Source organism: Aquarana catesbeiana, linkage group LG12 (assembly GCF_042186555.1).
Source record: "Aquarana catesbeiana isolate 2022-GZ linkage group LG12, ASM4218655v1, whole genome shotgun sequence".
NCBI classification, from domain to species: Eukaryota; Metazoa; Chordata; class Amphibia; order Anura; family Ranidae; genus Aquarana; species Aquarana catesbeiana.
In genome coordinates, this window is record NC_133335.1 from 202,511,281 (window position 1) to 202,583,369 (window position 72,089).

The window sequence follows — 72,089 nt, forward strand, 5'->3', positions numbered from 1 at the left end:
TTCTGAAATTGGAATGTATTAGTGTCTCACTGACACTTCCCTGCACTGCTCTGCTGATAGGGAGGGAGTCGGGTGCCGGCAAAAGTGGGCTTCGCGTTCCGCTTGCGGCACCAGTGCCGGGCGTTTCCTACCCCTGTGCTAGTACATGCAAATGGCATATTCTCCTGTCCAGACTGAATTTTGAGCCTTTTAAAATTCAGGATATGCAGCCTACCTGCTCAAGCATAACTGTAACCAGGCCATCTCATGTTAAAATAACCTAATTGCCCATGATCTGGTTTTCTGAGAACCATAATTGGTAAACCGTGTAAATGCACATGTAAAGTCACCAAGGCAATACAGCTAGTGCTTCCTTAGGTGGTCCCAGGCTGGAGAGGAGGTCTGGTCATGTTTTTTTTTTTTCAAAAGGTATGAAAAAACACCAGCCACTCTTCACCAGATCCAGTCATCAGATTGCTGGCTCCAGCATACAGAAGCACAGTCTACCTTATACAATATTGATCTTCCCTAAAACTTCGTTCCTCCTGGCAGGAAGAAAAACTGAGATTTAAGTACTCCACACAGTGGCTCCCAGCCAAAGAAGAAGCACAGAGCCTTGTGGTTGACCCCAAAACCTTTGTGGTTCTCCCAAAATATAAACTCACTTATCCGTGCCAGATTCATGCTATGTCGACTAAGTTAAGCCACATATCTGCCGCTCTAAACTCTTCTGACTGGTCTCTTACCTCCTCTGCAAATGCGTACGAAAATTGCCTTTCATTCCTATTGAAACGGCTTCTCAATTGGAATGAGTGGGATTTTTCCATGCATGCGCAGAAGTAAGGCAGAGTTTGGCCTTTAAAGGATATTCAAACCCAAGAGCAAAAATTGAATATATTGAAGCATGCCAGTCTTTAGCTGTGGTGGCTGCACTTGATTTCTTTTTAGAGTACATTTTAAGGGCTCTTTCACACATGCGTTCAAAATAGGCGTTTTTTAACACTTCCTGAACACCTATCAATGCCGCACAGATTTGTTACAATAGGGAACAGATGAAGGTGTTCACACTGCAGCGTTAGCATTGTTGTGAGGTAAAAATACTGCTGCCTGCAGAGTTTGGCAGATGTTGATGCTTCGCAACTGCCTCCATTCACGTCTATTGAATTGCACCTTAAACGCACTGTAAACGCACTAGACGCATTTACAGTGCATCAAAAGTGATCATTTCCCATTTTAGCCTTGTAAAAAAAAAAAAAAAACAGGTGTTGCCTGGCGCAACATGAATGCCTGTAACAATATCAAAGGAAAAGATTCATAAGCCGCACATCATGAAGCAGACCCGTGTGCATGAAGTGAGATGAATGGCAGCCTCAGCCCGGACTCCAGCCAGGCCATTTTCCGACACATTTTGCTCCGCCCCTTGGAGCTTAATCATGGGGAATAATTAAGCTCCAAGGTGCTGCACGAAATGCATTGGAGGCGTGGCCTGGCTGGGGTCCGGGTTGAGGCTGCCATTCATCTCAGTTCATGCACACGGGTCTGCTTCATGATGTGCGGGTTATGGATCTTTTCCTTTGACATTGCTGCAGCCTGGAGCTAGGATGAGCTCCCTGTCCCAGCCTGCACTCACATCGGTCTTGTTGGACTTTACCTCTCTTCCTGAGCGGCACCTACATTTTGTTTTTTTTAGGCCACAATGATCGCCTGTAAAATGCATCTTAAATGCTCATTAACGCTATAAGTGCGTTAATGCGCTTTTAGGCTGCTTTAAAATTTAACGCAAGTGTGAAAGAGCCCTAACAGCTTCCCCAGCTATCTTCTGTTAGCTACATAACCCACCCCTCCTCCCTTTTGTAATAATGGTGAGAAGTGGGATAATTGTCGTCCCAATCAGGAAAGCAGCCTAGGACAACAATGCTGCTCCTCCGCAGATAAACTATGGTGAGTGAGCATTTTAACCCCAACACAGAATGTGTATTTCTGGCAGGATTATCATGTAAAAAAATAAAATACGCCTTTTAAAAGGAAAACAAATGCAGCCACCGCTTTTAAAAACTGTATGGTGTAAAAGATCACATTTTTGTTTCTGGGTTTAGATAGGCTTTCAATGTTAGCTTTATGTGCGTCCTAAACCCAGTGGTCAGATAGCATGCCAAAAAGCATGTCCTCCACTGGGTGCTTTGGTTCAGTTTGTAACCGCCCCCCTTCCCCCCCCCATCCCAGGACACTATAGTGATGTAGGGGTTGGCAGGAGAACCTGCTATCTGACACACCTGGGAGAGACCAATAGCAGTAGTGCCCAGAGCTCTTCAAGAGAGTGAAGATTAAACTGATGATATATGGAAGTATGATGCTTCTACAGGCTGGCTTGGTTTGATTTTTTACTCCAAGACACAATGGGGGTTATTTACGAAAAGCAAATCCACTTTGCACTGAAAGTGCACTTGGAAGTGCAGTCGCTCTAAATCTAAGGGGTAGATCTGAAATGAGTGGAAGCTCTGCTGATTTTATCATCCAATCATGTGCAAGCTAAAATGCTGTTTATTGTCCTTGCATGTCCCCCTCAGATCTACAGCGACTGCACTTCCAAGTGCACTTTCAGTGCAAAGTGGATTTTCCTTTAGTAAATAACCCCCAATCATAGGTGTGCGCAGCCTCTTGCATTAGGGTGTGCACCCCAAAGCTCAAATACATATGCATGTGTGTGGGCAGTGGACAGTGTCAGTAGTTTTATTAGATTTTTTAAAAAATTATTTTATTTTGTAACTTTTTTTTTGGGATGAAATATCAGTGGTCTAAACAGGGGGGAATATGCATCACACAAGGCGATTAGGGTATGCCCAGGCACACCTGGCACACCCTGTGCGTACGCCTATGCCCCCAATGTCACTTTATATCTCTTAGTAGCAAGAGATTAAATCACCACTCTAAAGCCCCGTACACACGATCAGACTTTCCGACGGGAAATGTTTGATGTCAGGCTGTTGGCGGAAAACCATGTGTATGCTCCATCGGACAATTGTTGTTGGATTTTCTGTCAACAAATGTTGGCTAGCATGTCTTCAAATTTTCCGCAAACAAATGTCTGTTGTCGGATTTTCCGATCGTGTGTACACAAGTCCGTCGGACAAAAGTCCAAAGTACAAACACGCAGCTCGGAGGCAAAGACGAGCCAGAAGCGGTCGGTCTTGTAAACTAGCGTTAGTAATTGAGAATTAACATTCATGACGTGGCAAATTATGAAATCTCGAAATGAAGCGCACAATTCTCTTCTTCTTTAATGGAATAATAATGAAGCTGCTTTGCTGGTGATACTGATGGAGTTATTGCAAACAAATTTTCAAAGGCTTTTTTTTTCTAGTGATATCAACAATATTATTATGCTTTTTTTTTTTATTTGGGCAGATTACCACAACACCATTATCCTGTAGTTTATAAGATCAAAGTTCCAACTATGTTGGTGTCCCTTGTCAATTTTACATTGTATTTTTTTAAATGTAACTGCCTACTCCCAAACTGTCATTTGAAGTAAAACACATAGCCAAGTATTATTCTACACAATTTTTTTATTGTGCATTAAAAAAAAAAAAAAAAAAAAAAATAGACATGCTATCTGCCAATAGAACTTAAAGCGGAGCTCCACTCTAAAGTGGAACTTCCACTCATCGCATTCCTCCCCCCCTCCGGTGTCACAATTGGCACCTTTCAGGGGGAAGGGGGGTGCAGATACCTGTATAATATAAGTATCTGCACCCACTTCCAGGCATAGATAGCCGCAGAATAGCCGCAGATACCCGCGCCCCCCCCCCCCCCATTGTGTTCTGGGAAACACACAGTTCCCAGAACACAACAGGGACCAGTGAAGACGCGCATTGCGACTCACCGATGCACAGTAGGGAACCGGGCAGTGAAGCTGCAACGCTTCACTTCCTGATTCCCTGACCGAGGATGGCGGCGGGGGTAGCTGAGAGACGAGTGATCGATCGGCTTCGGCTGCCAACATCGCTGGACCCTGGGACAGGTAAGTGTCCATTTATTAAAAGTCAGCAGCTGCAGTATTTGTAGCTGCTGGCTTTTAATAATTTTTTTTAAGGTGGAGCTCCGCTTTAACCAAAAAGTGCATTTATGCATCCAAAAATATAGAAAATATGCCAAATCAAATCATTATTCAAACAAAAAAATAATGTCAAAGCAATAACTCCAAGGCCAATAATAAATAACACGTTAATCTCCTCCGATTCCGCAACATGTCTGGTTGACGAACGGCCATTCAGAAACTAAATAAAAAGCGCTAAATGAAAAACGCGAAAAGAAAAGCGGGAATCAACACTCACCAAACTTCTACTAACACGAAATTAGCAAAAGGAGCCCAAAGGGTGGCGCTAAAGAGCTGAAAAACCACGTAGTATGTCACTACTTTGGTAATTGTTGGCCAATATTTGTGTGACCGTGTGTATACAAGACAAGTTTGAGCCAACGCCCTTCGGACAAAATTCCGCGGTTTTGTTGTCAGAAAGTCCGATTGTGTGTACGGGGCATAACACTAGCCTCTGGGTCACAATTATTTAGCATTTAAGCACTTACCGTGAAAACTAAAGATGGCCATACACTGAGCGAAATATGGCCAGTTCTACTAGATTTCTTATGTTCAACCTTGCAAGCTGAACAAAATAAATCTATGGGTGTATGGCCAGATTTAATCTGATGTTATATCTGCGTTATGCAGTGACATGCCAAGAAAACACTTTGTTTAGTCTTAAAAAAGGCCATACATTATACAATTTTCTTTCCTTCAACCTCCTGCTCCTGCAGTGCTATAGTGTTCTGCTGGTGAGGATCCTTCCCCACTGGTATAATACTGGTATAGCCGTCGGCAATGATCACACGAAAAAAATAATCCGACAGGCTGGTTGTCCTGAAGTCAATCAATGGATTAACTTCAGGACAACCAGCCTGCCAATAGATGGATCGAAATCCCTCCAGGTCCTGCTGAACCAGCCGTATTTCAGTCCGTGGTTATTGTTCTGGTTTTACAGACTACAAGATTCCCTTTTCTCGGTCTTAAAATTCTGCATCCTGTTTGTGGACATTTACCTAGCCAATACTGTAGAGAGGTTTCACGCTGTCTCTGTAAAATATGCAGAATGTTTTTCAAACGTCAGGTTTAGTGAATGCGTTCTTTGTATTTCAGGCTGAGGACAGTAGGACAGAGGCAGCTGTCGCAGACACAACACGAGCAGCAACATCTGCTGAAAGCTCCCAGGCACTGCAAGCAGATGTCACTCGCACCCATCATGTAAGTGTTACCCAAGAATTACACTGCTATAAAAGATTTAGCACCAATGAGTCATTCAATTCACAGGTTATTTGCAGGCTGCTGCCTGTTTCACCAGATAAAGTTTGCCAAGAATTTATTTCAATCCTTCTTCAGGTTTCCCATACTGCCACCGCAGAAACATTGTCCTCCTCCACAACCACCCATGTGACTAAGGTGAGACTATGCGTTTTTTTTTCAGGGTCAGGGTTTTGTGCAGGCCACTCCAGACTCCTCAAACCATGTCTATAGCTGACCTTGGGCGGAGGGGCACAGTCAGGCTGGAACAGAAAAGTGCCTACCCCGAACTATTGATACAAGGTTGAAAGTACATGACTAGGTCAAAATAGATGTCATCAGCCACTTACCATAAGGACCCCTGTGCCCCCCTCACCCTTCTTACCCATTCTATCTAAAATGATCAGACAAATATCATTTTGGAGTAAAAATGTGGCCATAGCGGCCATTTGTTAACAAAACAACCAAAATATATGATATTCCTTAAAACAGAAACAGTAATGATAATAACGATGACCATAAAGGTTGCTGGTCTTTGGAGGCACAAAAAACAAACAGCAGGTTTGTATCTGTGTGACCACTTAAGACCCCTTTCACACTGACACGCTGCTAAAACAGCCGCTAAAGCGCCGGTTGTTTTTGCGGTGCTTTAGCATTGCATTTGCGGTGCTTTTTGGGCGCTGGCGGGTCGCTTTTTTTTTTAAGGTCACGTGACCTTTACAAAACAAAGCCATGTTTTGCGGTGCTTTTGAAACGCTTTTAAGGAGCTTTGGAAACGCTGCCTATTCAATGGTCAGGGTCGTTTTTCGAGCACTTTTTACAGCTCCCCAAACATGCCCAAGAAGATGCTACTTGCAGGACTTTTTCTACCGCCCCGCAAGCGCACCGCCCCAGCGTGAAATCACCCACTCAAATGATTGGGAGGAGGTTTTCAGGTGCTTTTCAGGCGCTATTTTTAGCACTAAAACGCCTGAAAACTGCCTCAGTGTGAAAGGGGTCTAAAGGACCCCAGCCGCACCACACTGGCTCAGGGCAAATCCCAACTCTCCACAGATACCTCCATGTTCCAACTTCCTAGTTGACCCACCATTAACTGGTATTCAACAGAGGACTCCATACCTTAGATGGGTCCCTAATATGAGATATCAGTCAATTTTTGAACACCTCCAAAGACCCCAACCGCCTGGCCATAACGACCAGCAAATAGAACTGATCCAAAGCAAAACGGGAAGTTTCTTCTTTCTTTCTCCAACTACTTGAAGACTTTCAAATCACTCCTTGAAGATGCTCCACAGCCCCTCCTCTATCTACAAACTAGCCAATAATGGTAAATAACCTCATATCTCCTGGTTCTAAAAAATATGCCTATATCTCCTTGATTCCCCTGTTCCCCTAGTCATGTTTTCCCTTTCGCCCATTTTTTTTTTTGCTTTGGGCTTATCTTAAATCGGCTAAAAGGTTTGAGCCCCCATTCACACCGGTGCAGCTTTGAAATTGTGCTACTTCTGCGATTTGCACTGCCGATTTTATACAACAAAAGTCTATGCAAGTCGCAATGAAATGGGCAAAAAGTAGTGAAGGAGCTTTTTTCAAAGTAGCTGCGACATGAGTCGCGGCAATTTGAATAGTTCCATTGCCTACAATGGGGCGCGACTTGTCATGCGATTTGGATTTGCCAAATCGCACTGGTGTGAACAGGGGTTGAATGCTGGAGCACTACCACAATTATTTAATGGAAACACCTGAACTTAATATTTTGGATGGGTGTCCACATACTTTTTTCCATATTGGTATGTGTGATGGTCAGGAATCCACAAATGTTTGGCCATATAGTGCATACCTCAAACATCAACATCAAAAACATGACAACAAAATGAAAATAACTTTGTATAACTATATAATGACTACTGTTTACAATACAGCATTATATATTCTACTTAACTTCTTTCCACTCTCTTTTTATTCCTTCATTCTTGTAACTGCAATCTAATTTCATCTTCTGTATGTGCAGACTGTAAAGGGTGGATTCTCTGAGACAAGGATAGAGAAGAGGATAATTATTACAGGGGATGAAGATGTGGATCAAGAGCAGGTGATGCATACCAACTAACATACCATAAAATATTTGCTGATGTTAAAGTGGTTAAAAAGGCAAAAGGGTTTTTTTTTTTTAACCGTAAAGTGATACTAAAGTTATGGGTTTTTTTTGTTAAAAATAACATGTTATACTTTCCTGCTCTGTGCAGTGTCTTTGCACAGAGCAGCCCAGATCCTTCTCTTCTCGGGTCCCTCTTTGGCTCTACTGACTCCTTCCTCCTGCCGAGTGCCCCCACAGCAAGCAGCTAGCTATGGTTGCTCCCGAGCCGAGACGCAGCTCCCTGTGTCCATTCAGACACGAGCTGCGGCCCCGCCCTGCCCCCTCTATCTCCTCGTTGGCTCACTGACTTTGACAGCAGCGGGAGCCAATGGCGCTTTGCTGCCGTCTCAGCCCAATCTCTCGTGCAACATCGCTAGATCGAGATGGGGCTCAGGTAAGTATTAGGGGGGCTGCTGTACACAGAAGGTTTTTTATCTTAATGCATAAAGTGCATTAGAGTCTTCTAAAGTCTTTAGAACTACTTTAACCACATGCCTACTGGGCAATTTCATCTCCTTCCTGCCCAGGACAATTTTCAGCACTCAAGGCTGTCGCACTTTGAATGACAATCATTATCATTTTTTTGAGACAGATAGAGCTTTTTTTGGTGCTATTTAATCACCGCTGGGTTTTTTATTTTGTTGCTAAACAAATGAAAAAAATACCGAAATTTAAAAAAAAAAAAAAGTTTCTTAGTTTCTGCTATAAAATTTTGTAAATAAGTAACTTCTCTCCTTCACTGATGTGTGCCAATGAGGCTGCACTGATAGACTGCACTGATGTGAACTAATAGTATGCACTGATGAGGAGGCACTGACAGGGAGCACTGATGGGCACTGTTGGAGCTGCCTGATGATCAGTGCCCTGATTATCAGTGTACATGTCCCCTGCGTGGATTGCCGCTTACTGGCTCTACTAACGCGTAAACTGGCAAATCCTGTTTACGCTGTGATCAGCTGTGATTGGACACAGCTGGTCACATGGTAAAGAGCCGCTGTGAGTGGCTCTTTACCTGGATCTGTGATCAGCTGTGTGTTCACAGGTATATAATTTAGTATGCCCGTGTGAATGAGGTCTCAGTCTGGCACTGGAGTTCTCAACACTCTTGGTGCTTCTCTTTTGAGTTGAATGACAACCAGCACCATTCAACCCATTTCCTGTGAGTCCAGGGGGCCATGAACATGCCCCACTGAAGAGGAAGAACCTATGATCTCACTGGACTGGCAAAAAAAGTTGCTTTATTAAAAGGTAAGTATCCAGTGCAGTCTTTCTCAACCTTTTTCACCCAGAAGAACCCCTAAAAAAACTTTTAGATCTCAGGGAACCCTTGCTAAAACCAATTCATTGCAGGTCAATGGGAAAATACACCCTACAGTAAGGAGACTGCCACCCCAAAAGTGGTGGTCAGAATGCCAACCTCACAGACAGCTACAAGAGATAATTGGTATTATGTTGCTGGCTTTGCCAAATGGAGTTGGCCCTGGATCTATGAAGACATCATCAAATGGAAGGTTAATCAGCCACAAACCGAGGAACCCCTGGTAACCTTTGGAGGAATCCTATGGTTCCACAGAACCCAGGCTGAGAATGGTTAACCCAGTGCATTCTTTTTAAATAGGTGTGTGTGTGTGTGGGGGGGGGGGGGTCCTCAGGAAAGTTCAGGCTATGAAAGGTGGTAATGGGCTTTAATTAAAAAAAAAGGAAAAATGTAAGAAAGACACAGATGAAACATGTCCTTATGCATACAGTGCCTTGAAAAAGTATTCATTCCCTTTGAAATTTTCCACATTTTGTCACGTTACAACCAAAAACGTAAATGTATTTTTATTGGGATTTTATGTGATAGACCAACACAAAGTAGCACATAATTGTGAAGTGGAAGGAAAATGATAAATGGTTTTCAACATTTTTTACAAATAAATATGAGAAAAGTGTGGCGTGCATTTGTATTTAGCCCCCTTTAGTCTGATACCGCTAACTTAAATCTAGTGGAACTAATTGCCTTCAGTAGTCACCTAATTAGTAAATAGAGTTCACCTGTGTGTAATTTAATCTCAGTATAAATACAGCTGTTCTGTGAAGCCCTCAGATGTTTGTTAGAGAACATTAGTGACCAAACAGCTTCATGAAGGCCAAGGAACACACGAGACAGGTCAGGGATAACGTTGTGGAGAAGTTTAAAACAGAGTTTGGTTATAAAAAAATATCCCAAGCTTTGAACATCTCATAAGCACTGTTCAATCCATCATCCGAAAATGGAAAGAGTATGGCACTACAAACTTCAAACCTATCAAGACATGGCCGTCCACCTAAACTGACAGGCCAGGCAAGGAGAGCATTAATCAGAGAAGCAGCCAAAGAGGCTCATGGTAACTCTGGAGGAACTGCAGCTCAGGTGGGAGAATCTGTCCAGAGGACAACTATTAGTCATACATTCCACAACTCTGGCCTTTATTGAAGAGTGGCAAGAAGAAAGCCATTGTTGAAAGAAAGCCTTAAGAATTCCCGTTTGCGAGAAGCCATGTGGAGGACACTGCAAACATGTGGAAGAAGGTGCTCTGGTCAGATGAGACCAGAATTGAACTTTTTGGCCTAAAAGTAAAACGCTATGTGTGGCAGAAAACTAACACTGCACATTACCCTTAACACACCATCCCCACTGTGAAACATGGTGGTAGCAGCATCATGTTGTAGGGATGCTTTTCTTCAGCAGGGACAGGGAAGCTGGTCAGAGTTGATGGGAAGATGGATGGAGCCAAATACAGGGCAATCTTAGAAGAAAACCTGTTAGAGCCTGCAAAAAGACTTGAGACTGGGGCGGAGATTCACCTTCCAGCAGGACAACGACCCTAAACATACAGCCAGAGCTACAATGGAATGGTTTAGTTTAAAGCAGGGGTGTCAAACTCAACTTCATTGTGGGCCGCATCAGCACCATGATTGTCCTCAGCGCATCCCCTCCCCTTACATTAGATGTCAAGAGCCACCCCACCATCAGAAGTTGAGTCCCCTACTCTCCCTAACATCACAGTGCACCCCCTTTCCTTATGCTGCTGCTGGGAAGAAGCTGGATGCGTTGCTTGAAAGTAGAAAGTAGGGGTCTGGAGGAGGACCAGAGGAGGGCTGGAGCTCTCCTGCAGCTGCAGGAGAGGTGTGAGGGCCACATGACATGGCCTGGATTGCCGGATTCGGCCCGTGGGCCTTGTGTTTGACACCTGTGGTTTAAAGCATACTTATGTGTTAGAATGGCCCAGTCAAAGTCCAGACCTAAATCCAACTGAGAATCTGTGGCAAGACTTGCTGTTCACAGATGCTCTCCATCCAATCTGACAGAGCTTGAGCTATTTTGCAAAGAAGAATGGGCAAAATTTTCACTCTAGATTTTCAAAGCTGGTAGAGACATCCCCAAAAAGACTTGCAGCTGTAATTGCAGGGAAAGGTGGTTCTACTAAGTATTGACTCAGGGGGGCTGAATACAAATGCACGCCACACTTTTCACATATTTATTTGTACAAGATTTTGAAAACCATTCATCATTTTCCTTCCACTTCACAATTATGTGCCACTTTGTGTTGGTCTATCACATAAAATCCCAATAAAATACATTTACATTTCTGGTTGTAACATGACAAAATGTGGAAAATTTCAATGCACTGTATACGACAATACTTTATTTTTCCACTTCACCCAACCTCTTAATCCTCCTAGGCTCTGGCCATGGCTATAAAAGAGGCTAAGTTACAACACCCGGATATGCTGGTCACGAAAGCAGTGGTGTATTGTGAGACAGAGCCCTCCCCTGAGGAGCCTGAAGAGAAACAACAGGTACTCTAACTTTTGTTATTGTGAACTCTTGTATATTTTCTTTGCCAAGCTTTTTTACACTCTTCTTTTATCCTCTTTTCTAGCAATCTTGACCTTGGACGTTGGATGTAAATTGTCCCTTTCATCTCCCTCTCTCTGTCCCTCCATCATAAAAATAAAGACTGACCCTCCCTTCCCCAAACCTACACCTCATGCCAGCTGCAAAATCTCCAAACCGGCAGGGGACATCCATGCAATCAGCATTCCATGGCAGAGAGAGAGAGAAACTGGTCATCCACCCGGAGCTGATTAGCCACCTCCTAAGAGTGAAGGAGGCACTGAGACACTCATTCTTCTGCATCTCCCCTTTGCTCGCTCCTCTTCTGAGAAGCATGCCTAGCAATGCGTGACTGCATGTGGCATCAGCAGGGCTAACCGGATAAGGACTGTTAGGGAATTTCAGCTCCGAGTAACCGAACGTCCTCTGAAGTATATCCTAAAATGTTGTTTCGGGTACTCCTGCAACAAAGGGGTTAATGATCAAAGCCTCCGCCTTCTCTATATAGAAAGCTAGTTACGTCTTATTCTTCTCCAATAACTTACAGCCAGATAATCACTGATATAGATGCGTAATGTTGTCTGAACCTGTCCTGTTAATCTCAGTCATAAACTGTTACCTTCGGCCAGGTAGAGTTCCAGCAGGGCTCACCTTCTGAATTCCTGTCCTGCAGCATAAGCACTATGGGAAACTAAAGTCAGCAAGCGGGTCTGGGCTCTGCCGGCTGAAAGTCCTACAGAAATTAACCCGTTTGTTGCCAGCTGTGGAGCTAGAAGATGTCCCTGCTAGTTGGGGGATAGGCTGAGCCATTTGTGTGAAAGGGTTAACTTCGCACAGGGGGAGGCCTGACCTACTGCAATGCTGTGCTCTCCCCCTGTCCCTACTCCTCCCTGTGCACCGTGATCACTGCTCTATAGCCAATAAAAAACAAAGTCAGTGTGATACGTTTCTTTACTTATTGGTGCATGCCATTCTAGATACAGTTTCCCTGAAACTGAGATTTAATTCTGATAATGATTTCCTGTATTGATAAGTGTCAATGTATTGCACAGCATTTTACAGAATGCACGGAACCATTTGCATTAGTTCCCTCCCCAGAAGAGCTTCCAATATGACATCACTATATCACTATCAATCATACAAGCTCACATACCTACAGTGCCTTAAAAAGGATTCATACCCCCTGAAATTTTCCACATTTTGTCATGTTACAACCAAAAACATCAATGTATTTTATTGGGGTTTTATGTGAAAGACCAACACAAAGTGGCACATAATTGTGAAGTGAAAGGAAAATGATAAATGGTTTTCAACATTTCTTACAAATAAATATGTGAAAAGTGTGTCGTGCATTTATATTCAGCCCCCTTTACTCTGATACCCCTAACTAAAATCTAGTGGAACCAATTGCCTTTAGAAGTCACTTAATTAGTAAATACCTGTGTATAATTTAATCTCAATATAAATACATCTGTTCTGTGAATCCTTCAGAGGTTTTTTAGAGAATCTTAGTGAACAAACAGCATCATGAAGGCCAAGGAACACACCAGACAGGTCAGGGATAAAGTTGTGGAGAAGCAGGGTTAGGTTCTAAAAAAATATCCCAAGCTTTGAACATCTCACAGAGCACTGTTCAATCCATCATCCGAAAATGGAAAGAGTATAGCACAACTGCAAACCTACCAAGACATGGCCGTTCACCTAAACTGACAGGCCAGGCAAGGAGAGCATTAATCAGAAAAGCATCCAAGAGGCCCATGGTAATTCTGGAGGAGCTACAGAGATCCACAGCTCAGGTGGGAGAATCTGTCCACAGGACAACTATTAGTCGTGCTCTCCACAAATCTGGCCTTTATAGAAGAGTGGCAAGAAGAAAGCCATTGTTGAAAGAAAGAAATAAGAAGTCCTGTTTACATTTGTGAGAAGCCATGTGGAGGACACAGCAAACATGTGGAAGAAGGTACTCTGGTCAAATGAGACCAAATTGAACTTTTTGGCCCGAAAGCAAAATGCTATTTGTGGCAGAAAATTAACACTGCACATCACCCTGAACACACTACCCCCCCTGTGAAACATATAGTTACATAGTAGGTGAAGATGAAAAAAGACACAAAGTCCATCAAGTCCAACCTATGGTGGTGGAAGCATCATGTTGTGGGGATGCTTTTCTTCAGCAGGGACAGGGAGCTTGTCAGAGTTGATGGGAAGATGGATGGAGCCAAATACAGGGCAATCTTAGAAGAAAACCTGTTAGAGTCTGCAAAAGACTTGAGACTGGGGTGGAGGTTCACCTTCCAGCAGGACAATGACCCTAAACATACAGGCAGAGCTACAATGGAATGGTTTAGATCAGCCTTTCTCAACCTTTTCAACACAGAGGAACCCTTGAAATAGTTCTTCGGTCTCAGGGAACCCCTGCTAAAAATTAGAAATCTACAACTCATGATACATTAGTGTGATGGTCAGTGGGAAGAATGGTCCTTACACTTGTGGCCATTGGGAAGAATTACCTCCTTACAGATAGTTAAAAAGATCAATGGTGTCAGTGGGAACTTATCTGAGAGGCAGTAATTGCCCAATGCTGAAGGAACTCCCAGCAACCTCTGGTGGAACCCTAGGGTTCCACTGAAACCTGGTTGAGAATCACTGGTTTAGATCAAAGCATATTCATGTGTTAGAATGGCCCAAAGTCCAGACCGAAATCCAATTGAGAATCTATGGCAAGACTTGAAAATTGCTGTTCACAGACGCTCTCCATTCAATCTGACAGAGCTTGAGCTATTGTGCAAAGAAGAATGGGCAAAAATGTCACTCTCTAGATGTGCAAAGCTGGTAGAGACATTCCTGAAAAGACTTGTAGCTGTAATTGCAGTGAAAGGTGATTCTACAAAGTATTGACTCAGGGGGGGCGCTATACAAATACACTCCACACTTTTCACATATTTATTTGGAAAGCCATTTATCATTTTCCTTCCACTTCACAATTATGTGCCACTTTGTGTTGGTCTATCACATAAAATCCCAATAAAATACATTTACATTTTTTGGTTGTAACATGACAAAATGTGGAAAATTTCAAGGGGTATGAATACTTTTTCAAGGCACTGTATATACTCTTTGGACAACCAGTATGTTTTTAAAGTAAACCTGTCATTTAAATCTGTGGCGCCATTAGATGCCTGGAGTTACATTTAAAGGGAACATATCATGCATTTTCAGTTATTATTGCTTCAAGTCATTTTTATGTAAAATTTCTCATTTTTTACATGCTGGCTCTATATTTTTATTGTATCAAAAGCCCAACTCCACCATGGATGTAAAATAAAATTAAAAAAAAAAAAAACAGTGGTCAAGCATGTGTTAAAATTTAAAAAGCAGCTTTTGCTGCAATACAAATCTCCTCACTGGTGCTACTACCCACAGACTCCTAGGGGTTTATTTACTAAAGGCAAATCCACTTTGCACTACAAGTGCAGTCCCTGTAGATCTGAGGGGGACAGGCAAGGAAAATAAAAAACAGCATTTTAGCTTGTACATGATTGGATGATAAAATCAGCAGAGCTTCCCCTGATTTCAGATCTTCCCCTCAGATTTACAGCAACTGCACTTCCAAGTGTATTTTCAAGTGCACTTGTAGTGCAGAGTGGATTTGCCTTTAGTAAATCAACCCCCTAGGTCTCTACTCTGCCATCCAGCAACTTTTCTTTCTGGGTTATATGACACCAAGGGGAGATTTACTAAAACTGGGGCATGCCAAATCTGGTGCAGCTTTGCAAGGAAACCTTCCAGGTTTTATTGTCAAAGTGTAATTGAACAAGCAGTAGATAGAAGCTGATTGGCTACCATGCACAGCTGCACCAGATTCTGAGTGCTCTAGTTTTAGTAAGGCCTCATGCACACTATAAGCTAAAAAAAATGCCAGAAAAACACTGGATGAAAAATGCTGATAATAGCATTTTTGTGCCAGCTTCTAGTAGCTTTTAGAACCAAAAACAGCTGGTGCATAAAGCATGGCAAAACCTCCACATGAATTTTTGACAGGCAGACCAAAATGTAGGTGTAAAAAATATATATTTTATTATAACAACGTAATAAAATAGTACAAATCAACGATGAACATCATATAGTATTAATGCAATTGTGACTATAAGATCATGATACATAATACCCAAAATAACGCATTCTGTATGTCTGGCACATACTGCCCATGAATACTGGTGGGCTAGCTGTCATACATACTGGTGTAGACACCTTACATGTTTCTGACTAATTATATTCCTTCAGAAGTTTTTCTGTCAAATGGGTAGTAGTGGTTCTACAATATAAATATATCATATTAGTAAAATAGTAACATAAAAATGCATATAGAGCAAAGAAAAGTGCATTCATGTATCTATATATGGCATAAACAGATCATATGTCATACTTACAAAATTATAAAAAAAACAGATATTGCATATAACTGATGAGTAAGTGATCAGTTGTTTCCCAGAGAGGGCAGCACAGATATGCACCAGATGGAACCACGAGGACCATAAGCAAATGAGCCCAAAACTGCACATACAGGGACCCCAGGTAATGCCAAACAGCCAGTCGGTCATTGGAGAGTTTATTATGATGCTCATCTGTATAGATAAGCAGATCTAAAGAGTTGTTAAAGCGGATCTTCACCCATTTTTTAAACAGCATCTCGGTGGCTTCTAAAGGCAACACTGAGTGCCATATGGAGCTTTTTTTTTTTTTTTCCCTACCTTACATTATCTGTCTTTCCTTTGTTCTGTCCCTGCGGTTGTGGGCGTGGACTTTGCGGGTATTATCGTCATATCCTTTCTTCGCTGCACTGTCTCCTGGGTCGGCGCACTGTCTCCTGGGATCTCATTGTCTTTCATCCCAGGAGACGTTGCGGATAACCTCCGCCAAATCTCGTGAGACTTAACCAGGAGCTCTTGACGGTGCTCCGATTTGTCTTTACTGCGCATGCGCGAGATCGGGGCTAGAACGGGCGGTGCATGCTGGTCGATCAGCAGCACTGTATCCCGGAAGAGGATGCCTGTGGGCTTCACATGCCCACAGGCAAGATGAAAACCGACTACAGGAACTTTTATAAGTTATTTTTCCTAGAGAAAAATGAGAGCAGTAAGCTGCAGAAATGGAACAAGTAAGTTAAAGATTAAAATAGATTAAACATTGTCAGTGTTAGAAAAAAATAAATTATGTAGAGACAGTGAAACACCGCTTTAATATAATGTACAGGTATGCAGGGACATTTAAATTGTAATATAGTCATAAGCAAGGTATTTAGAGATAAAATCTGGCTAGTATCCAGTTGCATATCTCATGATTGAAAACAAAATGATCTGCCTGATAGTTCAGCATACCTTAGTCTCCACAGTCAGCTCCAGTGCAACCTACTCCCAGTTGTGCGCTGCAGAAATGACTACACAGGAAGGAGCAGATATACCCAGCTGGAGGGCTTGATGATTCAATCCCCAATTGAATAATAGGGAACAGCTGATAAGGCAAGATGGAAACGCTGGTGCCTAAATCTGGGTATCCAGCATCCATCATGGATACCTCGGCGTGGCCAACACCCCCCCCCCAAAAGAGAGTGGTGCCGCGTCCCACGTCATCACGCCACCGACGCGCGTGCGGTCGCACTACCATGCTCCAGGGTAAAACGCAAGCGGGAAGGGAAATGGCGAGGACCCTGCGATTCCCTAAGGCCAGAAAGGAAGTCCATCCATGCCCCAAATGGGAGGAGGGGGTCGGCGTGAGTTGAACCCATGCGCACCAGACAGTGCAGAGAGGGCCCAATCCTCCAGAAAAAAAGAAAAGGGTGTCCACGCATGCACAGTCCAGGGACATGCAATCATCCATTACACATAGACATTGCACAGCATATGCAGAGGTTTGACCCCTAGTGGTGATAACAGGTATGACAGTTATACACACTAAATTTCTTTTATGCACACTGCCAGATTGGCAATGAACATAGGAAGCACACTGTATATCCCATAGAATAGCCAATCTGAAAAGGACAAAGAGCGTACAACACCAAAAAGAAAATAATAAATAAAAAAATATTGAATGAAAAACATAAAAAAATAAACAATATAACATAGAATGTATGAATAGATTGTGCAGAATAAACTATAGATCTAGTTCACATACACCTGATTGGAAGCTTGATAAATAAGATTTAAAATTAAACGCCTCATTGAGGCCTCGTGGCATGGTGGCTTTAAGATGGTAAATCCATCTTAGTTCACTCTTTAAAAGCAATTTATTGAACCCCCCTCTGGGATTTCGCATAGATATGATCTAATGCCAAAAATTTAATTTTTGGAGTAGTTTCCCTGTGAACCAGAGAACTATGTCTACCAAGTGGTAATTCTGAATCTTTTTTTTATCAATGCTCATTATATGTCAATAGATTATGCGCCAGAATTCCAACTTAGTCTTGCCACCATAGTAACAGCCGCACATGATAATAGGTAAACTATTCCAGGGGTGTGGCAGTTAATATAATGTTTAGGTTTAAATCTCTCCCCATTTGGTAAGGTGATACATTTACAGGTGTCCATACATTGGCAATAGCCACAGTTCCCACAGGTACCCATAATCTTGCATTTTTTTATCTCTCTCAACAAAAGGGGCTAAAGTAGAATCAATACTTTAAAGATGCCAGTATTTACTAAAATTACCACTAATTTGCTTATGTTGCCTACAATATATCATTATGATTCTAGTAGTATTAGTTTCTTGCACCTTTTTTTTTTTAGAAAAAAGTATCTCATCCCATGATCTATGTTTTGCTTTCTTATATGCTTATATCTTATTAGAATACCCTCTTTTGCGTAGTCTAGCTCTTAGTGTTTGAGCCTCCTTCTCAAATAGGGCATCACTCGAGCAGTTGCGTCTAGCCCAAACATATTGTCCATATGGGATAGAGGCTATCAAAGGTTCCGGATGGAAGCTAGAGGCCCCAAGTATGGTGTTTCCTGCCATAAGTTTTCTAAATAGTTCACTAGACAGATGGCCGTTGGCATGTTTATGTATAGCTACATCCAAAAATGTAATGGTGGATGGACTACAAGTCATGGTAAATTTGAGATTGAAGGTGTTATTCTGATTGATGTAATCAAGAAATTGGTTCAAAAGTGTAGTGGGGCTGTCCCATAAGATTAGAATATCATCAATATATCGGTACAATGTGATCGCATGGTCCGTGTACATAGATGTTGTATCATCAAAAAACAAATCCCTCTCCCGCTCCCCCAGGTACAGGTTGGCTTAGGAGGGGGCGCAACACGTTCCCATGGCTGCCCCCTGTACCTGGAGGTAGTGGGAGCCGGAAAAGGTAAAATGGTTATGTTGTAAGATGAATTCCAAAGATGCCAGGACGATCTCGCTGTGTTGGCGCTCATAATGGCTTCTTCGGAGTAGTACGTTTTGGATGGCAGCTAGGCCTCTGTCGTGAGGTATAGAACTATATAGGGCCTCAATGTCAATGGCCACAAGAATAGTGCGGTCATCGACGTGGAAGCCCTCCAAAATCTGCAAATGGTGAATAATGTCCTTTATGTAGGATGGTAGTCCAACCACAAAAGGTCTGGGTTTTGGGGGGGTGGCTGCGCTGCACGCCCTGATGCAGAGGGATCAATGATGGACACTGGATGCCCAGACTCAGGCACAGCATTTCCATCTTGCCTTATCAGCTGTCCCCTATTATTCAATTGGGGATTGAATCATCAAGCCCTCCAGCTGGGTATATCTGCTCCTTCCTGTGTGGTCATTCCTGCAGCACACAACTGGGAGTAGGTTGCACTGGAAGCTGACGGTGGAGACTAAGGTATGCTGAACTATGAGGCAGATCATTTTGATTTCATTCATGAGATATGCAACTGGATACTAGCCAGATTTAATCTCGAAGGTTTTACAGGCGCTATAGCGCTAAAAACAGCACCTGCAAAGCGCCTCTCCTGTCACTCTTGTGGGACATTAAAAAAAAGTCCTGCAAGCAGCATCTTTGAGGTGCTTTAGGAGCAGTGTATACACAGCTCCTAAAGCACCCTGCCCATTAAAATCAATGGACAGCGCCGCTACAGCGCCTCGGCAGCGGTGCTTTGCGGGCGCTTTTAACCCTTTATTCGCCCGCTAGTGGGGGTTAAGAGCATCCCGCTAGTGGCCGAAAAGCGCCTCGAAAACTATGGTAAAGTGCTGCTAAAACTAGCAGGGTTTTGCCACCGATGCCCCCGTGCCTCAGTGTGAAAGTGCCCTAAGTACCTTGCTTATGACTATATTACAATCTAAATGTCTCTGCATACCTGTACATTATTTTAACAGCTCTTTATATCTGCTTATCTATACAGATAAGCATCATAAAAAACTCTCCAACTACCGATTACTAACTGGCTGTTTGGCAATACATGGTGGGAGCCTTTGCTCTGTTACCTGGGGTCCCTGTATGTGCAGTTTTTGGGCTCATTTCCTCACAGTCCTCGTGGTTCCATCTGGTGCATATCTGCGCTGCCCTCTCTGGGAAACAACTGATCACTTACTCATCGGTTATATGCAATATCTGTTTTTTATAATTTTGTAAGTATGACATATGATCTGTTTATGCCATATATAGATATATGAATGCACTTTTCTTTGCTCTATATGTATTTCTATATTACTATGTTACTAATATGATATATTTATATTGAAGAACTACTACCCATTTGACATAAAATCTCTGAAGAAGGACTATAATTAGTCAGAAACATGTAAGGTGTCTACACCAATATGTACGACAGCTAGTCCACCAGTATCCATGGGCAGTATGTGCCAGACAGGGGCGTAACTAGAAATAGCAGGGCCCCATAGCAAAATGTTGTATGGGGCCCCCCCCTGCAAACAGCCCCCCCCACAGCTGCCCTAGTGTCAATGCAGCGTGACCTGTGCCACATACAGCGTGACCTGTGCCCCATACAGCGTGACCTGTGCCCCATACAGCGTGACCTGTGCCCCATACAGCGTGACCTGTGCCCCATACAGCGGGACCTGTGCCCCATACAGCAGGACCTGTGCCCAATACAACCTGGTCTGCCTGTGCCCCATACAGCCCCACCTATGCAGAGGAAGAGGCAAGCCACCTGGATCAGCAGAGAGCGGGATTGCCCGCTGTAATAGCTTTCATTTGAATTTCCTGTCTTCCCGGGGCTCATCGTCACATAGCCCCACCTCTTGGCCCGACGCCTTTGATGACGTCACATGTCCCGCATTGGATCGGCGTTCTGTCTATCAAAGGCACCGGGCCAAAAGGTGGAGCTATGTGACGTGAGCCCCGGGAACACTGGAAGTTCTAATGAAAGCTCTTACATTGGGCAATTCAGCTCTCTGCTGATACGGACAGCTCGCCTCTTCCTTTCCTCTCTCTTCCCCTGGCTGGGAGACTGTGCGGCGGTGCTCTTATCCTCACTGGGCCCCACTCGGCTGCAGGCCCCATAGCGCCCGCATGGGTCGCTATAGTGGTAGTTACGCCCCTGGTGCCAGACATACAGAATGCATTAAAAAAGTAACAAAAATGCCGCGCTAGGTTCGTGTAAGGAATACAGATATCCCATATCAAATAAACAGTGGAGACAAAAACTATTACCCAAAAGTGCAATACAATACTAATAATATGTGATAAAGTGCAAATGTGCAATACAGTAATTAGAAATAAGCAAATATGCAATTCATATGCGATTAAATGCAAAAAAGGGAATAAACAAAAAAATTGCAAAGACAAACGCATATTATAGTGCTAGAGAAATAAATACCATATGTGATCCAAGAAGTTAAAATGTCCACATGTGCAATCCTGTGCAATATAGAATAGACAAAAATGCATATAGGAAAAAATTTAACGCAGTAAACGCTAAAAAAGTGCAATATAAGTGCAAAGTTTTTAAGTGGCTAATATCCAAAATAAGTGACTTCAGGTGCAGAATGGAACATCGATCAGCTGGTTGACACCGTGTTACCCATCACCTCTAAAAGATTACCCTTGATGATGTCACATATGACGAAACGATTGCTGGGACGCTACGCACGCACTCTGCGCATGCGCAATTTGATTTTAAGGACCTGTACGAATTTTTCTACTTGCAAGTACTACTCTGTGTTTACTCTGAACTGGAATCTGCTATCCAGCGTTTTTATGTAGCTGCTAAACCCCACCCCTCTTTTTTACTAAATAAATACGCTTGAAAGAGACACTCTGCACTATTTGGACTATTTTTCTCTTCCTACATATCATCATCTGCTGCTGCTTATGCTGGCTGGCTGCCAACGGACGTTCAGAGGGGGAAGTCACAGTACTCCATTGGTGGATCTCTGATTTCAAATAAGCGCTGTCTGACCTCCCTGAGAAGGAGGGTCGCAGGCTTTTTGGTAAGCCTTTTTATCTTAAAGAGGTGATGGGTATCACGGTGTCAACCAGCTGATCAATGTTCCATGCTGCACCTGAAGTCACTTATTTTGGATATCAGCCACTTAAGAACTTTGTTTGCACTCATATTGCACTTTTTTTTGTTTACTGCGTTTAATTTTTTCCTATACATTTTTGTCTATTATATATTGCACAGGATTGCACATGTGGACTTAAATTTCAGTACCATTAGCGGTAACTCCGAGCCACACTCGGGATTGCATTTCAGGATCCTGGTACAGCATACTTACCTTGTCCCCAGGTTCCTGTGATGTCCCCCCCGCTGTGTCTGTGGGCCATGTCCTCCGCCCGAAGCTCCATGTTTCGGGCTCCGTTCCCTGCGAGCGTCGCATGGAGGCGGAGCCCGGCGGCAAATTCAGTACACAAAACTTAACACATACAGTACACTGTAATCTTACTGTATCAAATCATTTCACATCCCTTTTGTCCCTAGTGCTTTGTCCAGTCTCTGCATGCAGTTTTATATTATATATACTGTTCTTGCTGCCTGGAAACTTGAGATTGTCCATGGCAACCAAAAAGTGTCCCTACATAAAAAGTGGTTTTAGACCAGATAGAAAACAGTGATAGTAAATTAGAACACTTGCAGAATTGAGCGATAGTGAACCATGAGGAAGTTCATTTTATTATTATTTTTTTATTTTTTATTTTCTTATAATTATTTATAGTTGTTTATCATATTATGATTTATGATTTTGTGCTTCAAACTTTATCATACCCGGGATATCTACTAGACTCTTGTTTGGACAGATTTAAATCGGAGTTCCACCCAAAAATTGAACTTCCGCTTTAAGTGTTGGTGACCCCCTGACATGCCACATTTGGCATGTAATATTATTTTTGGGGGGGGGGGGGAGCGGGTACCCTGTTTTTACAGGCACCCAGCTCCCACTTCCTCCTTCGGGCGCCGCGGTGCCTGAAGGAAGATCACCTCTTCCCCCTCCCTCCCTGCAATCTTCTGGGACACGTCACAGATCCCAAAAGATTGCCCAGCCATTCACACCGCGCGGTACCCACAGTTAGAATGCCGGTGCTGCGGAGAGGAGGGGGAGAGGAGCGAGGCTTCGTACGCCTGCATCACTATACCATGGGACAGGTGAGTGTCTAAAAATTAAAAGTCAGCAGCTACACTTTTTGTAGCTGCTGACTTTTAAATGGGTGTAATTCCGCTTTAAGTGTGTTATTACTAAGAATTACAGGCCTACAATAAAAAACGCCAAATTTCTATGCAAAACAATGTACCACTTTGAGGCGCAAAAATCTGACATAATCATACCGCCAGGGAGGTTAAAAAACGCTAGTGTGCATGGAGCCTGAACATTTTTACAGCTGCTGTTTTGGCTTCAGGTGTTTTTTTTTATGCAGCCAGTAAACTCCCCAGCATCTTATCCTATATGTCCATACACACATAGGCTGTTATCAGCATTTTTTGGTGGGGGGCAGGGGCGTTGAAAAAAACCCCAGAATTAGTGGGTTTTAAGAGGTGTTTTTCCAGCTGCAAAAACGCTCTAGCTCCGATAAAAGCTTAAAAACGCTGAAAAACATGGTTATTTGGGGTTCATCAGTGTTTTTGAGCCATAAGCTTTGGTGGGAGTATAGTTTTGCTAAACAAAAGCTAAAAACTAGGGCTGCGTAAATTAGCGATTAATTCCTCGATTAATCGTTAATTTTTTTGATCAATCAAAATTTTTTTGATCGGTAGGTTGCCTGCCCTGGGGCCGCTTTGGGCCAAGCTGTGGCTGCAGCGCAGCGCTCCGCTCCCTCCTCCTCCTCCTCCTCCTCCACTAATGTCATACACAGTCTGCGGGCATCTTCCGCTGTGCGTCTCCGAGCTGAGTGTGAAAACTTTGCCTGCGCTGTTTGAAAAGTCCCGCCCTCCTCCTAGATCAGCTTGTGTGATAGACGCAGTGTTCTGTCTATCACACGAGCTGATCTAGGAGGAGGGCGGGACTTTTCTCACAGCGCTGCCAAAGTTTTCACACTCAGCTCCGAGACACACAGCGGGAGATGCCCACAGACTGTGTAATCCAGGCACAGGCACTGACTACAGTGAGGCTGCGATTATGGGCACGGTGAGACTGCATTATGGGCACGGTGAGACTGCATTATGGGCACGGTGAGGCTGCCATTATAGGCACAGCGAGACTGCGTTTATGGGCACGGTGAGACAGCATTATGGGCATGGTGAGACAACATTATGGGCACGGCGAGGCTGCGATTATAGGCATGGTGAGACAGCATTATGGGCACAGTGAGGCTGCAATTATGGGCACGGTGAGACTGCATTATGGGAATGGTGAGGCTGCAATTATGGGCACGATAAGTCTGAGATTTTGGGCATGGTGAGACTGCATTATGGGCACTGTAAGGCTGCGGTTAGGGGCACGGCGAGGCTGCGATTATAGGCACAGTAAGGCTGAGATGGGCACGGTGAGGTTGAGTTTATGACGTGTGATGTCCTAGCCATGCCCCGCTATGTCCGGCTTCGGCCGTTACCATAACAACGGTGCTAATTCAGCTAAAAGGAGTTGGATCTGTATGTGCGTTATAATTAATCAAAATTAGTCGATTAATCGACTAAAAAAAAATCGATTAATCGAACACGAAAATTTTAATCAGTAACAGCCCTACTAAAAACCGCTGAATAACTCTACTTCAAAAACGCTGCAAAACTCATTCTACAGCTACAGCTTTCTGCAGCTAACGCTAGTGGTGTTTTCATAACCTCCAGTGTGCATGAGGCCTTAATCTCCCCCATAGTGTCATCCAACTCACTCTCTGTGAGCCCAGGCTGTCATGGACACACCTGTACAAAAAAGAAAATTACACAAAAGAGGGCGCACCAGCCTAGTGCATTATCCCATGTAACAACTATTAATAATCCAAGTGAAACATACTCGCAAACCATATCATGAACATAGCATATCGAAGAAAGTATCAGTTTCAAGGTTGCTCGATCCGCCCAGGGAGGGCATCCTTATAATCTTAGCTGGCTTACGCGTTTTGAGGGAAGAACCCTCTTCTTCCCTCGAAACACGTAAGAAGGCAGCAAGGAGGTCTGTGCTCTCGATCTGTACCGTGCAGTAGATATATACAGGGAAATGGCACACATACTAATAGTGCTAAATTTGACTTCTGGTCACTAAAAGTTTAATACTGGATGTTCAGTAAGGGCCCTGTCATACCAGTAACTTTGTAGGAGATGTGTTACAGCTACAGGTCTCTCTGGGTATTTTATCCAGCAATATGCTACAGATTTGCTGCTGTATGTTTAACAGAACACCATTGAAGGAAGGTGAATACAGAAAAGCCTTGGATTGCGAGCATAATTTGTTCCAGAAACATGCTTGTAATCCAAAGTACTTGTATATCAAAGCAAATTTCCCCATAGGAATTAATGGAAACTGAAATGATTCATCCCATAACCATTTATTCATATGTCTTTCAGTTTATAGTCCATATAAAAAGATTATAGCAATGTGACCAGGTTGTGTAACCATAAAATGTCCATCCACAAATGGAAGCCTCCACAAGGGGATTAGAAGCAAAATCCAGCAGGAGCTACAGAGTATAAAAGAGAAGAGAGGCGCCTCTAAGTGTAGCAATATGTTGCTAAATGTTGTACCTTCATTAAATGTAACCATATTGCTACACTTAGAGGCGCCTCACTTCTCTTTTATACTCAGTTGTGACGTGACGCTACTTGTATATTAAGTCAAAATGCATTAAAAAATGTTGCTTGTCTTGCAAAACGCTCTCAAACAAGTTACTCTCAATCCAAGGTTTTACTGTATTCTTTTTGTCCCTGATGTCCACTAACCGTAGTTTTCTATAGGGTTCTATGAGTCATGTGCCAAATATCTCCTTGTCAGCAATCAGTGCTACCCTATCAGAAGCTTCTGAGAAGGCAAAGCCAGCACATGGAAGATCTGTAAAAGATGTACACAAAGGAGGGCTTGGGCACGATATGCAGTTATAACAGAAGGGCTCATTCCCACTTGAGGAAGCATGTGCCACTCCTCTGAAAAGTGATTCATTTGGGATCCCGTTTCAGAAGGCGGTTAACAGGTGGCTGAGAGGCGATATGTTGTCTCTCCGTCACCTATATTAACCCCTAAAAAGCCTGCACCACCATGTCACAACCCCCTGTAATGGGTTGCATTAGGCAGCAGTACTGTCTGACGAAGATGACATGGGGGTGGGGGGATAAGGGTGGTAAAAGCGTGGTAAAATGTCTATTTTAATCACCCTCCAGCCACCTGTATGATCAAGCCCTAAGGAAGATCTAGTCACCATCCTTCAAAACTTCTTTAAACACTGTCAGTGTACTGAGGACAACTTGTACTAATAATAATAATATCTTAGGCACACACAAGCTGAATAATATTTTCCTTTGAGTACGGATAGATCAGCAGCAACTAGCACCATGTATACCTGGTAATACAGGTGCTGGTTTAACAGAATGGTACAGAGTTTTTATGGAGGCACCACAATTGGAAAATGCTGCCTTCATCATACATGGCAGCCATCTTGAAAGAATCACCTGGAGCCATAACGAGACTGCCTTACATGGCTTGAAATTTGGCCGATTCCTGCTAATGTGGTCGAAATGTGGTCAAGCTGTGAGTGTCTCTGTCGTCGAAAATTGATGGCGGAACAGTGACTGCATCAAATCAGATGCAACCCCTGTTAGGCCGGCCATAGACTAAACAAAATTTGGTCGGTTCAGCAGGAGCCAGAAGAATTTCGATCCATCTATGGGCAGGCTGGTTACACTGAAGTTGATCTATCGATCAACTTCAGTACAGTCAGCCTGTTTTGTCTTTCTTGTGCAATCACTGCACATTATGTCTTTAACTTGCACTGCAAGTCTTGCAGGTTGCAAAAAAAGAAGAAAAAAACCACACACAGCAGCTTACTACTGCTTTAAAAATAATCAAATCAAAAAGTTCTTTTAAGATTTTTATGGACTTTATGTTTTGGATTCGGCACGTATATGATTTTTAGGTATTGTCACATGCATACCTCCCAACATTTTGAGAAGGGAATGAGGGACACCTACTAACAAACATATGTAGGCATAGGACACGCCCCTGCCACACCCCCTTAAAGGAGAATCAACCAAAAAAAAGGTTTAAAAAATCCACAAGGACTTTTTTTTACCACTACTATTCCTTTATATTGGCTTTTAAAATGTACAAATGCAGCAATTTATAATTTGGATGAAAGGTTTAGCACTGGGAAACACTTTTTGAAAGATTAAAAGTGCATTTTATATACAACTATATAGATCAGACCAAAATGAGGAACAAATGAGGAGGAATGAGGGACAGAGGGACATTGCTCCAAATCAGGGACAGTCCCTCGAAATCAGGGACAGTTGGGAGGTATTCACATATGTGAATTGTAAAGGAAACATTTTTAATAAAAAAAAAATAACAAACATGGTATACTTACCTACTCTGTGCAGTGGTTTTGTACAGAGCACCCCCGATCCTCCTCTTCTTGGGTCCCTCTGCGGCGTTCTGGGCCCCTCCTCCTTGCCGAGTGCTGTGGGGACCAAGCTGGCACATTTGGCACCTTTCGGGGGGGAACGGGTTCCTGTTTTTGGGAGACAGCACCGAGGCACCGTCCCTCAGACGTTCAGCCCCCCTCCTCCTTCCTCTGCCGCCTGGCCAGTTAGAAAGTGCAGCGAGCTTCGCGCATGTGCAGTAGGGAACCGGCTGTGAAGCCAAAAGGCTTCACTGCTGGTTACCCTTACCATCAATGGCGGCGGCAGCACCTGAGAGCTGATCTGAAGATCGGCTGGGGGGGCCGACATTGCGGGAACCCTGGACAAGTAAGTGTCCCAATATTAAAAGTCAGCAGCTACAGTATTTGTAGCTGCTGACTTTACATTTTTTAGTGGGGGGCGGAACCTCTCTTTAAAGCGGAACTTCATTCATTTTTTCATCTTTCCATCTATTAAATCTTCTGCCCTTGTTGTTTTAACTTAGGATAGTAAAACGTTTTTTTTTTTCTGCCAGTAAATACCTTATACAGCCCACTTCCTGTTTCTTGTCTGGTAAAAAGGCCTAGGCTTATGACATCATGCACAGCTCTCTCTCTCATGAGAGTTTGCCAGGAAGGCAGGGGGATGAGTCATAAGAGGGCCAATGAGAGCTGCAGAGCTGGAGGTGTGCCTCTGTGAGTCTATGTAAATCCACAAAGTGAACAGGCAGCAGCTTCAGCTGCCCACAGTTAAAATGGATGCAGCCAGACTCAGTGGAGGGAGATTTCTGCAGCATATTTAGCAACTACAGAATCACAATAAATATAAAATAATATGAAAAATGGTTGGGGGGAAGCTTCAGAATGGCAAAGATGTTTTTATTACAAATTATGTGAGCAGACTGCAGTTCCTCTTTAAGGATCTAGTTATTCATTTTATGCACCAATAGTGATGACATTTTCAGTTCATAATTTCTGATTAGTATTCAATGTATTTATTTGTGGAGTCACATGAAATTTTGTACTGTTTTTTGAGTATTTATATGGTCACATATAGCGCGGTTACACTTTATATAGTACATTGCAAAAAGGGGGGGGGGTGTATATTGTACATTAGTGATGGGGGGCTCGGCCATGTTTGGATCGAACCCACCAGGAAGCAGTCACTGCACCCCGCCAATCATAGGCAGTGAGACATTTCCCGACCAGCAGCTGCACATACACACGCTCAACGTAGCATGAGTACAATATTTAGTGACAACAAATACACCATAAATTTAGGGTCAAAACAGTCCGGCACAAATATACATGTGAATAAAACAATAAAGTGGTTCAATTCTTCTAAATGTCTCCAACACCGTGCCCCCAAAAGTGCAGTGTGCCTAAATCTTGAGGGAACCAAAGTGCTTCACCCAAAGTGACATACATTTATGTATGATATATATATTTTTTTTGCGCCCCATTTTTCACTATTTTATGCTTTTATTATTATTATTATACAGGATTTATATAGCGCCAACAGTTTACGCAGCGCTTTACAACATTAGGGCAGACAGTACAATTACAATACAATTCAATACAGGAGGAATCAGAGGGCCCTGCTCGTTAGAGCTTACAATCTAGGAGGGAGGGTCAAGTTATACAAAAGGGTAATAGTTGTGGGGGATGAGCTAATGGAGAAAATAGTGCAGTTGTTGGATGGAGGCAGGATAGGCTTCTCTGAAGAGGAAAGTTTTCAGGGATCGCCTAAAAGTGGATAAATTTGGAGACAGTCTGACAGATTGGGGTAGGGAATTCCAGAGGATGGGCGAGGCTCGGGAGAAGTCCTGGAGGCGGATATGGGAGGAGGTGATGAGGGAGCTAGAGAGCAGGAGGTCTTGGGAGGAACGGAGAGGGCGATTTTATTAGTTTTTACAAATTTTTGATGCAGCATTATAACAATTCCTAAAAAATCTTTTTTGACTTATATATTGGCGCCGTTTGTCATTTTTCATTTTCACATACACACGCTGCCTATGATTGGTGGCGTGCAATGCCGGTGTTCTGTCAAAATATCTATCTAGTCAGAAACTCCAACTACTTAACTTCCGGTTTCTTTAAACAATCAGTAATTGGAGATTTTTACGAATTGCTGTTTGGACACAACACCGGCAACCGAATACAGTCCGGTGCACGATATTATGAGCAGAGATTGGTACTCCGCACCGATACTAGCCAACAAAATGGCTGCCTCTGAGGCGGCGACAACTTTATCCTCCTTAGCCGCAGTGCTGTCAAAACAACTTTATCTTCCTGTACCGGACTGTATTGGGTTGCCGGTGTTGTGTCCAAACAGCATTCGTCAAAATCTCCAATTACTGATGGTTTTAATAAACCGGAAGTGACGTGGTTGGAGTTTTTGACAGAACACCGCCTTCCTGCCGGGTTCGATACGGACACGTCCGAGCCAATTACTATTGTACATGCAACGCACAGCTGCACCAGATTTTGATTGCTCCAGTTTTAGTAACTACCGCCATAGACTGACATAGAGATGCATTTACAGGCTGAAAACAAAATGCCAAACGCCTGTAGGAGCAGGGTTTTTCTTTTTTAAAGCCCTGTATGCAAGAGGCCTGATACAGTAACATGGACAGAAATACGCTGCAACCGGGGATCCTGGGTGCTGTATATATACCGGGGTGTTTTCGCCAAACGCCTGTATTTATGTCTGGGTGCATAAAGCCTAATAGTACATATATTTCTACTGATACCTCAGAGACGGGTCATTTGTGTGTGTATGTATATATCTATAGATATATCTATATATATATAGATATATATATATAGATATATCTATATATATATATATATATATATAGATATATATATAGATATATATATATAAAGATAGCTAGTCTCTATATCGTCTTGAAACACTCTGGCCCCACTATTTCATATTCAGTGTCAGTGTAAGCTCTGAATGACAGGCTTTTATCTCTGACTTCCCTCACCAACACAGAGGAGAGGCGGAACCCGGGGATTCTTTGCTCTGTTTCTAGGGGAAGGGTTATGCGGAACACAGGAAGTGGTTCTGCAGTTGCAGACAGGTGAGTGCTGTGTTATTAACACCATGTGTGTTAGGGGAATGATCTGCACCCAGGTACAGGGCAGGGTTCAGGCAGCAGACTATCCTCTGAGTGTTCTGTATTAGTTCTAGAGAAAGAAGGAGGGAGGAGAGTGATCTACAGATGGAGCACTTCTCCAATGTCTGCTGTGTGTGATTGCTGTGGGGTGTTGTGTATGATGTGTTCTCTGCCATCTAATAGGCTCCATTCACAATGATTTATCACCAGCCTAATGCCCGGTACACACGCACGATCCGATTATCGGACGAATGTTCGTCCGTTTTTTGGGGTTTTTTTGCATGCTAATCTCACGTTGAATCTGATGAGTTTACTAAAGTCATGAAAATTCCCGTACGACAGCATAAAAATTTGGAAGTGATGTCATGTGTTGTAATGCATTTTTATTGCATTTTCGAACGATGGGTGTACTGATTAAACGAAAATCGTACGATCTGGCATCGTACGAAAATAATTTCCGTGCATGTCCGATAGAATAATATCGGATGAACTGTCCTGATCGGCTCTTGAAAGCGCTGTACTAATGATCTGATTATCGTACGATCGATTCAAATGCGGCATTTTTCGTACGATTTTCGGATTGTGTGTACGGGGCTTAAAGCTGGGCATAGAGTTCATTTTTTTTAATCATTCTACCAGCGATTTGCATGAAAAAAACTGACCAGATTTCCCTATTCATACATTTTACATAGCTCCCAACTGTCCCTGATTTGGAGCAATGTCCCCTTGTCTCTGTCCCTCATCCCTCCTCATTTGTCCCTCATTTTGGTCTGATCTATATAGATGTATATAAAATGCACTTTTTAGCTATCAAAGTGTTTTCCAGCACTAAACCTTTCATCTGATTTCTAAATTGCTGCATTTGTAAATTCCAAAGGCCAATATAAAGGAATAGTAGTGGTAAAAAAGCACTTGTGGGTTTAACCAATCTTGTTTTTTTTTGTACAATTCTCCTTTAAGGGGGCGTGGCCAGGGGTGTGTCCCTCGTTCCCGTCTCAAAAAATTGGGAGGTATGTATTTAAAGCGGAGCTCCACCCAAAAGGGGAAGTTCCGCTTTAAAGAGGAAATAAACCCTTGTGGGTTTTACTTCCTCATTTTTTTTCCCCCTGCAAAGTAAAAGCATAATGGGCTAGTATGTGATATACTAGCCCATTATGTGCTACTTACCCGCAAATAAAGCCCGCGCCGCCCCTGCTAGTGGCCGTGTCCATCTTCTTCCTTCCGGGGCCGCGCACTCCGGTTCTGTGACTGCCCGGAGTCGCGTCACGGCACTTGCTAGTGAAGAAACGGCATGGAGGGCGGTTTCCTCACGATGCATGCACGATGCATGCGCCGATGCATGCGCCGATGACCTCATCGGCGCACTACAAGGTAAAAATCTAAACGGTGCACGTTTAGGATATATTTACAGTACCTATAGGGAAGCCTTATTATAGGCTTACCTATAGGTACAACTTCCGCATTGGAGGTATACAACCACTTTAAGGACTCGTCCCCTGCTCCTCTTGAACAATTGGCAGTTTTGAGGAGCAGGTACCCATTTCCACTCGGACACCGCCTAGGCCAAGGTTTCTCAACTCCACTCCTCGGTACCCCCAACAGGTCATGTTTTCAGGCTCTCCTATTATTTTGCACAGGTGATTTGATCAGTTTCACTGCCTTAGTAATTGCCACAGCCGTTTCATCTGAGGGAAATCCTGAAAACATGGCCTGTTGGGGGTACTCGAGGACTGGAGTTGAGAAACATTGGCCTAGGCCAGTGGTTCTCAACCCCTGTCCTCAGGATTCACTAACAGGCCAGGTTTTCAGGATTTCCCTCAGATGAAATGGCTGTGGCAATTACTAAGGCAGTAAAACTGATCAAATTACCTTTATGTATTACCTTGGGGAGATACAGACTAGAGTTGCCACCTCATCCCTTTAAACCCGAACACATATTGATTACACAGGTTCTGTGGCTGATTAAGGTGGTAATTAAACTCACTTGGTGCCTTATGTGCAATAAAATAAGCCTCAGAACATGTGTAATTCATATGTGTTCGGGTTTAAAGGGATGAGGTGGCAACCCTAATACAGACTAGAATACTGCAATCACTGAGCAGCAAACTGTATACCTGTGATGTATTTCAGTTATCTTTCAAACCTGATGGTAAACAAGTTCATCCCGTCTGCACTTGTAATCCCACCACTGGGCTCCTGGATGAATTTGCTGTGATACCTAGAGCTGCCACTTAAATTGGACAAGTGTGTAAACAGTATTTTATCCTCTATTCTAGCAAACCCAAAATAGTGTAATAAATAGTGGCGCTTAAAATAGCCGTGCTAAATGCAATAAAGAAATAGAAGTGATCTATCTCAATAAAAATAAACAGTGGATACAATAAAATTGCCTGTGTTACAAATGTTCATATCACCTTATAACAAGTGAAAGACACTGATATCAAACGTAATAATTTTTAAACAATAATGCCGTGTACACACAACTGGACTTTTCCTTGGACTCAAGTCCGAAGGACTTTTTGACGGAGTTCTGACGGAGTGGACTTGTCTACAACCGATCACACCAAAGTCCGACTGATTCGAACGTGATGACGTACGACCGGACTAGAATAAGGAAGTTCATAGCCAGTAGCCAATAGCTGCCCTTGTGTCGTTTTTGGTCCGTCGGACTAGCATACAGACGAACAGATTTTTTCGATAGGATTCAAGTCCGTTGGAAAGATTTGAAACATGTTCTATTTATACAGTCCGTCAGATTTTTCGACAGAAAAGGTCAGATGAAGCCCACACACGATCTAATTGTTCCGTCGGACCTTTGCTGTCAAAAAGTCCGGTCGTGTGTACACGGCATAGTAAGTGACATTAATAAATTTCTATCACTCTGTGACAAGTGAACACAAAAGCTAAACAAAAAAAAGGATTTCTTTTGATGAACATATACTGTGTATTAAAAAGTCCATTAAACAACGGGGAAAAAAACAATCCAATGAAGTAATTCCAGTGCACTGTTCTTCTATTCATCCACCACAAGCGATTCCACTCCCCTCAAAGCTCGCACTCACCAGCTTGATTTGCCTCACACTCTCGTGTTTGGCTAAAATCGCCCTAAACCACACAAAAAGGGGTTAAAAATAATCTCCGAACTCCAGCCGTGTAAACCAAGGATCTCTCCACATGTAAATGATAAAAAAAGTGCTCCAATAGTGTGATAACGTAAAACCAGTTTAATAAAATATTTCGTAATCTTCCACCATTACACTCACATAAGTCCAAATTCAAAGCACGCAAAATATTGTCGCAGCAGAGAACTTCCATGCAGTTTTAGAGCGATGTATTCCGGTCACGGCGGACCCAAGGTGTGCGGTAGCTGATAACAATCTCACCCACTCCTCAGACCCGAGCTTCCACTTTCTGGTGCAGCGTATCGAATCACAGCGTATCGCATCACACGTTGATGATTGCCGTACAGCCACGCCCCGACATGTTTCGTCACAGACTTAATCATGGGATTGGCTGTATGGCACGGCAATCAATCCTTTTATTCACTTCATACCAATGACGGGCGAAAATGAATCCCCTGCGCATGCGCACTTCTTATGTCCCCATTCCCGCAATACACCACCGACATTACATCTTTATACAGTGGGTACATACACACAATATGAAAATAACAATATATAAAAAATCGTTAACATTATTATAGATACCCCCCCGCCTGTTATGTCAAACCAGCATATCTGAAAACCAGACGTATATTTTATATCGCCACTCATTTCCTAATCATCACTGAATGTGACATAACCCGCTCAAGTGGAGTGATCTGAAATAAACTAAAATGAATGGTTGAAAACATACATAATAAAAACACTTCTAATTAGCATCCTATCTATACATAAAATTGCTAGAGGTAGATGAGTCAGGGTCATATTGCTTAGTTTCCACTGGTCGGCCCCCCATATAATCCATCTACCTCCACCCCTCATCCTGCCTAGATCTTCTAAAAAAATATACTATATTACCGTATATACTCGAGTATAAGTCGAGGCCCTAATTTACCACAAAAAAATGGGAAAAACTTATTGACCCGAGTATAAGACGAGGGTGAAAAATGCACAGCTACTGTAAGTGGAAAAGAGGGTCAACAATGCCCATTTGCAGCATCACTGTGCCCATTTGCAGCCATAGGTCCCCTGAACTTCAAACTCGGTAGTTAAGGGTTCCTAGATGCCCCCTAGCTGCAGCCAAAATTTGGGGTCTCTGAACCCAAAGGGTCCCGAAATGACATTGCTGCAGATGGACACAGTTGACCGAATTTGGGGCCACGTATCTCGGGGCCACTTAGTGCTAAGAACCTCAAATTTGGTGTGCAAACCCAGTGGAACTAGCACCATAAATTTTTCAAAGTTGGGGTTTCTAGCACTAACTGGCCCCGAGATACAGGGCCCCAAAAATCAGTTCAGAAAATGTCAAGCACTTTTCTGCAGCAGAGAATGACATTTTCCGAACCGGTTTGGGGCCCCGTATCTCAGGGCCACTTAGTGCTAGGAACCCCAGCTTTGGATATGTTATGGTACCAGTTCCACTGGGTTTGTACACCAAATTTGAGGTTCCTAGCACCAAGTGGCCCTGAGATATGGGGCCCCAAAGTCGGTTTAGAAAATGTCAAGCACTTTTCTGCAGCAGAGAATGACATTTTCTGAACCGATTTTGGGGCCCCATACATCGGGGCCACTTAGTGCTAGGAACTTCAGCTTTGGATATATTGTGGTACCAGTTCCACTGGGTTTGCACACCAAATTTGGGGTTCCTAGCACCAAGTGGCCCTGAGATACGGGGCCCCAAAGTTGGTTCGGAAAATGAAATTTTTTGCTGCAGAAAAGTGCTTGACTCGAGTATAAGTCGAGGGGGGCACTTTCAGCACAAAAAAATGTGCTGAAAAACTCGACTTATACTCGAGTATATACGGTACTAAAAATGGTATATAAACATGCAAGTCTGGTAACAGCAAACTGTGTATGCGATATATATATATACTCAAAGCCTATTACAGTAAACTAGAGCAAATCCATAACCTAACGAATCGATGAAATCGAATCAAAAATTATTAATAAAACCGTTAAGGTCTACTTCAAAATTCAACCCTCTGGGAAAGAGACACCACTTCCAGGTGCAGGTAACGAGTAATCCAGCACTACAGATGGTCTCTCACCAGACACTCCCCTGCTGTCAGCTCAAGCAGATGTCACTCATCTTCTGAATCCAGAGAGGACCCTGCCGCTGCAACCAATAGGAACTGTCCATGTGACACGGGCATTGATGTGGACATCAGAAGAAGGCTCACCTTAGATGTAAACAGGAGAGAAAAGAAGTCTCAGGACTGCAGCTTCAGGTGACCCCAAGATTTAGGTAGTTCTTTTTTAAATGCAGAAATCAATTTGAGGGTGAGTTATCCTCTAGATTGGCCTGTCCACAGCTCAGAGCAGAGCTCTGGAGAGATATTACACCTTACTCCCTATCCCCTACACATTTAACCCTTACAGTGTGTGCGCATGTTTGGGAGCGGGGCGTAAGGCGCTGCAAGGGTGGTAGTTTTTTAAATTCCCAGAGTTGGGCTTTAAGGACTTTCTTACTGATCAAATAAGCAGGCTGCCATTGCTGACGTTTCCTTCTGAAATGACTCTATCACTGGATGTCATGGTAATCCAGTGGCTTCAATAGTTTGACTCTCTGATCTGAAACAAGCATTGCAGATCTGGAGTTGCAACATTTTTCCATCTTCTCTAGCTGCATGCTTTTCCCAGGTCAGTGATTCAGATAGTACTAAAGCAAATATAGTCAGCCAGTTTCCTTGCTGTATTCCTTGCCTGCTGATGTATGCTGTTTTTTCCAAAATATATCCTTTCGCAAGTACAAGGAGCAAAGTATCGTAACTCATAACAACTGGATTTGACTCTACTGAAGGCTGACCAGTACAAGATGGTTTGGTGTCTATGATGCTGCACTTTGCTGCTTGCATTATTTTAACCACTTCAGCCCCGCAGATTTGGCTGCTGAATGACCAGGCCATTTGTTGCGATTCGGCACTGCGTCGCTTTAACTGACAATTATGCAGTCGTGCGACGTTGCACCCAAACAAAATTGACGTCCTTTTTTTTCCCCACAAATAGAGCTTTCTTTTGATGGTATTTGATCATCTCTGCGTTTTTTTTATTGCTCTATAAACAAAAAAAAGAGCGAAAAAGAGTGAAAAAAACACAATATTTTGAACTTTTTGCTATAATAAATATCCCCCTTTTTTTAAAAAAAAAAAAAAGCGTTTTTTTTCTCAGTTTAGGCCGATATGTATTCTTCTACATATTTTTAGTAATAAAAATTGCAATAAGCATATATTGATTGGTTTGCGCAAAAGTTATAGCGTCTACAAAATAGGGGATAGATTTATAGCATTTTTATTATTATTATTTTTTTTTTATTTTTTACTAGTAATGGCCGCAATCTGCGATTTTTATCGGGACTGCGACATTATGGCAGACACATCGGACACTTTTGACACATTTTTGGGACCATTGGCATGTATACAGCGATCAGTGCTATAAAAATGCACTGATTACTGTAAAAATGTCACTGGCATGGAAGGGATTAACACTAGGGGGCGATGAAGGGGTTAACTGTGTTCCCTGTGTGTGTTTCTAACTGAGGGGGAGGGGACAGACCTAGTGGAAATGACAGATCGTGATTCCTAGCTATTAGGAACTCACGATCTGTCGTCCCTTCAGAACAGAACAGTGATTTGTGTGTTTACACACACACACACACACACGTCCCTGTTCTGCCTCTCATGCCCATGATGGCTCGTGGCCGGTGGTCATCGCAACCGCCGGCCACGAGCATCGGCACCCCCGCAGTGCAGCGGGCGCTATCCCGCTTAAAGGAGCCGACGTACAGCTACGACGGCTCGCGGGATCGCGTCGACCCGCCACAGTATAATGACGGCGGGTGGTTGGCAAGAGGTTAGTTAAAGAATTACAAAAATGTGTTTTTGATTTCTGACAAAATTATGGTCTTTTGGGTCAAATAACTCTTAATTTAATTTAAGGATTTTCAAGGTACACAGCATAATAGGACAACGGGCAACAGAAACATGAGTTATGTACATATATTGAAAATAATTTGGTTGAACTTAGGCCGAGGGCCTTACACAAATGAAGGTCATGAAAAAATGGGGATAGAGATGAGAAGTGGGACAATCAGAAGTAAAGGGGGTGGAGGGTCTACACTGTCTCCAGAACAAGACAATGGTCTGAGGATCCCATAAATTCTGGAAAATAATCGATGTCTAGTTTACTGTGCAAAATTAAGGATCTTTTATCTGTGTGTGCCCACTTAAAAGGTTCACTTTAACATTGGAAGAAAGAAACACGACTTCCTTAATTTTTATAGTAAAAGGTTAGAAAATGTATGAAAATTTGTGCTTAAAGCAGCTCTTCACCCTTCTTCAGAAAACTTCACCCCTCCTCCAGTCCTCTACATGTATAGGTAGGTTTACATGCCGTGCTCTGTGCTTCCTTTGCCTTCTGGGATATGTAACAAGCATAACAGGCATAGACGTTCAGGTAAGGAGGAGGGGGAGGGCCTACCGGCGCATCATCGGGAGGCATGGCGACCGAACCCGGAACAGCCGGCAGCCTGTCAATGATATTGAATCAAATATGGCAATGCGGGACCGAGCCATGTGGGTGAGTATCTGAAATGTTCTAGACACACCACCAGGTAAGCAGTGGTTGTTAAAAATATATATATATAATGGGTTATAATTTGGGAGGGGGAAGTGAAAATCTGCTCTAATGTTTATTGAGCCTTCAACTAGAAGAACTTGAGTGGCACGACCTTGTCTTGCATAGTAATTGACTTCATTTTTCTTGTTATTTTGAAGAAATGGCAAACTCGTCCACAGAAATGGATCCTGATCTGGCCCGGAAGCTGTTCTTTGAAGGGGCCACACTTGTGATTTTGGGTGTTCCAGAGGGCACAGAATTCGGCATAGACTTAAACAGCTGGGAAGCTGGCCCTCGTTTCCGAGGGGTGAAGATGGTGCCCCCTGGACTTCACTTTATCCACTATAGTGTGAAGAGGCTGAGGGGAGCTGCTGGGGAAACTGGGCCACGCTCTGGCATTTTCTTCTTTCTGGAGCAGAGAGCCATCCACCTCCTGCAGTTCGATGCTCAAAGAGAGGAGATGGATGCTACCTCCCAAGAGGAGGCTGAAAATCTACGGGAACAGCTTCCTTCCTTGGACCCATTCCTGGGGCCGTACCCTTATGACAGCCTGCGTCATTGGGTATCCTTAACCAGTCACATTACTAAAGAGGCCATGCTAAAGTATCAGCCTGCCTGTGGGACAATATGCTCTTTCCCAGAGGTCCTTCCTACTGAGAAGATGACCCACACAGAGGATCGTGCTAAACACAACTTGCCCAGGTAAATATGAAAGCATGGGAGGTTATGGAGCTTGGCCTAGCTGGGTCTAATGTCTGTTTTTTCATGCTCACTTAATCAGAATTGCTGTCTGAATACTGTTAGATATAGATTTCTTGATCTTAACCTCTTTGGTCCAGCATTCAGGGGAGGGTGGATCATTGTGATATTGTAAACAAAATTTTAGGAAATATGATACAGCGCTGCGCTAAACAAACTAAGTAAGCAGCCAACACACCCGTAGACTCAGGGAAAACAGAACAACTAAAAAATGCACAGTGTGGCGCTATTAAGTGAATACAAAAAAAGTAAGCATAAATATTTAAATCAAAAACATCTCATGTGAGCATTTGTGACAGTGACTAGTGAAAAAGTAACACATATGTGTATATAGATGAATTAAGCATCAAAGGCAAAATCAAATATAGAGTCCATAACACCAAAAAGAAAAGTCCGTGATGGCAGTGTGTAAATGGTATACAGGTATACTTCTTGTATATGCAGGAAGATCAATTAGACCCGGTAGCCTGGTAGATGAATGGACCATAAACGACCAGAGGTGCACAGAAATTTAAAAACGGTGCCAGGACCATCACCAGAAGATATGGAGGCTTACCAGAAGTAGTGGCCTGAAATAGCATATGCTAGAACAGGTCAAGTAGGCTTGGTGACCAATATCCCTCTATAATGTGTACTTGTCTCAATCCAGAGAACTAAGTGTAATTTCTCTTTGCTGCCCTGTTCTTCTATTATCAGCATGAGTCGCTTCTGACAAGTTTTCACGATACCAATAGGTAAAACAACAGGGGAGCTTCAGTTCACATGGAGAGTGATAGAAGCAGTTTTTATTTTGTGTCCTGCGGAAAGAGACTGAAGACGGGGTGAGGATTAGGAGTTGTGTGGGAAGTGGAATCGTTTGGTCACCCCCCCCATGAAAGGGTAAAAGTGGCAGAGCCCGGGTCGGGGAAGTAAAGGCGCGGAAAGATGGCGCTGTTCAAAGTGTAGGATTTATAAAGCTCACCTGAGCTTTCGGAAAGCAGGTGGCAGGGAGATGAAGTTACTCTATAGAGCTCAGTGAAAAGAGATGATTGGAGGGAAGGGACACACCCCCAGCACACAGGTACAGAGCTGAGGCTGTCACTCACAGGCTGTGAACTGAAGCTCCCCTGTTGTTTTACCTATTGGTATCGTGAAAACTTGTCAGAAGCGACTCATGCTGATAATAGAAGAACAGGGCAGCAAAGAGAAATTACACTTAGTTCTCTGGATTGAGACAAGTACACATTATAGAGGGATATTGGTCACCAAGCCTACTTGACCTGTTCTAGCATATGCTATTTCAGGCCACTACTTCTGGTAAGCCTCCATATCTTCTGGTGATGGTCCTGGCACCGTTTTTAAATTTCTGTGCACCTCTGGTCGTTTATGGTCCATTCATCTACCAGGCTACCGGGTCTAATTGATCTTCCTGCATATACAAGAAGTATACCTGTATACCATTTACACACTGCCATCACGGACTTTTCTTTTTGGTGTTATGGACTCTATATTTGATTTTGCCTTTGATGCTTAATTCATCTATATACACATATGTGTTACTTTTTCACTAGTCACTGTCACAAATGCTCACATGAGATGTTTTTGATTTAAATATTTATGCTTACTTTTTTTGTATTCACTTAATAGCGCCACACTGTGCATTTTTCATTGTGATATTGACTTAATTTCTCATTATCTGTAGTAAGAGCTGTTTGTTATGTCTACCTATTGAGAATATGTTTTTTCTCTTGATAATCTGTACAAGGATTAAAGGTTAGGTTTAACTGTATTAAAAGTGTAAGCCTTACTATTTACGCCACAAAATTGCCTGCTCATACCAAATCTGTGGTCCTGACCTACCTCTTGTAGCTTACAAACTGCTACCTTTGTTTGCTCCCAATGGCTAAAATCGATGGGTGAGTGAAAAAAGGTAGATATGTAAGGGGAAATCCCTAAAAAACAGTAAAAACTAAACAAGGGTTCTAATTTCCCACTGTATTGAAAACTGAAAAAAAATTAGCTCAAGTTTTGGCTGGACTTACATTTTTAAGTGCACATGTTGCTTTGCCTTGCATTCAGTTACTTTATTTTATATGTGTTTAGTTAAAATCAATAAACCTTTTGCTGCTGCTGAATAAAGTATTATATCGGGGGGCAGAGCCAACATTGAAACAGATTCTCAGCTGCTAAAAGCACTTTGGCATTTTCTCCTGGTTGCTGGCTATGTAGTAGAAATGATTCAAGTGGCTTCATAGCACTTGCTGCAAAAGGTGCTGATCTCACCTGTGATGAATGAACCTGGAAGCGCTCAGATTTGAACACTTCACGGTTCAAATTTGTCAATTTCGTGCCCCTCTGGCCGGGAAAGAGCACAGTCTGTGACATTAGGGCCTGCTTAAAGAGAACCTGTCACCTGCACTTTGCTATCACATAAGAGTGTATCAGCCTTATTATGCGCCCCCCCCCCTCATTTTTTGTACCATCAAAACTCCAGTATTGGGACCCATCCCAACTTTTTGGGATTGGCACCCTGGTGGTCTGTATCTGCTTTTTGGACACGTGAGATGCCATGTGCGATGGCCTTGCAATAATGGGATAATTGTTTCTGTTTGTTAGTTTAGAATGTTTACATATGACCTTGTTGCCGCTCTGATTGTGCTTTTTGACCATCGATCTGCTGTACAGTATACTGTAGTTAGAGATGCACTGATATATTAGCTACTGAAAATTATCAGCTGAAAATAGGGTTATCAGCGTTTTGACGATAGAAAAAAAAAAAAGGTGCCGATAATGGCATGCTGCCTTCCATGCAAAATTGCGTCCCCGTTGACTTCTGTGCAAAATTGCATCCCCGTTGACTTCTGTGCAAAATTGCGTCCCCGTTGACTTCTGTGCAAAATTGCGTCCCCGTTGACTTCTGTGCAAAATTGCATCCCTGTTGACTTCTGTGCAAAATTGCATCCCCGTTGACTTCTGTGCAAAATTGCATCCCTGTTGACTTCTGTGCAAAATTGCGTCCCCGTTGACTTCTGTGCAAAATTGCGTCCCCGTTGACTTCCATGAAAAATTGCGTCCCCGTTGACTTCAGTGCAAAATTGCGTCCCGTTGGCTTCAATGCAAAAACGCCCAACCACATTAATTAAATTAGAAAGATTATTTATTTATTTTTACACACTGTCGGTTTCGGTTGTGCACCCACGTGCATACATGTCGAAAACGACAATTGTATCACTACACACATTTAAGTGCAAGGAATAATTCTAGGGCCATCTTTCAGTGTTAGTGTTAAAGTATGACTTATGGACAAATCTGGGTACTGTAGTTTTGTGCCATTTTCATGGGTGCATGTCATTTTCAGATTTGGCATATTCTGGTATCTATTTACTTGATGCAAGCTCATCTTTTTTACAAAAAATTGGGTATTATTTTGTGTTTGTGTGCACTAAACTTAATTTCAGTGTATTTTTTTCTGAAAATATAAATTCAGTAAACCAAAAAGTGGTGCAATGTTATTGTGTGATATTATAAAATGGGGGGGGGGGTGTGATTCTTTTTCTATAACCACTGTATGGCCTCCTTTTGCGACAGCATGGACCTGAAAGGATGTTTCATGGTTTGTTGTTTGAGCATTTTGCAGATGTGTATACAGTGAGGGGAAAAAAGTATTTGATCCCCTGCTGATTTTGTACGTTAGCCCACTGACCAAGAAATAATCAGTCTATAATTTTAATGATAGGTTTATTTTAACAGTGAGAGACAGAATAACAACAAAAAATCCAGAAAAAACGCATTTTAAAAAAGTTAAAAAATGTGCATTTTAATTAGTGAAATAAGGTATTTGACCCCTTCGCAAAACATGACTTAGTACTTGGTGGAGAAACCCTTGTTGGCAATCACAGAGGTCAGACGTTTCTTGTAGTTGGCCACCAGGTTTGCATAATTCTCAGGAGTGATTTTGTTCCACTCCTCTTTGCAGCTCCTCTCTAAGTCATTGAGGTTTTGAGGCGGACGTTTGGGAACTCGAACCTTCAGCTCCCTCAACGTATTTTTTATGGGATTAAGGTCTGGAGACTAGCTAGGCCACTCCAGGACCTTTAATGTGCTTTTTCTTGAGCCACTCCTTTGTTGCCTTGGTGGTATCTTTTGGGTCATTGTCATGCTGGAATACCCATCCACGACCAATTTTCAATGCCCATTGTCCCTTTGATGTGGTGAAGTTGTCCTGTCCCCTTAGCAGAAAAACACCCCCAAAGCATAATGTTTCCACCTCCATGTTTGACGGTGGGGATGATGTTCTTGGGGTCATAGGCAGCATTCCTCCTCCTCCAAACACAGCGAGTTGAGTTGATGCCGAAGAGCTTGATTTTGGTCTCATCTGACCACAACACTTTCACCCAGTTCTCCTCTGCATCATTCAGATTGTTCATTAGCAAACTTCAGACAGTCCTGTACATGTTCTTTCTTGAGCAGGGGGACTTGTGGGCACTGCAGAATTTCAGTCATTCACGGCGTAATGTGTTACCAATTGTTTTCTTGGTGACTATGGTCCCAGCTACCTTGAGATCATTGACAAGATTCTCCTGTGTAGTTCTGGGCTGATTCCTCACCGTTCTCATGATCATTGAAACTCCACGAGGTGAGATCTTGCATGGAGCCCCAGACCGAGGGAGATTGACAGGCATTTTGTGTTTCTTCCATTTGCGAATAATCGCACCAATGGTTGTCACCCTCACACCAAGCTGCTTGGCGATGGTCTTGTAGCCCATTCCGGCCTTAGGTCTTCAATCTTGTCCCTGACATCCTTGGACAGCTCTTTGGTCTTGGCCATGGTGGAGAGATTGGAATCTGATTGCTTCTTTGGACAGTTGTATTTTATACAGGTAACAACTATTAGGAGCACTCCCTTTAGGAGCACTCTCTTAATCTCAGCTTGTTACCTGTATAGAAGACACCTGGGAGACAGAAATCTTGCTGATTGATGGGGATCAAATACTTATTTCACTCATTAAAATGCAAATCAATTTAAAACTTTTTTGAAATGTGTTTTTCTGGATATTTTGTTGTTATTCTGTCTCTCACTGTTAAAATAAACCTCCCGTTAAAATTATAGACTTTTTTTCCCCTCACTGTATAGGATCATGTGATATACACTTGCACTGATACATTTGCTCAATGTTTAGATATGACAAGATGTGTCAGAACTATAAGGAGGGCATGTCAAGACTTCCACAGATGAAACAAAAAGAAGGAACACAGATCCGCTTTAGCACTCTTCCAGAGAAAATGTACCCAGCGAATGCTACTCCGGCTGAAGTCACACAGCACAGCATTGACCTGTCCTACGCTCTAGGTCAGCTGATGGATGAACACTACCCAGAAAAGCCTTTGGATATACTAGGTCAGTGAAAATGTTTTATGTGTGCATGCAGAGTTTGCCCTTTACACCTTTGCCCATTAGGTGTGCTGTTCGTGTCTCTTTTATTCACAGACTTGCATACATTCACCTGTTTAATTGCTGGCAAACCTGTTAAATCTAGTGGCCTTCCATGCAGCCCCCAGCTCAAGGGAATGCTCTTTAATAGATTGAAAAAGTCCATCAAATAAAAATAAAAAATAAATACTTGCATCCACTGAAACCTAAACCTACAGTGAACCCAGAGAAAGGCAAAAAAAAACCATATAAAGCATGGTCTGGTTTACTCTAACCGGGAAAATTACTATGGTTGCTATGATTAATCACCATTAACAGTGCGAAACGCGTCAGTACCATCTGGACCTGTGTCTCTGATTGATGTATGGATCAAGCTTTATTTAATAAAGGCATTATTTTGAAGTGCGGCCGTTCTTTTTTCCATTTTTCTGCCATTTGACTTTGCTAAGCCGGCACCCTTCATCTCCTATATACTAGGACGGTGTGAACACAAGCGATGGCACCTGGAGCGGTAATTACCTTGATTTGGCAATAAAATTACTCTTGGAATCAATATTCTTTAATAGCCCTTATAAATAGTAAGACGTTTGGCCCCTTTCACACAGACCGCAAAGGGGTGGTAAAACTTACTATGGCAGCCAAAGGGGATGATACTCATGCACATTGCAACGCAGTGATGCTTTGTGGCTGGGGCAAATTTAACTCCATTTGTCGAGTTTGACAAGTGACACCACCTGTCAAACTCACTCATTGAGGTCAATGGGTCTGCGCCACAACTGCGATCCAAAGACTCAGTGCATGGTAATTCAATACAAAATCCCCCTTGGGTTCGAAAAAAAAGAACAGCCTAAAAAAAGACACATTCAGGAGGTGGTCTCCTAAGGCCCCGTTCACACTTGGCAACTTGGAATCGCAGTTCTGTCCGCGATTCACAATCACGTGGCAGTCTGTGTAAAGTTTGGGTGTTATTCATTTTAAAAGGCACTTCAAACGCGGTGTGATTTTGCCATGATTGCAGCGAAACGCGACTTTAAAAAAATCGCGTCAAGCTTGTCGCCCAACAAGGAGCAGGAGCTTCTTTTGGGTGACAAACCGGCATCGGGCAATCCATTGAAGTGAATAGGCTGTCCTATGCGTGACGCATGGAATCATGTAAAAATCACCCACACATAATTGCGAGCTCCCCCTACGCAAAGTGTGAATGGGGCCTGTATGACTGGTAGCCGCTGCTCTTGACACCCTCTGAAAAACAGTGCACCGTAGATTTCTTCACAGAGGGCTCATGTGAAAGGGGCACATATTATATTTATTTATTTTAGCAGTTTCTGTAGAAGGTCACATTTTCACAGCTCTTGCAGCAAATATATGAGCTTTTGCCCCTCTTTCTGATTTTCATGGCTTTTCCTTCTTTGAAGCCCCGCTGATCAGTTTCAGCGTTGCTATTTACTCTTTAAGCCCAGTGAAATCAGTCCTTAGAAATCCAGTACTCTGAAGCAGCATGGCTAATCAGTGTTGGGGTGAGAAAAGCCAAGCCGTGAGGGCGAGGATGAGTTTATGCCTAAACTTCAAAGGCAGAAAACCTTCTGCATTGGTAATACAGCATAAAGTTTAGCGATGCGTATCAACCAGTGTGATTTCTACTCTCACACGTCTACAACCATATGAGCAATTAAAGGTGATTGCTGACTGGTTGCTATGGTTTACTGCACTTTGCATATCACCTCATTACAGCTAAAGATTCAAAAGACAGAAATAATTGCAGCTCTGTTTGTGTTATATTATTATATGGCTAGTAGTAGTTTGTCACATTTAGCTGGACTTGTTCTGTAATTCTAGAGAAGATTCAAAGCTTCTGCAATGTTGAATGTCCTCAATATTAATTACAGAACAAGTCCTGTTAAATGTGACCAACTACTAATAACTGTACTATGATCTAGATCAGGGGTTTTAAATAGGGATGCACCGATGTATCCGCCGCCGAAAGTTATCAGCTGAAAATAGGGTTATCAGCATTTTGGCAATAGAAAAAAAGGTGCCAATAATGGCTGCCAAAAAAACGTGTACGACTTTACCGGTGCATTTTTCATAGGTCATGTGAGTCAAAAACCACATCAACGACGCAACACAGGTGCATTTTTGATGCATTTTTGCCGGGTTTTCAATGCATTTCAATGGGGAGGTGCGTTTTTTTTTTTTTTTTCTTTTTCTTAACTGACCAAATATGCACCAAAAATGCAGCAAGCAGGATCTTAAAGTGGAGTTCCACCCATTTAAAAGTCAGCAGCTACAAAAAGTGTAGCTGTTGACTTTTAATAATCAGACACTCACCTGTCCCATGGTCCAGCGATGTGGGCGTATGAAGCCTCGCTCCTCTCCATAGTAACCGGAATTCTAACTGTGGGCACCCGGCTGTGGCTTCACAGCCGGGCGCGCACTGCGAATGCGTGAGCCGGGCGCGCACTGCGAATGCGTGAGCCGCGCTGCACGCTGTGAATGGCTGGGCAATCTTCTGGGACCAGTGACGTGTCCCAGAAGATTGCAGGGAGGGAGGGGGCAGAGGTGATCTTCTTTCCGGCGCCAAGGGAGGAAGTGGGAGCTGGGTGCCTCTCTAGAAACAGGGTACCCACTCCTCCCCCCCCCCCCCCAAAAAAAATGACATGCCAAATGTGGCATGTCAGGGGATCACCAGCACTTAAAGCTGAAGTTCCATTTTGTGGGTGGAACTCCGCTTTAAGACTAGGTTCACATCTGTGCCGGTGGTGCAGCTGCAGGGATTGCAAAAATACCGGCAGACGCAACCAACCACACAGAGAAATGCGGAGCCTGTGGGTGGATGCCAATTATCCTAATGGCATGCCGCCCGCACTGGAAATTGAATCTCAGTTCCCGTGCGGACTGCGATTTTAAAAATAATGCAAGGACTTATTTACTGCTTGTCGCAGGGCAAGACCGCCCATTCAAATGAATGGGCGGTCGTGCCCACACAAACCGCGGCCTGGGCGGCCGCACAGGTTTGAACCTGGTCTTCAAACTGCAGCGGAAGCGCAAGGGACCAGTGTGAAGACATACATAGAATTTAAAGGGATGCATTTCTCTTGAGCTTTTCTTGCGTTTTTTTTTTTTTTTTTTTTAACGCAAAAGCGCTTCAAAAACTGCTCAGTGTGAAAGTGACCTATCACCCGAAAAGGTGCTGATAATGGCCGAAAATGAATTCATAGTCATTTAAATTCATAATATTAAAAAATGAAAATATAATACAATTATAAATAAAAAGTGTATGTGTAATAAGTATATATATATATATATATATATATATATATATATATATATATATATATATATATATATATATATATATATATATATATATAATCAATTTTTAGAACTGCCCGTTTCGGTTTTTGGAATTTTCATTTTGGTGGACCACTAGTATCAAACTCCATTTTATCGCAGGCCGCATTAGCCTGTTGTATCTGTTAGACTAGATGTCCAGAGCACTCCACTCCCCCTTACATCAGATGTCAAGACCCTCGCCACCATCAGAAGTTGAGAGTCCCCCACTATTCCTTACTTTGTGCTGCTGCCGGAAAGCAGCCGGGAGTGGAGCTGGGAAGCAGAAAGTGCAGGGTCTGGAATAGGGCCAGGGAAGGCCTGGAGTCAGCTGTCGGAGTCTGGTGAATGCTGAGACCAGGGGAGGCAGAGACAAGGGGGTGCTGATGCTACACAGAAGAGCGCAGGATCTGGTGGAGGAGTTCTGCGGTTGACTGCTGAGATGAGGTGGAGGCAGAGACAAGGGGGTGCTGCAGGAGTGGTGCGGGGGCCACATAAAAAGGCTTGGCAGGCCGGATTCGGCCCATGGGCCTTGTGTTTGACACAGAAGATATAAATAAATGAGAAATTCCACAAAGGCATAGTATTTCATTAACCACTTGCCGACCAGCCGCCGCAGTTGTACTGCGGCAGAATGGCACAGCTGGGCAAAAAGACGTTATGTAACATCACTTCGCCCTGTGGACTCTAGGGGCGCGCCCCCCGACCCAATGCGGTGCTCGGCGGTCATGATCACCGCCGGGCTTCCGCGATCGCCGCTGGCACACGGAGAACTGGGATCTGTGTGTAAACACACAGTTTCTGGTTCTCCGAGGGGAGAAGAGACAGATCGTCTGTTCATACAGAGTATGAACAGCGAGCTGTCATCTCCCCTACACAGTCCCCTCCATTCAGTTAGAACGCACACTAGGGAACACATTAACCCCTTGATTGCCCCCTAGTGGTTAACCCCTTCACTGCCAGTGACATTTTTACAGTAATCCAATGCATTTTTATAGCATTGATTGCTGTGTTAATGCCAATGGTCCCAGAAATGTGTCAAAATTGTCCGATGTGTCCGCCATAATGTCGCAGTCCCAATAAAAATCGCAGATCGCCACCATTACTAAAAAAAAAAAAAAAAAATTAATAATAAAAATGCCACAAAACTATCCCCTATTTTGTAGACGCTATAACTTTTGTGCAAATCAATCAATATACGCTTATTGCAATTTTTTTTGTTTTTACCAAAAATATGTAGAAGAATACATATCGGCCTAAACTGAGGGAAAAAATTGCTTTTTTATATATTTTTGGGGGATATTTTTTTATAGCAAAAAGTAAAAAATATTGTGTTTTTTTTTTTTTTTTTTTCTTTTTTTTCAAAATTGTCGCTCTTTTTTTGTTTATAGCGCAAAAAATAAAAACCGCAGAGGTGATCAAATACCACCAAAAGAAAGCTCTGTTTGTGGTAAAAAAAGGACGTCAATTTTCTTTGGGTGCAACGTCGCACGACCGCGCAATTGTGAGTTAAACGACGCAGTGCCGAATCGCAAAAAGTGCTCTGGTCAGGAAGGGGGTAAAATCTTCTGGGGCTGAAGCGGTTAAATGTTGTTTTTTTTTTTGTTTTTTACGCAAGTAATGCAAGTTCCTAAATTTGACTTGGTATTAGCCTCTTGCATTCCCCTGTACAGCAATACTCAGACACAGAGAGAGGGGAATCCTAGGAGCCAGTCAGGTGTGCTGCATACAGTTGTGTGTACAATGAACATGGTGAGAGCAGAGGGATGACTTCATCAGTTGGCCGTTGCTCTGTCTGAGTCAGTAGGCCAGACAAGTGGTATCATTCACCTTGCTGTGCTGTGTAAATCTTAGGACTGGATGGACAGAAAAAATAAACCTTTTGGTAAGACAGCTTATACTGTATATTTAATTTGTGTATTTACAAATGAAGTTTAGCTTTAAATAACTTCATAAAAGTGCAGTTTGAAGACATGAAGCTTCCTGTACTCTTTCCTTTCCAGAACTCTGCAATAATCTACCCTTTTTTTTTTTAAATATAATGTTCTCTTTTTATTTTTTCCTCAGCTGAACTGCAGTTCGCCTTTGTGTGTTTCCTCCTGGGGAATGTATATGAGGGGTTTGAGCAATGGAAGAGTTTGCTGAACCTTCTGTGTCGAGCAGAGACCTACGCTCTACAGCACCTAGATCTGTACAATGAGCTCATCTCTATCCTGTATCACCAGTTGGCCCAGGTGCCCACAGACTTCTTCATAGACATTGTGTCCCAGAACAACTTCCTGACCAGCACTTTGCAGGTAAATGTAAACTTTATTATGGTATACCTGTAGGTGAAAGGCTGTCATTGCTGAAAACCTTCTGAAATGCCAAATCCTTGGCTGCCTCAGTACTGGCTTAGATTAAGCTTGCAATGCCAATTCCAAGCCTTTTTCTGACACTTTTGTTTACATGTAAAAATCTGTATTTTTTTTTTGCTAGAAAATTAGACCATTATATATATTTTTTTTAAAGTGGAGGCCCTAGAAAATGGTGGGTTTTGCAATATTTTATGCCACACAGTATTTGAGCAGTGGTTTTTCAAACGCAATTTTAAAAACAAAATACACTTTTTTTTTTTTTTTAATTTTTAATGCAAAAAAACACAATACATAACCCAATTTTTGATAAAATATAAAATAGTATGTTGAGTAAATAGATACCAAACATGCCACGCTTTAAAATTGTACACACCTGTGCAACGACAGCAACATATATCTTACTATCCATAGGCGACACTTTAAAAGTCTTTATAGGTTACCACTTTACATTTACACAGGAGGTGAAGTGTTAGAATTACTGCCCATGATCTGACGCTTGTGATACCTCATGTGTGGGATGATCGCTGTTTACGTGCGTGCAGGATTGACGTTTGCCTGTGCATGGTGGGACAGGGGCACTTTACTTTTTTTTTTTATTATTTTTTTTTTTTTTACACAGTTGCTTTTTATTATATTTTTTTATCACTTTTATTGTTGTCAGAAGGAATGTAACCATCCCTTGTGATAGTAAAAGGGATGTGACATGTACTCTTTATGGAGAGATCTGGGGTCTATAAGACCCCAAACCCCTCCTCTGCACTTAAAGGAGAAGTCCAGCCTAAGCTCGTTTGGCTGGGCTTCTCCTATGGGTCACGTTTTGCACTGCTGTGACCCGTTTTAGGCAGAGAGTGGTCTCAAGTCTGCTCTCTGCTGACGTCACCAATATTAGTCCAGGGACATCGTCATCCCAACTCTGGGATTCTGGATCCGCCAGGTGCCTGGACTGATAGCCGCCTCAGCCTCTCAGCGAGCCGCTGAGACGCCTGTTCCCTGCCCCTCCACAACTCAGCGCTCCAGTGAGCACGGAGGAGCAGAGCAGGAGAGCTGCTGATTGACGGGGGGGCTGAGAGAACCGAGCCATTGGCAATGTTCGATGGCTCGGTTCTCAGTGAAGAGGCACCAGGGGACAGATGCCACATCGGATTGATGCTGCATCCACCTAGGTAAGTATGAATCTGCAGTAACCCTCATTCCCATACTTCTTTTTTAAGAGCATTTGATCATACCAAGATTGGTGAGATCAAATGCTTTTGATTTTTAAAAATGGCGCCGTTTACATCCGGGCAAGCGATGTGACGTCACAGACGGAAGCGCCAGCTGGTCTATCAGGACTCCTAGTGGGACAGAAGATATCAGTACAGCCGCAGGGGGATGTCCCCTACTGCTGCTTGTAAAAGCATTCGACTAATTAGCCGCTAGGATTGCTTTTACTAGAGAGCCGACCGTTGGCTCTAAAAAAATGGTACCGTGATGATGCCTGGCATCATCCCCGGATAACCACTTGAAGTCTAGCATTGTACGGGTACATTGCTGGTCAGCAAATGTTAAAGAGACACTGGGGGAGATTTACTAAAACTAGAGCAACATCTGGTGCAGCTCTAAAGAGAAACCAATCAGCTTCCAGGTTTTATTGTCAAAACTAAATTGAACAAGCTGAAGTTAGAAGCTGATTGGCTACCATGCACAGCTGCACAAGATTCTGAGTGCACCAATTTTAGTAAATCTCCCACACTGTCACCATGTCCTTTTTTTATGGAGCAATGGCAGTGCCTTTGTAAAGGCCCCTTGCTGCTCCTTCTGTTGCAATCGGCAACAATACCAATACTCAGTACTTCTGTACAACTTAATACCCAGTATGACAATTTGTCATGTGTTAACAAGCATTCCATAAGCTCCCTTGAAAATGAAAGGGTGTCAATACACCCCAGCATGGTCAAAACCGCACCTGACCCTTTTTCAGGAACTGTGTCAAATTGGAAAAAAAAAAAATCACCAGATTTCGATTCATAAGCAACCAAATTTACATAGAAAGCTCAACTTTATCTTCTTTATAAGTGAAGCTTTAAATTTTACTTATCCTCCCATTCCAACCCACTGCCCGAGAGTCCTACAAAGCACATTCTCCGATTGGCTCATCCACGTGTCTCTTCACCTCGGCCAACCAGAGAACATCTTGACTGCATTGATAAAAAATACAAGGCTGTTCTTGATTGGCTGACATGCCTTAGGACCAAATCTGTTTGTTTCCAGACACAGAAGAGAAGTGCCAGGAAGACAGCATTGCTTACTTTATGTAGCACAAGCTTCTGCAGTTTGTCACAGCCTCCACAGCGGCTGGACTGTTCTGTAGCAGTAAGCATTCATTTGAACCCAATACAATATTTTAAAGTGATGGGAAAGGTGGAATTCTGGTTTAAAGGATAAATTCACTTTTACAAAAAAAATAATAAATGCACATTTTTTTTGCAGGTTAAAATATGTGCATTTATTTTATTTTTGTTTGTTAGGAGCCTGTAAAGCATTGCACCCACTATCAGCAGATTGTGGGTGTAATGCCAGCTCCTGCAGACTGACTGTGTAGCTGTCTGCCCATACCTCCAATACGGGCAGGCAATTACTGAATGACAACAAGCTCAATGACCTACCTAGAGTGCTCATTAGCAACCTGGTAGTTAATTGAAAACGACAAGCCTACAGCCGCAAAGGCTGTCGGTACTTGTAGTTCATTGATTCACAGTGATCTGTCAGGGGGGGGGGGGTCAGATGCTGAGCATGTTACACCCTAAATATGTTCAGAAAGATGATCTTTTCCCTTTTAACAATGACTTGGTATAGCATATGGGCCATCACATGTAGGGCAGCAATGCTGAACACGGAGATTCTCTTTTTAAAGTACTAATTACCTATGGTTTACCTCTTTCCAGGTTCTTTTCTCATTCCTATGTTCTCAGTCTACGAATAAAGACCTGAAGCGAAGAGCCATCCGATTCCGAGCCCATTTGACCAAGAAATTTCAGTGGGATTTTGAAGAGGATCCTCTGGACTGTGCTCCGGTTGTTGTCCAGCTCCCCGAGGGTTGGGAAAGTGAGATTACAGTACAAAATACAACCTCAGAGGGAAACAACGAGACCGCCCTCCCTTCATAGCCTGTAATACAGCAAACAAGACAGACATGACACAAGACTGATGACTTGTTGTATAGGTTCTCTGCAGTAAAGCAATATGTGGCTTCTGCTTAAATGTACAGATGGAGAGACCGCATACATAGAAACTGGTCAGAGCGGTAGACTGGGATCTTTGGCAGAGGTGTTTAACATGTGACTGGGGCCACAAAATCTGCTGTTATGGTTCCTAGTCAGTGGCATTACTGTATATTGGATACCACTTTTTTGGGATTGCTGCAAAATGGCACACCGACTTTTGATGTCCCCTTATTTGATAACTTTTATTGAATATGTTCCATTCTGTTCTTTATTTTGTGGCTAAACGATTGCATCCTGTCTAAACTATTCTTAAATGTCTGAAAATACTGCACTTAATACCAAGCCGTGCAGCTTTCCCATATCCTGTAGTACAGTCACACAGGTGAGTGCACTTACCTGCAGTCATTAAAGTATATGTAAAAACCCCTGCGCTTTGCATGTAATTTCAAAAAAATTTAATATGTTTAAATATGCAGCCTTCATTAAAATAATATCTGTTGATTCTGCCATGAAAGTCCTTGTTCAGGCACTTCCTATTAAAGGGTGACAACTATCTGTCCCTGTGTACTAAGGGCTCATGCACACGGGGCTGTAAAAAAAAAATGCCACTTTTACAGGCGTATTTTTTATTTTAGCCTGTAAAAGCATTTCTATGCTCACCTGGGCATTTACAGGCTTATTAGAAGAGAAGTGTTTACAGGCAGAAAAAAACCATCACCAGCACATTCAGGAGAGAACATTTCAAAATGCTTGAATGCTCTAAATGTCTAAACGCTCTTAAACGCTAGACGCAGTTAGCACTTGAGCCGTCATTCCAATGACCAGGATACATTTTATATTCTGGCCAATGGAATCCAGCACTCAAGTGCTTGACGCCTAAACACCATATGCAATATGCAAATTTTGGCACTTTTTTTAACCACTTGCCTACCAGGCCAATTCTGACGTTTCTCTCCTACATGTAAAAATCATATTTTTTTTGCTATAAAATTACATAGAACCCCCAAACACTATAAATATTTTTTTAGCAAAGAGAATACAATGGCGGTCATTGCAACTTTTTATCTTGCACGGTATTTGCGCAGCAATTTTTCGAATGCGTTTTTTTTTTTTTGAAAAAAAAAAGTTTTGTGCTTTAAAAAAAAACAACACATTAAAGTTAGCCCAATGTTTTTACATAATGTGAAAAATGAAGTTATGCCGAGTAAATAGATACCTAACGTGTCATGCTTCAAAATTGTGCACCAAACTTCGCTACTTAAAAATCCCTGACACTTTAAAAAATTTTACCGGTTGCATGTTTTGAGTTAGAGGAGGTCTAGGACCCAAATGTATTGCTCTCGCTCTAACGTTCACGGCAATACCTCACATGTGTGGTTTGAACACCGTTTTCATATATAGGCAGGACTTACGTATGCGTTCGCTTCTGTGTGCGAGCTCATGGGGACAGGGGGCTTTAAACTTTTTTTTTTATTTTACTTTATTTATTTTAGCCTGACACTTTTTTTTTTTCCCAAAAAATTTTTTTTGATCACTTTCATTTCTATTACAAGGAATGTAAACATCCCTTGTAATAGGAATATGGCATGACAGGTGCTCTTTACAGTGAGATATGGGGTCAATAAGACCCCACATCTCACCACTAGGCTGGGAAGCCTGAAATAAAAAAAAAACAAAAAAAAAAACAATCACCGCTTCCCAGCCGAAGCGGTGCCGTTTTTTTTTAATACAGAGGTCGAGCGTGACGTCATAACATCGCGACCGGCCTCCAAACGATCACAGAGACTCCGGCGACCATCTGGTCCTCTGGAAATCTCTATTCTGAACATCCGGGGCCGGCGGATCCTGTGTCCGACTCACCGATCGTATCGGAGAGTCGGTAGAAGCACCGGAGGGCGGCGAGGGGGGGTCCCCTCTCGCCTCCTGTAAGAACGATCAAGCGGCGGAACAGCCGCTATGATCATTCTTATGGTGCACAGATTCACCGGCTCTAAAAGACAATATTTGAAAGAGCTACAGGCCTCATTTGGATATCCCCGCTCAAAGCTGAGGACGTCATTTGGCGTACAGCAGGCGGGAAGCGGTTAAGCGGCTTTTTCCTGCCAGAGGTAAAAGGCATTCCAAGGGGAAAATCAAACACCTCACGTGTATGAGGCCGTCTTGTGCTCCCTAAATTTTACCCTGTGGATGTTTCAACACATTATGCAGGCTTAGACCACTGTTACCATCAGGAAACCGACCTTTAGAAATGCCATGCAGCCATTACTGCAGAAGATCAGCAGCATTGGGAAGCAATAACGGGTGAAAATAGTTTTTAATTAAATAAAATGGTAATTATGGTACATCATGCTTTATCAAACTAAATCTCGTTCAGTTGGAGTTTACAACTAATTTACCTGCATGTAACATGTACAGTGAATCCGGAAAGTATTTACATTGCTTCACTTTTTCTACATTATGTTATGTTGTAGCCTTATTCCAAAATAGATTAAATTCATTATTTTCCTAAAAATCCTACAAACAATTCCCCATAATGACAACGTGAAAGAATTTTTTTTTTTTTTTTAATCTTTACAAAGTTATTAAAAATAAAAATGGGGAATAAAACACACATGTACATAAGTATTCACAGCCTTTGCTTAATACTTTGTTGAAGTACCTTTGGCACCAATTACAGCCTCAAGTCTTTGAGTATGAAGCTACAAGCTTGGCACACCTATTTTTGGGCAATTTCTCCCATTCTTCTTTGCAGGACCTCTCAAGCTCCATCAAGTTGGATGGGGAGCGTTGGGACACAACCATTTTCAGATCTCTGCACAGATGTTCAATCAGGTTCAAGTCTGGGCTCTGGCTGGGCCACTTAAGGACATTCACAGAGTTGTCTTGTAGCCACTCCTTTGTTATCTTGGCTGTGTGCTTAGGGTCGTTGTCCTGTTGACAGATGAAACTTCCCCCAGTGTGAGGTCCAGAGTGCTCTGGAGCAGGTTTTCATCAAAGATGTCTCTGTACATTGCTGCATACATCTTTCCCTCGATTTTGACTAGTCTCCCTGTTCCTGTCGCTGAAAAACATCCCCACAGCATGATGCTGCCACCACCATGCTTCACTGTAGGGATGGTATTGCCCAGGTGATGAGCGGTGCCTGGTTTCCTCCAGACATGGCCCTTGCCATTCAGGCAAAGAGTTCAATCTTTGTTTAATCAGACCAGAGAATTTTGTTTCTCATGGTCTGAGAGTCCTTCAGGTGCCTTTCGGCAAACTCCAGATGGGCTGTCATGTGCCTTTTTACTGAGGAGTGGCTTCCGTCTGGCCACTCTACCATACAGGCCTGGTGGCGTGCTGCAGAGATGGTTGTTCTGGAAGGTTCTCCTCTCTCAACAGAGAAATGCGGGAGTTCTGTTAGAGTGACCAACGGGTTTTTGGTCACCTCCCTGACTAGGGCCCTTCTCCCCTGATTGGGCGGCCTGCTCTAGGAAGAGTCCTGGTGGTTCCAAACTTCTTCCACTTACAGATGATGGAGGCCACTGTGCTCATTGGGACCTTCAATGCTGCAGACATTTTTCTGTACCATTCCCCAGATCTGGGCCTCTATACAATCCTGTCTTGGAGGTCTACAGACAATTCCTTGGACTTCATAGCTTGGTTTGTGCTCTGACATGCACTGTTAACTGTGGGACCTTATATAAACAGGTGTGTGCCTTTCCAAATCATGTCTAATCAATTGAATTTACCACATGTGTACGCCAATCAAGTTGTAGAAACATCTCAAGGATGATCGGTGGAAAAAGGATGCACCTGAGCTCAATTTTGAGTGTCATGGCAAAGGCTGTGAATACTAATGTACATGTGATGTGTTTTTATTTTTAATAAAGTTGCAAAGATTTTGAACAAATGTCTTTCATGTTGTCATTATGGGGAATTGTTTGTAGAATTTTGAGGAAAATAATGAATTTATTCCATTTTGGAATAAGGCTGTAACATGAGCCTATTCCTATCAGTACACACTGATCCCATCACTCCCTCTTTGCTCTCTCTCCCCCCCCCCCCACTCTGTTTCCTCCCACAGGACAGTGCTGGTGTTTGGTGAATATACCCCTTACTGTCTCATGTTGGGGGCAAGCAGAGACCTCTTAGCCCTGTGTAAGCTCCGGGTTGTGAATGGAAGTTTACACAATGGTTCCTCAACTTTGGCCGAGCAAATGAGGCTGTGAGGAGTCAAAGTATTGAAAGTATAAGCAGCCAGCGGGGCCAGCATTAACCACTTAAGGACCAAGCCTCTTTTTGGGATTTGTTGTTTACAAGTTAAAATCAGTTTGTTTTTTTTTTGCTAGAAAATTACTTAGAACCCCCACACATTATACATTTTTTTAATAACACCCTAGAGAATAAAATGGTGGTTGTTGCAATACTTTCTGTCACACCATATTTGCGCAGCGGTCTTACAAGCGCACTTTTTTTGGTAAAAACACTTTTTTGAATTAAAAAATAAGACAATAAAGTTAGCCCATTTTTAAAAATTTGTTTTTTGTATATATTGTGAAAGATAATGTTACGCCGAGTAAATTGATACTCAACATGTCACGCTTCAAAATTGCGCCCGCTCGTGGAATGGAGACAAACTTTTACCCTTAAAAATCTCCATAGGCGATGTTAAAAAGATTCTACAGGTTGCATATTTTGAGTTACAGAGGCGGTCTAGGGCTAGAATTATTGCTCTCGCTCTACCAATTGCGGTGATACCTCACATGTGGGGCTTGAATACCGTTTACATATGCGGGCGCTACTCACGTATGTGCACGCGAGCTCAGCGGGACAGGGCGCTTTTAAAACATTTTTTTTTTTTCTTATTGATTTTACCTTTTATTTTTTGTTTTTATACTGTTCTTTAAAAAAAAAAAAAAATTGTTTGCTTTTTTTCCTATTACAAGGGAATATAAAGGGAATATAAACATCTCTCATATCTCATATTTACACTAAAATGCAATAAAAAAAAAATGGCCCTTTAAGAGCTTTGGGCGGAAGTGACGTTTTGACGTCGCTTCCGCCCTGCAATGGTATGGAGACCGGTGGGGGCCATCTTCCCCTCACAAAATCCAATCGCCTCCGCCACTGCAGACAGCTCCGGTAAGGGGGGGTCCCCTCTCCTGCCGCCAATAAAAGTGATCTTGCGGCGAATCGACCACAGGGACCATGATTATCGGAAACCGGACCGCCGGACGAAAAAGAGGATACCGGGGTTATGGCAGCTAGCTGCTGCCTTAACGATATTCCTCTTCGAACTTAGGACTTATATCGTCCTGTGTCGGTCCGGAAGTGGTTAAAGTAGACCTGTTGCTTTACTGCATTGAAAATCGGCAAGGAAACGCCCCTAAATTGTGTTCTTTTGATTTTCTTTTACAATTTCCTGGGTGTCAGTGAAAAATCAAACACCACCACCATGGATGAGCGAGTTTGGGGTGGAGGAACTTGACTGGCCTGCACAGAGTCCTGACCTCAACCCCATAGAACACCTTTGGGATGAATTAGAGCGAAGACTGCGAGCCAGGCCTTCTCATTCAACGTCAGTGCCTGACCTCACAAATGCGCTTCTGGAGTAATGGTCAAATATTCCCAAAGACACACTTCTAAACCTTGTGGACAGCCTTCCCAGCTGTTATAGCTGCAAAGGGTGGGCCATCTCAATATTGAACCCTATGGACTAAAAGTTCATGTTCGTGTAAAGGCAGACGTCCCAATACTTTTGCTAATATAGTGTACTGTAGGTCTTTGAAAGACAACAATTTTTTGCTATAGGTGTAGATAAAGATATACAGTATAAAGGGTTCCTTTGATTTTTTTTATGTTACAAACCCCCCTGCAAAGCCCCAAAAAATCCCCATTGATGCTGCTAATGAAGCCCAGCGATGATGTGCATAGTACATAAGCAAAAAACATATTCCTGTGTTGGGAAGAAGAGTGTATAGGGAGTGGGGCACACAGGCTGCACATCACAAAACTCAGGGTACAGAGTTGTAGAAGAGGCTCTCAGCAATCACTATTTGAAGGTCTAAAATGACTATTTCCTAAATATGGCTCGGCTTTAAAGCCATTGCAGCAGCCCTGATGGCATGCAAGAATAAAACGTAATAAAAAAAACGAATAACAAACCCTTCCTGGGGAAAATGCTGCTCTGGTTTTTCTTCAGTGCTGCCCACTCAAAGTAGAACTAAAGGCAAACCGTTGGGGGTTTTTTTCTTTTTTTTTGCTTTGAATAGAGTAATGGAGGGTTAGAACTCCTGTCATTTTTGTTTTGTTTAGTTCCTGTCCCATAGCCAAAGCAGGAAGTGAGAGGAAATCCCTGCAAATTCATTGGAGGGGGGCCCTAGTTCACTACAACTAGTGTCCCCATTGGAAGATTTGCCCTCTATTACTGTCCTGGGGACAACCCAAATTTAGAAGACAAAAGAGGAAGAGGAGGCGCCTTTGGGTGCAGATTTTAAAACAAATTTAAATCCTCGGGAAAGCCCCTATTGGGAACACTATATGCCTGCTTTGAACTTCTTAAATGTGAGTGCATTGGAAATAAACTTGTGCATATTAAATTTGTTTTAAAATCTGCACCCAGGGGCGCCTCCTCTACCTCTTTTGTCTTTCCAGTTTTTGGGAACATGGGCTCTGTTACCCTGCGATGCAGACCACCTACACCCCCCCCCTTCCTCTCCCTCCAATGACATTTCCTTTTTATTATTTATTATATCATTTTATAATTGTTTGGACTTCCTTCACTTACAATCAGCCAGATTGTAGACTTGATGCATCTCCGCGCATGAAACTGTTTGTGCATCCAGCGCATCCTATCTATGCTCATAGAGAATATATACTGTTTTTAGTTTTGCGCCTTTTTACTTGTTGAACAACCCAAATTTAGGATTTTCTTTTCCTTTCACTTTTGATGATAACGGTAAACAGGAAATAAAAAAAGAGGGATAATCTCCCTAACAGGGGCACAGACAGCAATAAAAACCTGACCGGGGTTCTAATCCCTCTCCACTCCATCCAAAACTAAAAAAAAAAAAAAAAAAATAGTTTATTTAAACTAGAAATCTATGTATTTGGTCACATGATCTCTACTGAAGGAGGATTACTAAATACTCAGGCCTTCAGGCAGTGTGGGCAGCACTGGAGGGAACCAGTATTAGCTGTTTTTGGGTGAGACCAGCTTTAAGCTAGCATCAAGTTTTCGGAAACAGATACCAGGTCCACTGACACGTTACACCAACCTAGGGAAATCTCACTCCTTTTTTAATAATAAAGCAGGTTTGCTCAATTTACCTTAAAAGTTGACCAATACTGAAATATTAACTTAAAATGACCCTGAATTGTGGCCTTGCAGGACAGGACAACAGACCGTCGCACAACAATATACGCCCTAACATTGTAGGGGAATATCGTTGCTATGGCAGCAGCTAGCTGCCATGACCCCGGTATCCTCTTCTTCGGACGGCGGTCCGCTTTCCGAAAATAGTGGTCTCTGCGGCGGATTCGGCATGAGATCATTTTTATCGGTGGCAGGAGAGGGGCTTTTTTTAATTCAAAAAAGTGTATTTTTTCCAAAAAAAGTGCGCTTGTAAGACCGCTGCGCAAATACGGAGTGACAGAAAGTATTGCAACGACCGCCATTTTATTCTCTAGGGTGTTAGAAAAAATATATATATATTGTTTGGGGGTTCTAAGTAATTTTCTAGCAAAAAAAAATGGTTTTTAACGTGTAAACAACAAATCTCAAAAAGAGGCTCGGTCCTTGGTGAGCCCATTCCTATCAGCACATACTGTACACTGATGTTCCCTGCACTCCCTCTTTGCTCCCCCCCCCCCTGCTCTGTTTCCTCCCACAGGACAGTGCTGGTGCTTGGTGAATGTCTATCTTATCTTATCTTATCTTTTATCTTATCTATCTTATCCATTCTAATATGGGGCAAGCAGAGAGCTCTCAGCCCCATGCAAGCTTTAGGTTGTGTATTGCAGTTTACATAATGCTTCCTCACTAAACCCAGGACCCTACATTTACTATATCTGGTCTCCCACAGTACACAGAACATGGAAATGCAATTATTTTAGTAAATATAAACTGCTAAATACCTTTTCTCATCAGCATTATATATGAGTCTTTTGACTTCTATCAGTGTCTGGTTAAAGCTTGTAGGAGGAGTTTTCATTCTACTCTGTCATATGAGGCTGCAGGACCCCTGACCCTCTGTCTGAACAGTGCTGATTGGCCCTGTGCTGATCACATGCACTCCCAGAAAAAAAAAAAAAAACTCTAACAATACACACCAAACTGAGCATGTGCAGAGTGACACCAAAGGTTCTGTACTATCAGGAGATAGATTTGGGACAGTGGAAGAAGGGGAGAAGACGGGAAAAAAAGAGCCATTTTACACAATGCGGAGGATTAACCCCATCTGTGCCCCATTTGGGAGATTTCCTTCCAGTTCATGTCCCATAGCCAAAGCAGGAAGTTAGAGGAAATCCCTGCAAATTAGGCAAATCCACCGGGGGCCCCCAGGTCACCAGAACTAGTGTCCCCTTTGGAAGATTTCCCCTCTAGTACTGTCCTGGGGACAACCCAAATTTATCTATCCCAAACGAGAAAAAAAAATTACGGTAGTTATAGTTTAATTAGACGTCAATGTATTTGGTCACATGATCTCTACTGAAGGAGGATTACTAAATACTCAGGCCTTCAGACAGTGTGGATAGCACTGAAGGGAAGCTGTTTTAGGGTGAGACCAGCTTTAGCCACTTCAGCTCCGGAAGGATTTACCCCCTTCCTGACCAGAGCACTTTTTGCGATTCGGCACTGCGTCACTTTAACTGACAATTGCACGGTCGTGTGACGTTGCACCCAAACAAAATTGACGTCCTTTTTTCCCCACAAATAGAACTTTCTTTTAGTGGTATTTGATCACCTCTGCAGTTTTTATTTTTTGCGCTATAAACAAAAAAAGAGCAACAATTTTGAAAAAAAGCAATATTTTTTACTTTTTGCAATAATAAATATCCCCCAAAAATATATAAAAAAAAAATTTTTTTCCTCAGTTTAGGCCGATATGTATTCTTCTACATGTTTTTGGTAAATAAAAATGCAATAAGCGTATATTGATTGGTTTGCGTGAAAGATATAGCGTCTACAAAATAGGGGATAGTTTTATAGCATTTTATTATTAATTCTTTTTTTATTAGTAATGGCAGCGATCTGCCATTTTTATCGTGACTGCGACATTACGGCGGACACATCGGACACTTTTGACACTATATTGGGACCATTTACATGTATACAGCGATCAGTGCTATAAAAATGCACTGATTACTGCGTGCGCCCACAATGCCGCATCTTAAAGGGGGCGTACCTGTACGCCCATTTGCCCAGCCGTGCCATTGTGCCGACGTATATCTGTGTGCGCTGGTCAGCAAGCGGTTAAGCTAGCAGCAAGTTTTCGGAGCCAGATACCAGGTCCGCTGACACGTTATGGCCAACCTAGGGAAGTCTTATTCCTGCCGCTGGGTTTTCTATTTCTATTACATTATGAAAAATGCAGCAGATAAAACAATACTTTAACCTTTTCTTTGTATTGGCTACAGCAGGGGGTGGAGCTAAGCTACACCTTGCCTATAGAACAATCGAGTTATACCTCCTCACTTTTTCCCTACCTGTTTCCGTGTCATCTCATTCCCCAGCAGCGCTCAAATCTCTCTGAGGTGATGATAAAGCGTACTCAAGAACAAAAATGTAATATATTGCAACTTACCGGCCCTTAGATTTGGTGGCTGCATCTGTTTTCTTTTTCAGCATCTTACCCGTTATCTTCACCTGGTGATCCTTCCTGTCCAAGATGACAACACTCACTGTACTGTACAATATCTGAAGAAGCAGCGTTATCACCCTAGGACAGAACTACAGAACACCTTGACCTCTCCTCATCACAAGAACATAGAGGGGAGGGATTCTGTCATTTTACTGCAGCAGGTCAGCACGATCCCATGAGCCGTCGTAGCTATACATCGGCTCGTGGGATCGGGATAGCAGCGGGGGTGCCTATGCTCGTGGCCGACTGTCGCGATGACCTCCTGCCACGAGCGATCGCGGGCACAAGAGGCAGAACAGGGAAGTGTGTGTGTAAACACACACACATCCATGTTCTGTGAGGAGAGGCATGACAGATCGTGTGTTCCTATTAGCTAGGAACCCACGATCCGTCACTTCCTCTAGGTCAGTCCCCTCCCCCTACAGTTAGAAACCCAAACAGCGAACACAGGGGATCGCCCCCTAGTGTTAACCCCTTCCCTGCCAGTGACATTCTTTACAGTAATCAGAGCATTTTATAGCACTGATCACTGTATAAATGCCAATGGTCCCAAAAATGTGTCAAAAGTGTCCGATGTGTCCGCCATAATGTCGCAGTCACAATAAAAATCACAGATCCCCGCCATTACTAGTAAAAAAATAACAATAATAAAAATGCTATAAATCTATCCCCTATTTTGTAGACCCTATAACTTTTGCGCAAACCAATCAATATACGCTTATTGCAATTTTCTTTTGCCAAAAATATGTGGAGGAATAATTATCGGCCTAAACTGAGAAAAAATGTGCTTTTTAAAAAAAAAATATGGGGATATTTATTATAGAAAAAAATTGACGATATTCTTTTGTTTATAGCACAAAAAATAAAAACCGCAGGGGCGATCAAATACCACCAAAAGAAAGCTCTATTTGTGGGGAAAAAAAGGACATCAATTTTCGTTTGGGTGCAACGTCACATGACCGCGCAATTGTCAGTTAAAGGGACGCAGTGCCGAATCGCAAAAAATGGCCCGGTCAGTCAGCAGCCAAATCTTCCGAGGATGAAGTGGTTAAGGACCGCAATGACATAAAGAGCCATCTCCTACTTATTGCAGGCTTCATTCTCACAGGAGCTGTTGTCAGCACCCCTGAAACACAGAGCAGAACCATGTCATTTTGCATCCAAATATCAGTTTTGGTAAAAACTAGCCTTGTAAAGAATATCTGTAAATTGTACTTGAAAGACATTGTAAGGAATGTAAAGTTCTTTGCACATAATTGCTCTAAAGATCAGGACAAAAAAATTAAAAATGTTTTTTTTTTCTTTTAGGTAAATGTGAAATAGCATATTAATATTATGTCGTTTTGTATCGAGCCAGCAGGTGGAGCTCTGCTCTTCATATGGCCATCTTATTTCAGTTCTGCTGAAAGACGTCAGTTGTTTATTGCCAGCCAAATGAGTGGGAGGGGTGAGGCATCCCTTATCAGACAGCTTAATACAAGGTTTCAACCAGACAAATCCTGCTTTTGTTGTGCTCTCGTCAGCTAATCCATAGTGCTCTGGGAATTCTTTATCCTGTATAAATGGTTATTTGTAAACCTGATGTTTAACTCCAGCAAAGTGTCTGTTTTGTTTTGGAAGAAAAACTGCGACACAGACTAAAAAATTATTTTTTTCTAGTAGGGTAATGCCCGGTACACACTATTAGTTTTTTCCATCCAACCCTGAGGGTTAAATGAAAAAAACAACTGTCAACTGTGGTTGGAGCCGCTGTACTAACGATCCAACGTTAGTACAGCAATCTCCCCCCCCTGAGCTGTTGTGCTCTGAACACTCTGGTCAGTGATCGGAGGCCAGTTGGCTGCTGGTTTTCCAGCATGCTCGTCCGACAGAAGCCGTCCGTTTGAACCGCGTCGGCCGGCATTCGGCCCATGTGTATGGGGCTCAAACCTACGTTCACACCGGCGATTTAGGCCCGTGCGAATTGCAGGGGCAGGAATCTTCTGATTTCTGCTGTTGTTGTGAGTGACTAGGTTCCGCCACCCACCATGGTCACTATACAGTGGAACCTTGGTTTACGAGTAACGCAGTTAACGAGCGTTTTGAAGGACGAGCAACTTTTCGTTTTAAATTCTGACTCGGTTTGTGAGTGTTGTCTCGCAAAACGAGCAGAATTCAAGCTAATGGGTGGTGCAGTACCGCATTTGGCGAGAGAACGGTTCGGAGTCGTTCGGAAATATTCGGAATGACTTGGAAATACTTGGAAACACTCGGAAATACTCTGTTCCCGAGTGTTTCCGAGCCTTTCCAAGGCTTTCCGAGTTCAGCCGAGCTGTCCCCGAGTATTTCCGAGGCTCTCCGGTGCCCCCCCCCACATCTGGCCACATGCGGTATTGCATGTAATAAAAGTCAATGCGGAACGAATTATCTTCATTTCCATTGACTTCTATGGGGAAACTTGCTTTGATATGCGAGTGCTTTGGATTACAAGCATTCTCCTGGAATGGATTATGCTCGTAATCCAAGGTTCCACTGTAATGACAAGTTGCCGGCCAGCCAGTTACCTGTGGTGATTGCTGCTGGATGCAAACAAAGTATGCCCAGCAGCGTTCATGGCAGATAATCGCTGGCTCTGCGGCCGCTGGTGACCTGTTACTATAAAGAACGGGTCCGGCGGCTTCACCTAGCCGCTCACAACAGCAGCAGGAATCAGACAGAGCAGTAAATACTGACAGAGGCTCTTCTTAAGAAAAACAGAAATGGAAGGCGCGCACACCTAGTGCATTACCAAAGATAATTTAATAATAAAAATGTTTTATATAAAAGTGGGTACTCACAAAATGCAACTGACAAAAGGCCATGAACAATGCATGGACAAGCACAGAACACGGGGTACAGCAAACGTGTTTCAGAGGCGCACCCTCTTTCTCAGAGCTAGGCTCTTCTTACCCTGCCCACTCTATCCAAAATCAAAACATGAAGTTTTGGCTTGTGATACACTCAAATAATAACTAAAATAAAATTGGCACATAAGCAGCATAGTTTTCTTTTTAGGTTATTGCTCTCTTAACACAAATTGTATAGCTGACAATATGTTTTATAACAAGAGCATAATCCTATCATGTAGTGACCTTCATTCTGCCAGAGAATGTGCTCCAGAAATTCTTAATCCTTGCTCCTGAATTATATATAGTCTGAAAAAAAAAACACATGTTATTTCTTTACCGATTCACCAGAGGGCGCTGGTGTGCCTAGAAAGTGAAAGCCTTTCTCATGACCTGAATAATGGAGCTGAAACATATCTACCCTATTTACAAAATAAAGTGGCATAATGTAACCCATTGTGTATTTAGGCCCCATAGCTCTTTTACAATTGAAAAAGGATTAACAGTAAAAAGACAGGCAGTTTTCAAATGCAGTAGCAGTATGGTAACAAGTGTGCTTAGAGGGCATTGATCACTAAGTGCCCAGCAAGCGGCACTTTTTGAGCAAGAAAACAACATTTTATTATGATCAGCTGTTTTTTATGCTTTTTTTATCAACTTAAAGTGGTTGTAAACCCTTCTATATACCCAGTGAAGTGATTGGTCTCAGGTAATACACAGAGATGAAACAAATCATCCTACATAAGTTGTACCTGTCTATCTACAGTCTTTTCTTCTCTACATCTGTTCAAAGTGCTGAATTTATAAAGCTTGTCTGAGCACTCACACAGCACAAAGGAACAGAAAGAACTGAGGCTGTCAATCAGCTAAAGCTCCCTCCCTGTCACCTTTTTTCTCTTGGTGTCAGGAAAACTTGTCAGAAGTGATTCATACTGATAGCAGAGGAATGGGATAGCAGACAAATATGAAACTAAGTGGTTTATTTACTAAAGGCAAATCCACTTTGCACTGCAAGTGCATTTGGAAGTGCAGTCTCTGTAGATATGAGGGTGGCATGCAAGGAAAATAAAAAACAGCATTTTAGCTTGCGCATGATTAGAAATCAGCAGAGCTTCCCCTCATTTCAGATCTACAGCGACTGCACTTCCAAGTGCACTTGCAGTGCACTTGTGGTGCAAAGTGGATTTGCCTTTAGTAAATCAACCCCTTAGTGCTCCTGAGACAAGTACACACTATAGAGGAATATGCTTTGTTCAAATTTCATGTCTGAGGTTTACAACCACTTTAAAGAACATAAAGAATAGAAAATGAGACTATGCACACCCACCTCTAACCTTTATATGGTTACTCCAGTAGATAAATTATAATGATGCATAAACTGACAGTAATTTTCTGCATATACACAATATGGCCAAAATTTTGTGGACACCTGACCACCACAACTGTATGTGCTTGTGGGACGCATTCCAAAACTGTTAGTAATATTATAAAGTTTCCTACCCCTTGTAGCTATAACAGTCTCCACTGGGAAGGTTTTCCAAAAGATTTTGGAGTGTTTTTGTAGAAATGTGTGCCCATTAAGCCAGAGGAGCTGTTATCAGGTCAGGTACTGATGGTTGGATGAGCTTGCTGGACATCCTATTCCATGGGCATTAATATGGAGTTGCCCCCCTCCCTCATCCTTTGCCGTTATTACAGCCTCCACTCTTCTGGTAGGGATTTACACAAAATTTTGGAAGTAGTCTGTGGGAATTTGTACTGATTTAGTCAAAAGAGCATGAGTGATTTTGTTGGATGAGAAGAAGACCTGGTTCTCAATTCATCCCCAGGGTGTTCAGTTGAGTTGAGGTCGGGGCTCTGAGCTTTACCTACCTTAGAAGTGTTATATCTCAATGTGATGGAGGTATGGAGAAAGATGTCCAGTGACGGGTTGGCAAGGAGGTGAGCATGTTGCAGTGTTTACATCACATCTGGTCTATACCTTCTCTCGCTACAACCGATTTACTAAAACTAGAGAGTGCAAAATCCGGAGCAGCTCTGCATGGTAGCTAATCAGCTTCTAACTTCAGCTTGTTCAATTAAGCTTTAACAATAAAACCTTGAAGCTGAATGGTTTCTTTGCAGAGCTGCACCAGATTTTGCACCCTCCAGTTTTAGTAAATCAACCCCCGCCTATGGCTGGCTGGACATATCTTGCGTCTTCCCAACCAACCATACACAAAATTAAAATGTGCTGGACTCCACCACCTAGAAGAAAGCCAAAACCCTGTACAACATCCATATATACACTCCTCACCCCCCCCCCCCTGGACAACATCAATATATACAGTCCTCATTCTCCCTGTACAACATCCATATATACAGTCCTCACCTTAGTGCAGAACGGAAGTACGGAACACACAGTCTCTACTGTTTTGAGGGCAGCTCCAGCAGGCAACAGCTCCGTCCTGACCTGTCACCGTCACGTCAGACTCGGCTTTCAGACTCGAGTCCGAGTCCGACGTGACTCACTGTGACTGACGTCACTCGTTGCTAGACGCCAGGCAGCCCTGGCGTTAGAAACGAGTGCAGGGAAGAGGCTCCATCCACCTCCTCCTGGTATCCTGCTCAGCCTCAGTCAGTGCGAGTCTCTCTCTCGGCACCGCTGATCAGCTGATGTGAGAGAGAGACTCGGGCAGAGGCAGCACCGCAGCGGCACCTTTCGACAAATCAATGACATGTCAGTGGCAGTGCTACTATTTCGGGGGGCAATTGCCCTGTTGCCACCCCCCCCCCCAATCCGCCCCTGACATTAGTCTAGTTCAGTGGTCTTCAAACTGTGGCCCTTTTCTTGCCTTTATCCGGCCCTTGGGGCACTCTTCCTCCCAATGATTCGAGACACTATTCTGTCTACTCTTATGCAAAAACATTTGCGCTTAGTGAAAAATATGTTTAAAACAGGAGGTATCCAAACTATTTAAATGAAGGGCCAGTTCACTATCTTTTAGACTTTAGTAGGGCTGGATTGCGGCCAGTGGGGGTAGAAACTATCCTGGATTCAGTGGGAATAAACAATGACACAGGCTTTGTGGTCAGTGGGAATATAGAAATGACATAGTGCCTGTGGTCAGTAGAAGAAATTGTGCCTTATCAGTGATATCCTGTTGGAGGAATAGTGCCCCCAATATTGGTGTCAGTGGCAGGAATTATGCTCCATTCTTGGTGTCAGTGGGAAGAATAGTGCCCGAGGGGCCAGATAAAGGCTAGCAAAGGGCCGCAGTTTGGAGACCACCGGTTTAAACTACTTGAAAAAAAAGTGACCAGAATACATAAAAAAAAAATGACAAAGCCGCAATCCACAATGTATGAGGGTTCTTCAAAAAGTTTCCGCAATCTTTTTTGTCTCCAATCTGCGTGTATCCCTCCCCAATATTCTTGAGGCCCTCTGTGTCTATGGGGAACTATCAAACTTTAAGATTAATCTTGCTAGGTCCGTGGTGGTGTTGAACATAAGGATCCCTGACTCCGACGTTCAAAGTATGCTTCTTTTTTTTTTTGCGTTTCAATGGAGTGATAAATCCATACAGTACTTGGGTATCAACATTACTCCTGACCTTGCAAATCTGTACACCACAAACTTGCTGCCCATGCTCAATGGACTGAAAACTGAACTCCAACATTGGCATTCCCTGACTTTGACATGGTTTGGGCGCTGTAACACCTTAAAAATGTCTGTTCTCCCGAGGATATTGTATGTACCCCAAGCCCTGCCAATCCATGTTCCCTTGATATCATTCAAACAGCTCAGTTCGCTATTCAGGGACTTCATATGGTCCCATAAATCCCCAAGGATTAATTTGCATCTACTATCTCTGCCTAAGGGGAACGGGGTATTGGCGTCCCCAACCTTTTCAAGCTTTACAGTGTGGTGCATCTCTTGAAGTTTGCTGATTGGCATTGTAATGCGGGCTCCAAGCAGTGGGTTGCCATGGCGATGCTCCCATCCTCCTATTGGCGTCACCATGGCTCATTTCCCTGTTCTTGAGGGACATGCGGAACCACCCCCTGATTGCCACCACACTTGCAGTGGTTAGGTCGATCTCCCACATCACAGACCTATTACCGTTACCCTCCCTTCCCTCTTACACCCATCATAGGAAACCCTGACGTCACTCCTGATCTTACAAGTAGAAATGTTCGGCGGTTGGACCAACTAGTAAAATCTCATCTAGTGGGCATATGGCCACAGGGTGGGCTCCCCTTCTTCGCAATCATTTCCAGGCTCTTGGATCCACCTTAGGATAACTTGAGCACTAACCAACTTAGACATTTTCTGCAGACTTTTCAGAATGTGCACTACACCCCTTGTAATTTTAGTCCTGTTGAATCATTGTACAGAAAGGGGGAACCCTCTACAAACACACTGTCTTTAGCTACCTGACAGACCCTGCAGATGAACTGGTCATTACATTTGTTCGCCACTGGGAAGCTGATCTAGACATTCACTTTACATCACGACAAGTTGAAAAAATTCTCCTCTTGGCTCACAAATCTTCCATAGCGAATCAATATCACAAAGTCTCTCACGATGGTACAGAGTACCTTATGTACTCCACATCATGGATGGTGCTATCCTTGACACTTGTTGGTGGTGCAACGTGGAGGTGGGCACGATATTCCATATTTTTTGGTCCTTTCCCATTCTGGGGCCTTTTTGGGAGGAGGTGAGGACCACCATAAAACATCATAAATCATTTGACCTCTGTTGATTTGATAGGAAATCCAGCCGCATGTTTACTCCAACTGGCGGAAAGACCCCTACGGAAGTATAAAAAAACTCTTACTAGGTAGTTAATCAATGCAGCAAAGGCTTGCGTCCCTGCTTTATGGAGGCAACCATGACCGCCAACCAGAGTCTTGTGGTACTCCAAAGTCAATGATATCCTCTATATGGAAGAAGTGACAGCTACACTTCACAATTCTGAAGAACAATTCAGAGACAAGTGGAGGCCCTGGAGATACTTTACGTGTATGTGAAGCATATCTGCAGGATATTGCCTGTTCTGAGTCCACTCTGAACTGAACCATGCAGAAGCCCAGATTCTCATGGAGGGTCTTCTGTCGCATTAAACTTTTGGAGAGTGACCCGTTTGCTTTTCTTTCCCCTTCCCCTCCTTTTTCTTTTCTTATCTTCTGCCTTACTTTTGCTACCTATCTCTTCCAGATGTAAAATAAAAATCGGTAGACTTATATAGTTACATAGTAGGTGAGGTTGAAAAAAGACACAAGTCCATCAAGTCCAACCTATGTGTGTGATTATGTGTTAGTATTACATTACATATCCCTGTATATTGCGGTCATTCAGGTGATTATCTAATAGTTTCTTGAAGCTATCAATGCTCCCCGCTGAGACCACCGCCTGTGGAAGGGAATTCCACATCCTTGCCGCTCTTACAGTAAAGAACCCTCTACGTAGTTTAAGGTTAAACCTCTTTTCTTCTAATTGTAATGAGTGGCCACGAGTCTTATTAAAATCTCTTCTGCGAAAAAGTTTTATCCCTATTGTGGGGTCACCAGTACAGTATTTGTAAATTGAAATCATATCCCCTCTCAAGCGTCTCTTCTCCAGAGAGAATAAGTTCAGTGCTCGCAACCTTTCCTCATAACTAAGATCCTCCAGACCCTTTATTAGCTTTGTTGCCCTTCTTTGTACTCGCTCCATTTCCAGTACGTCCCTCCTGAGGACTGGTGCCCAGAACTGGACAGCATACTCCAGGTGCGGGCGGACCAGAGTCTTGTAGAGCGGGAGAATTATCGTTTTATCTCTGCAGTTGATCCCCCTTTTAATGCATGCCAATATTCTGTTTGCTTTATTAGCAGCAGCTTGGCATTGCATGCCATTGCTGAGCCTATCATCTACTAGGACCCCAGGTCCTTTTCCATCCTAGATTCCCCCAGAGGTTCTCCCCCCAGTGTATAGATTGCATTCATATTTTTGCCACCCAAATGCATTATTTTACATTTTTCTACATTGAACCTCATTTGCCATGTAGTCGCCCACCCCATTAATTTGTTCAGGTCTTTTTGCAAGATTTCCACATCCTGCAGAGAAGTTATTGCCCCGCTTAGCTTAGTATCGTCTGCAAATACAGAGATTGAACT

The 72,089-nt window shown here is 42.9% G+C and overlaps 2 protein-coding genes across 10 annotated transcripts in view; both read left to right on the forward strand.

Moving 5' to 3' along the window:
• The window catches only part of EPB41L1 (erythrocyte membrane protein band 4.1 like 1), a 223,362-nt gene extending 211,110 nt beyond the window's left edge, over positions 1-12,252 (forward strand). For all 9 annotated transcript variants that reach the window (XM_073606505.1, XM_073606503.1, XM_073606506.1 and 6 more), the window contains 5 exons: positions 5,171-5,275; positions 5,411-5,470; positions 7,323-7,403; positions 11,157-11,273; positions 11,357-12,252. In XM_073606505.1, the coding sequence (XP_073462606.1) occupies positions 5,171-5,275; positions 5,411-5,470; positions 7,323-7,403; positions 11,157-11,273; positions 11,357-11,365 (372 nt within the window). In that variant the 3' untranslated portion in view covers positions 11,366-12,252. The remainder of the gene's footprint in view (positions 1-5,170; positions 5,276-5,410; positions 5,471-7,322; positions 7,404-11,156; positions 11,274-11,356) is intronic.
• An 18,051-nt stretch (positions 12,253-30,303) lies between these two features.
• AAR2 (AAR2 splicing factor) lies at positions 30,304-53,665 on the forward strand. The gene is made up of 5 exons (XM_073606514.1): positions 30,304-30,369; positions 38,339-38,882; positions 44,099-44,316; positions 49,747-49,976; positions 52,961-53,665. The coding sequence occupies exons 2-5, from the start codon at positions 38,341-38,343 to the stop codon at positions 53,180-53,182; spliced, it is 1,212 nt and encodes a 403-aa protein (XP_073462615.1). The 5' UTR covers positions 30,304-30,369; positions 38,339-38,340; the 3' UTR covers positions 53,183-53,665.
• The last annotated feature ends 18,424 nt before the right edge of the window (positions 53,666-72,089 follow it).

What these genes read in the sequence shown, in the direction of transcription:
- AAR2 (XM_073606514.1), top strand. Translation starts at nt 38,341, where the DNA reads ATGGCAAACTCGTCCACAGAAATGGATCCTGATCTGGCCCGGAAGCTG. An exon ending in GCTAAACACAACTTGCCCAG is followed by an intron (nt 38,883 to 44,098) that starts GTAAATATGAAA and finishes CTCAATGTTTAG; the next exon opens with ATATGACAAGATGTGTCAGA. An exon ending in AAAGCCTTTGGATATACTAG is followed by an intron (nt 44,317 to 49,746) that starts GTCAGTGAAAAT and finishes TTTTTTCCTCAG; the next exon opens with CTGAACTGCAGTTCGCCTTT.